Below are 70739 nucleotides of genomic sequence, written 5' to 3'. Positions count from 1 at the left end.
TGGAGTGACCTCTTATCATAACCAATTGAACAGAGGAAGTCAATATAGTCTTCTGGCTGTGAATCATAGACAAGGCCAGGATCTAGAACTCTTGTGGGGTTCACAAACCCTGATCCATAGTCAAATGCATTGGCTCTTCTTCCATCAGGGTCCCTTCTAATGGGTTTGTGCTGCTTATCCAGAATAGTAGCTGCACATTGAATTTATGATTAGTTTCTTGAATAGAATCAGTGAAACTTGTGGACTGTATGGACTGTATATTCAATGATCTACTTTTTCACTGTGTTATGTGTGATATATTTAACTTTTCTACATTTTGAGGCATCATATGATGACCAACAAACTTTGATCTGGTAAGGAGTTATGATTTAATGTTTGATTAAGAATAATTCCAAACTTTGTGTTAATCTAGTTATGTTCTTGGAAAAACCAGTTGATTGATTACAAACAGTAATGTTTGACTAAAATTTGATACCAGTTGTCATGATAGCAGATTTGATAGCAGATGGCGACCATGAAGGATGGACAGCTTTGACTAATGCTGCAATTCCAGATACATGCGGACAAGACATAGAAGTTCCTGATATAATATTGAACTTCATTTTTCCAACGGCTGCCGGAGACCATGCTGCGAGAATGTTTAATCCGGGAGCTGTAATATCAGGCTACATAGCAGTACAGTGAGAAATCTTCCATAATTGAGAGAGGCATGTTTATGTACTTATGAGAATATCACCTTCAAGATTTCTGGGTTTAAGGAATTGGGGCCTTTAGAAGAGAATGCCGCTGTTCGGGGTGCAGGTCGAGTTCCTAGAACTGTCTTGGCTGCAAATATCCTCGCCATAGGCTTTCTGTTCCGCACAACAGAATGCGGGGTCAGATAATGGCAAAACAAGCAACATACTTAACATCAGTGTCTATTTTCTCAGGTGTAAAACAAACCTTGTTCTATTGATGTATGATAGAATATGTTCGCCTGTTCTACTTCCAACAATAGCTGAAGGAATCACAAATGGTATGGCAACATCTTTATCTGTCTCATCAATGAGTATCATTCCAACACCACCTGCCTCTTTCACTACCCTACTTTTGGCCAACTTTGATTCTGATGAACTCTCTATATGTCTACACACCAGAACCTTCCCTCTGGCCTTGGTCTTATTCAGGGAGCTATCTACACAGTAACTGCAAAAAACAGAATCGAAACAATACCAAACTTAGAAAAACCATCCATGCAAATTGATTTAGACTGTTCTCTCTATCAAGTACCTTGTGCTTCACCTGGATTGATAAGGAGTAAAATATCCATCAAAGGCATCTGCTGCAGATATTATTCTTTTGGAGGCATTCATTTCTAAGATGCTGAGACTTTCACCCTGTTCCATTCATTGGAGAAACAATAGCTCAATCCAACATGAATGCAGAAAACACTAGAAATGGAAACAATGAACGAAAATAGAATCTAAACATTACCGAGATGTTGACACCATTTCCTAGTACAACATCAGAGGTGAAGTCCCTATCAGTGGAGCTAGCAGCAACAGTGAAAATCCAAGGTGCAAGGTTAGTAGCAGAACCAGGAGTTCCTTCATTCCCAGCTGATGCCACCACTAGAACTCCATGCCTAGCAGCATGAAAGGACCCCACTGATATGGCATCATTGAAATACTCTCCTTGAGGGGCTTCAGGACCCAGAGACAATGATATAATGTGAACACCATCTCTTATGGCATCATCAAAGGCAGCTAGCAAGTCCACATCATAGCAACCTGAATCCCAGCAAGTTTTGTAAACAGCAATTCTAGCCATAGGTGCACCTCCCCTGGCTCCTCCAGCTGCCAGCCCCTTGTAACTCATGTTCGACACATAGCGGCCGGCCGCCGTGGAGGCCGTATGGCTCCCATGTCCAGTGCTATCCCTTGGGGACCTGAAAGAGACCTTCTTGTCTGACCCTTCTTCTGCTTCAAATCCACTCATATAATATCTTGCTCCTATCACTTTCCTGCACCATAATAATTAACCAATGAAGTCAACATGGTGAAAAACTTTTGAGGGTGTGATTCAACTCCAACCACAAAACAAAACCTGTTACAAGAAGATGCATTGAATGTTTCTCCTAATTGACAATGGCCCCTCCAACTTGGTGGCACTGCTGGCATGTCGGTGTCTCTAAAGCTTGGTGATTCAGGCCAAATTCCTTCATGAATAGTCATAACCAATAAGCAAAAAAATTAAATGCACACCATGACAAAAAGTCAAAAACCCCACCATTGCACTGACTATTTAGTACCTACACCTTTTCCCACTGATATTGTACCAAAATAATTTTCATAACAGTGATGATATTTGTTTTCAACAGATTAGGTGTAATGTATCAGAATGCAAACTTTTAATAGAATGCTGATCTAATTAAAGTAGTTCATAAGTAGGAATTTGACTACACAATGATACCATGTGAAGGTCCAGTGTTATGAGTCATAGTTTCCTTTTAGTTGCTATTCCTAAAAGTAGAGGGATAAAAGGTACATAATTTGGGCTACTAAAGAAATAAATGAAGTGTAGAAGTTCTTGTGAACAGGATAATAAATGTGTTTATGGGACATTGAAGTAAAGGTACACATTTGTACGTAAGTGATGAAGGAAAAGTAACCAAAAAGGTTCTATCATAGGAGGCTGTAGCAGCAAAACCAGAGTTACTAGAAAGTTTGAATGGTTGTTAGTTGTTACTTACTTTTCTTAAAGTTACAATTATTATTCATTTAAAAAGAATCTGGTAACTATGAGTAAAGACTACATAGTACAAACTCACCGGTATCAATGAAACCAACGATGATATTGGCTTGGTTCTTTGTGGATTGTCCTAGAATCTCCATGGTTTCATCCTTCTCAAGTCCCATAAAGTCCCATGAATGAGTGGTGTGAAGTTTTCTCTTATAATTGGGAAAAACTGAAACAACTCCAGACATTCCTGGCCATAATTTTGAACATAAGAGAGTTGTTAACAGCAAGAAGCCATTGATTTGTATGTTAGAAATTCTTATAGTTTCAAAAAGAAAGAAGAAATTCAGTTGCATACTTGAAATTTGTGAAGCTTGTTCTTGAGTCAACTTGGCTGCAAAGCCTCTGAAACCATGTTTGTAGCTATAAATATGAGAAGCTTGTGCTTTCTCAAAACTGTTAAAAGAAAAATCACATATCAGAAACAAGAAAGAAAGGGAGAATTTTCCGAAAGAAAAAAACAGGCATCAATTATTCTAACCTTCCTTCATGAACAGCAGCAAGCATTTGATGGTGTTGCTTTAGAACATCCTCTGGTTCTTGCCCAGTTTTGCTTCCCATGTACACTACATAAACCTGCCATTGCCGTACAATTCAAATTCCATATAGCTTGATTGATTGGTTAATTAATTAACAAATTAATACAGAAGAAAACATAACAATAAGAAGCTATGTAAGTACCTTAGAAGAAAAGCAAAAGGTAGTTTCTGCAGCAAGAACTGCAAGAAACAGATAAAAGAAGAGACTTGAAGATGACATTGGTCACAAGTTCCAAGCTTTGGCTAATGATTGGTCATGAAACGATAAAGGGTTGCAGAAACTGAATGCCAATTCAGAGAAAAGGGAAATCAAGATGGAGAAATAGGAGAAGGCAGAACAAGAATCATGTGTTTAGGTGCAAAGTTGTGGGGTGTGTCATGTGTGAGAATTCAATGAGAGAGGTTTATATATAAGAACAAGAATTAAGAGAGAAAACAAAGAATGTGAAAACGTGGAGTAGTAGTGGGTTAAAAAGGTTAAGATTATGATACACACAGATAGAGATAGAGAGATAGGGACTTGTGTTCTCTGAACTAACCAAGAAAATTAGTTAATTTCCTCTCAAACCGTTAATATAGAAAATTAGTATTTTTTTTTTTTTTTACGGAAGATAGAGAGACTTGAACCCGAGACTTCTTAGGTGAGTATAGAGAGATTATGCCATTTGAGCTAAAACTCATTTGGCTAGAAAATTAATAATTAGCATATGAGTGGGTTTTGAATGGAATCTCATTACATTAGAAATAATTTATTTAAGTTGAATTCGGTTCTTATCTTATACTATGATTTATTTACAACCAAATGTAGCTTTTTATGGAATTATTCATTAGATTTATTGCATTCAATCCAATTCAATTTAAGGTTGGAAATGTTTAATTTTGTATATTTACTTCCAATTCTTTTGTTTTTTTTTTTACACTTACTCTATCATCACTCTATTATGATATAACTTTTTTTTTTTTTAAAATATTATTTACATATTAAAATCAGTCACTATATATTTGTGTATAAATATATGTATAATTTAAATTATTTTTAATATGTATTTTATATTTTAAAATATATTATATATTAGTAATTAATTTTAATATATACCTAGCTAGCATGATTATATTTTTTAGTTTAGCTAACATATGCTAGAGCATATGTTAAATTTATAAATTAAAAAACTTTTATTAAAAATATAAAAAATTTAAGTTTTTAATACATTTATTTTATATTTATTAAATAAAAATATTTAAAATTTTTCACTAATAATAAATTTATCATAAATCTTTAAGACACATCTTAACTAAATCCTATACTTTTTATATTGAAAATATCAATTTTTAGATATTCAAATACCAATGTTAAGAAACACCCAAGTCTTACCTAGTGCAATAATGCAATGTGTGGTTAGAAACAAGCATGTTTTAATTAAGTGATTAACGGGCCTACGATGCACGGACACATACGGACACGGGATACGATATGATACGAGACACGTCGATATGCAAATTTTAAAATTTTACATGACATGGGAACACGCATATATATAAAATATAAAGTATTTTTTAAATAAATTATAATGATATTTTGATATTTTATTGATATTAAAATATAAAATAAAATTTTTAATTATTTTTAATGTCTTATTTTAATTATATCAAGTATTTAAAATATCTTTTGTTTTAATAAATAATAATATATACTATATCTAAATTTATTTTAAGAATATATGTTAAGAATAAAACTGGACACGCGTGATGGTATTTAGGTGTGTCCAAACGTGTCTAGAGAAGATTTTTTTTATTTTTTATTAAAATACGGTTGGACACAGCAGGCACGTGTGTCTGATGAGTATCAATAAGTGTCGTCTCCAAAATGTGTCTGACACGTCAACACGATAACTCAGTGAAGTGTCCGTACTTCATAGGATTAACCGCTCTTTGTTTTTATCATTGTTTAAAAAAAAAAAGAAAAAAAAAAGAGGAAAGAGATGTTATTTTCTAAGTAATAATAATGGTTGCTTGGTGTTCTGAAATTTTGAGATGCTGTTGCTTTGACTTGACTCAATCACTCAAATATTATTTTGGCGTATTGAGTACATCATTAATCGTAGTCTTCATTTAGATTATTGATTTAATTATTTTAGTCTACACATTTAATAATGGGTTTTTGAAGTTCATTGGTGAAGAACAAAAATACACCAATCACCGCCATGTATTGATGTTTTATAAACGGTGAAAACTCAGGTGCAGTCGACTTCATATGAAGTTGATAGTTAAGAGTCATGATAGTTTGATTAATTTGACTAAATTTTTATAGAACAACTTTTAGATATCAACTTCACGTATTGAATTTCTACCTTTATAAACAATCAAGGCAACTCCGTTCAACGTGTTCTAGGGGAGAAAATATTCTCTTCTCCTTTACACTATTTAATATTTATAGTGAAATATATATTTTCTTATAGTTAAATTAAATATTTCATTTTAACGAACTAGCAATAAATTTTTTATACTATTATCTACGTTAATTAATTCTTTTCAGTTTTCAAATAGTGAATGTAAAAAATAAATACTTTTTCGCATTCTTGTTGTGCTCTTAAAAGTTAAAACTTTGATAATTAGAACTTTAATGTTTTGTAAATAATTAATAAATTTTTATAATTATACAAAAATAGAGAGGCGCATATCTAAGTTTTACTTTTACATAATAAACTCATAATATACATTTCTCTTGTATTTACTGTAATAATCGCATATATATTTATCAAGTGGTTTCTTCCATACTTTTAGATTTTATTCTTATAAGTTGGCATTATTATTATTAAAATTTAATTTAAAGTATTGTCAGTGTAAAATTATTTTATACGTATATTCAATTGTATAATATTATATTAATAAAAATAACTATATTTTATATTAATTACGTGAATGATCATCTAAAAAAACAGTTATGATTGCATAACTATGTAAAATATTTTATATTATTAATGCATTAAAATTAAATTATTATTATTATTATTATTATCAAATTGACATGTGTATATTTTTGCTAAGTTATTTAAAACCATCAAATTTAATTTGAATTCCAAAATTTTGCTTCCTTATAATTGATTTGACCCAAAATTAAACGTTTTTAAATTTATCCTTTACTTTGACCAATTTCATCAATAATTGATTGGAACAAACGAGTAACAAGGTGTGAAAATGGAAGGGATAGAACTTGTTATATAGATGCTGCAAACTAACTGTGTAAATATTTCTTCTTGAAAAAAAAAAAAAATTTTCATACCATCTACATTAGCCATTGTGTATCACATCAAATCCACATGATTCTAATTAATCAATTATTCCACTATGAAGTTCTTTCAATTAAATTTACCAACCATATACGATTGCAGTTATTTTTATATAAATTTATTAATTAAAAATTATTAAATAATTTAATATATTTAACTAAATTATTATCTAACAATTTTCAATTATTAACATTGCATTAAAATAACGTACACACAACGTACCTGCTTAATCAAATTATATAGGATCAGATACTATATTATTTAACAACAGAAAATATAATTGCATTCATTAGCAAAAGTATTTAGCATAATGTACGATGGATGCCATAAAATCGAATTCTATATATTCATTTATTGCTTGGAATCTTAAATCACATCATCTTTGCTTAAAGGACAACCCCAAATCTTTACATACCTAACATTCTATTCACTTTTTAGTTACAGAATAACACAATACTCAAATTAAATGGAATACGATTATTATTCATATTCGATAGATCTCCTTTTATTATCTGAATAATGTGAATGGAAAAGAAGCTTCTTTTTTCTTTTTCTTTTTTTTAATTTCTTTTTTTATTTTTTTCAAATGAGAAATCATAATTAAATGCCTTTGTTTGCTATGTATATGTTTCTTCACGTCAAAAATACTTAGAAGGCATCCAATCCAAAGCACAAGTTAAGGAGTGTGAATCATCATAAATTAGGTTCAAAAATCAATTGCGTATACATTGACACTACCCAACCCTTGAATATGCAATAAGAGAGATGTAATATGACCAATAAATATTATTATTTTTTGTTAGTATTTAGTTAGTAATAATTTGTATATATATTTATAAATATTTTATACATAAAAAATATATAATTTGTATTTATATTATTTATTAAAAATTTTATACACATAAATTAATATAATTTGTATTTAAATTTTTTAAAATTTATACACATAATTTAATAAAATTTATTTGTTAAAAATAATTTAATATTTATATGGATCAAATGATGGCTAAAATCCTAAAAATACTAAAAATGGATGGCTCCCAAGAATTTCTCTATATGATATTTATTCGAATTTAATTTTAATGGATAATAAACATCTTCCCAAAAATTTAAATTGATTTTGGGGTTCACTAAGAATTGAACTTTTGACCTTTCAAATCTAAAATTCTAATACCATGTCATGATATCACTCATCCCAAAAGCTTCAATTGATGAAAAAAAGTAATACTAATGATTATATCTCTAATACTCCATAAACCTCTATTGTGTACAAATATTCCATTGACTCCTCATATTTTCCCTTATTTTATACGTGTATTCAATCACTCTAATGTCATATTAATAAAAATAACTATTTTTTTACACTGATCACATAAATGGTCATCGTTCTAAGAAAACAAAATAATTGTAACTATATAACTGTATGTATAAAATATTTTACACTATCAATACATCAAGATTAAACTCATATTTACCCATGCTTTTTTCTTGTTCTTCTTTCTCTTCCAACTTTAATTTAACCCTCGTGTCATCTCATCCTAATATCCTATCTTATTCATTTTTATATGTATTTTCCATCTTATCATAGTAGAACACCCTTATCATCCTATCATCATTATTCATTTTCTATATAGATTGTGTTTATTTATACCTATGATGTGAGAAATAATGTAAATTTATATATTATCTGTTATTAATAAAATTAAACTAGTGTATTAATTAGGACTTATTAATTCATATTTTTATTTATTAAATATATAAAATTATAATAAATATAATATTAGTCATGATGATAAATATCTTATACTTTAACTAAAAGAAGTTTTTGAGTTCGAATCTTATAAATTAAATGATAAAAATATTTTTTTAACAATATACAGAATGAAGAAGAGTAGTATTTTTTTTTTAAACAAAAATTTGTACGTTAAACTCAAATTTCTCTCTTCCTAATGATAGCCTAGTGTATAAGTATCATGCATTAACCGCAGAATCTCAAAGAGTCGCACTCAAAAAACGAAAAAATATAATATAGGTATCCACGGCTTGATTATTAAATTAGTCAAATAATTTAGATAATACATATGTTTTGTTTACATTAATAAACAGAGTTCCATAGCCAGTCCAAAATTAACTTTTACATTCACAATCAACCATTTATTTTCTCTTAAATCCTATTAAGTTTTGTAATTACACCTCTAAAAAAATTAATTTAATTGATCAAACACAATATTTTCTTAAACTTACTTTTAATATATTCTAAATAATTGTAGCAAAATCTAAACCAAACGAATCTTCTGTATAAAACATTTTTGATTATTTACACATCATTATTAATCAGAAAAAGTTTGGGAACCAAGTTTAGGAAATCAAAACTAGCCAAAATTTTCTATTTCTAACTTTATTTAATGAGATGAGTCTAATTTTTATTATCCTTTCACGCACCTCATTTTTTTATTGTAGTATTTATTGTATATAAAAACATTGATTATATATATTAAATAATATATATTATAAACACATACGTTCATCAATTTACATTCTTATTAAATAAATATATAATTTATATTTATGGTATTTAATTTATATTATAATAACGAAAACACATTTTTTATTTATTATGTAACATCTACATATTCATGCATATATATTTTTATAATTAACATATTTTTACAATTAATATTATTCAATTCTAAACTATATTTTATTACATATTTTAAATTATTTCACATGTGCATAAATAAATCATGATTCAAATTATTTTAATATTTTTTTAAAGGCATCATACATTCAAATCAACGTATAATTTTTTTATTAAATCATCGTCTTTGATAATTTGAAAGTTTGTTTCATGTTTTTTCAAAGCAAAATAATTTATTCTATTCACATGCATTTTCAAATTATGATTCAAATTATTTTAATATTTTTTTAAAGGCATCATACATTCAAATCAACGTATAATTTTTTTATTAAATCATCGTCTTTGATAATTTGAAAGTTTGTTTCATGTTTTTTCAAAGCAAAATAATTTATTCTATTCACATGCATTTTCAAATTTTACTATAATTAGATTTTAAAAAAATATCAAATACTTAAATTAATTTATTCAATTAGTAAATTTACTCATAACATTCATAGTTAAATAAAGTACACATAACATCCAGAATTTTATATTAATAACGTCTATAATTTTATACTCATAACATTCATAATTTTATATAAATAATATATATAATTAATAAATTTTTACAATTAATATTACCAAATTTTAAATTGTATCTTGTTATATGTTTCAAATTATCTCAGCTGTACACTAAAAGGTCATAATTTTAATATTTTTATTTACTATTCATAAGTATGCTTGTATTAATAATTATTTTTAAAATTTTTTTCTTAATTTTTTGTTTATATTTTATTTTTTATTTTATAATAGTCTATGTATAAACTATGAATTATATAATAGAAATTGTTAAATTCTCTAATTTAACATACATACTTTTATACGTGTAATATTTATATTTTTATACACATAATATTCATAATTAACGAATTTATATTAATTATTTATTATTTATTATTTCATTTTGTAGGTCATAAACCAATAATTTTAGATATTTTTAATTTTCAATAATTAGATACCGATTAAATTTAAGATGTTTTTATTTTTTGTAAAATGTGTTGAGGTGATTTAATATTTTTTTAGAATTAAAAATATAATTAAGAATTTAAATTTTTATTTAAAAAAAAGTATAGAATTATAAATACATGTAGTAATAATGAGAAAAAAAATTTAAAATTTAATTTACATTAAATTTAGAATTAATTTTTAGTATAATTAAATAAAAAAGATAATTATAAAAAAAATTGTATTAATTAAATTTAAAAAATAATTAACATTCTTTTATAAACACAAATATTATTAATTATATATCTTTATTTATTATCTATAATATTTTGGGTGCCTAACACTACTCTAATCCGTAGTTGAAACTGAAAGATAACCATAAAGAATTAAAAGGGGTGGCTTTAAATGTATATATATAGATGAACGAACTCTAATAATGTGTATGATGATGACGACACATGCATATCTAATAATCTTTGTCATTAGTGAGATGTGAGAAAGTAACCGATATATTAGAAGTAATGATATTGATTGATAGCTATATGGACATAGCATACATTCATATATAAATCGTGGTTTCACTGTACACATGGTGATATGAACATATAAAAACAATATTTTTTAAGCAATAGAACCTAATAATTGTTAGAACAATAATGCAGGGGTTGATGCCTACGTGTATAATGAATTAATGATGATGGAAAATGAGAAAACCCATCTCAAATTGGCAAAGACAAATAAAAAGTCTAAAAATTTTAGGGGTGAACACGGGTAACGGATACTCGATTATTCGTCTGAACCCGAATCGAACCAATTAATTGATTTTAGAACTAACGGGTAATCGGGTCCAATCCGAATCAAACCAATGATCTTTATTAGTAATTGGTTCGGGTATCGGTTCTGAAGATGCGGAACTCGAACCAACCCACAAACTCGATCATATATTAATTAAATAAAAAAAATAAAAAAATATATATGACTTTTTCATTGACAAAAATAATCACTATTAATATGTTTGGATTTTAATGAGTTTAGTTTTTAATGTATTTGGTATTTAACATGTTTGGATTATTTCTATTGATGTTACATATTTATTATACTTGTTGAATTTTTATGATAAAATTTTGATTTTTTTGTATGAATTTCAAAGTTATCAGATACCCAATTATCCAAACCAAACCAATCCGTTCTTAATCGGTTTGGTTTGGTTCGGATACATGTACCAAAAAACACAAATCCGAACCAAACCAAACCGACCCGTGCTCACCCCTAAAAAATTTTACAAAATTTGACCACAAAGATATAATACATTGCAATTGATTATCACCGTCATTAAATTTTGCCACTATTTATCGTTCGTAGATACCTTTCCATTAGTAACTTCCGTGTTTTTGGTAGTGCTAATACAGTAACACTCATCAATTTAAACCATTTTGTGAGTTCATTGTTGAAGAAAAAAAAAAGAGTTTTATGTTGATGTAATTAATAATATATATTATTTTTAGACTAGTTATTTTATTAAAATATAACAACAATTGAAATTCTTAATTATAAAATAATTTCATGTTGATAATGTATACAAATTTAGTTTAAATAATAATAAAAACAATAATTTCAACATATAATAATAGGAAAATAAAGACTTAAACTGGTAACGTAAATTTTGTAGAAGGAATCCATCATTTTTTTTATGGAGTGTTCAGAAATTAGAAATATTTTTAATCCCTTCGTTAGCTTGTGAAGAAAAGCAAGAATAATGATTTTCTATGTTAAATTCTAAATATATTTAGATTGAAAACACAATGAAAGATTGTAATCTATATAGATGCATATTTTTGTGTTTGTGTTTTTTTAATTTAAGGGTTTAGTTAAAGACACGTATTAAGGTTATTATTAGTTAAAGTTTTTAAATTTGTAATTTTAATTAATAAATAAATATAGATATATTAACAATTTAAATTTTATATTTTTATATATTTTTAATTAATTTTAATATATATAATTGCATTATTGATCGCAATAAAGTTATTTCATATCTTTTTGAGGCTGTTGTATGTTGTGTTTCAGAAAGTTGTAACCAAAGTTGAAGATTAAAGTCATGGAAACATTAATAAAAGCATGGGAATGTTTTGACTTATATTAACATAATTTAGTGATATCTTGTTTCTTGTAGGTAAGCCTTCTGTAGTATTTGCTACTATTGATTATTTAGTTTAAAATTGATTGGGTTGGCAATGCTTTGACTTAAAGATTAAAACAGGAGTTTTTCAATTTTTTACAAAAATATTTAATAACTAAAATAAATTAACCAAATACAGTCACAATTTATTATTTTATTTAATATTTATTAATTATTAAATAAATATTGTTCTGATCATTGAAAAATACTTTTAAGTTTCTGACCTTCACAAAATTTGGACGGATCAGTCTCTGACGGAAGCATTTGGACGGAATGGAGGCATTTGGATAGAGGGACTAATCTGTCTAAGTTTTGTGAAGGAGTATTTTTTAATGGTTAGGAATAAAAATGTCTGCAGGACAAAAGGTTAGTAACCTATTTGTCCTTTTCTCTTTATATAATATACAACAACAGCAATAAAGTTTTATCCTACTAGGTGAATTCAACTATATGAATCAAACGATGTTATTGAACTTTATCTATCATCTGACGCATAATTTTGTATTGATGACAAAGAAAGGACAATTAGGTAATTACCTGTTGAGATGTATTCCGGGGCAGCATATCCATAGGTACCCATAACTCTGGTGGAAACATGAGTGTTTGATCCCTCTGGTCCCATTTTGGCTAATCCAAAGTCTGAGAGTTTTGCTGTGAAATCCTATTATGATTCATAATATATCAATAAAAATAGTAATGAATTAATTAAGAAGACATAATAAATTAGTTAATTACGCACGGAATCAAGCAAGACATTGGAAGTCTTAAAATCCCTGTAAATGACAGGTTTGTCAGCTCCATGCAAGAAAGAAAGACCTTTAGCAGCACCTATAGCAATTTTATAGTTTTCAATCAATTGAGTTAGCCTAGTAATTATTTAAGGATCATGTTTAATAATTTACTAAAAATATTTTATATTATTATTGTTAATAATAAAAATTTAAAAAAAATAAATATATAATCTCAATCAAATATTTATAGGAATATATATATATAAACTAACCTATAATAACATACAAACTTAACAAATAATAATAAATTAAGTAAATAACTAATTATATAAAAAAATATAAAAAAAATTAAGCAAGACTAATAGAAAAAAATAATATATTTAAATAAAAATAAAAAATAAAACATGCTTTATTATTTATCTATATATAATTTATTATGTATGATTATGTGTCTTAGTTGTTAGTTTAATGATTCTCTTAAAATAAAAAAAAAATAAAAATATATTTTTTTTAAATTAAAAGAATAATGAAAGACTATTTGTTGAACTATAATATATATATATTTTTTTTAATTTGTAAAAAAAAAATAAGAGCCAAAGAGTAAAAGATAAAAAAGATTAAAAATATAAAAGAGGAGAAGAATAGAAAAAATAAAAATAAAAGATTTTTTGAATAAATGAGTATATTAAAAAGAGAATAGAGATTTATATTTTATTTTTTAAATAAATTGGACTGAAACTATCATATCTTATTAATAATATAAAAATATCTAAATTTGTTCTAAATTATTAATGAATTATATTTATCTATTATGATTTGAATTTTTTTTTTTGGTAAAGGGAGAGGCTGAATAATAATAAAAAAAAAAAGGTTATCGCCATAAAACTTTTTTTTAACAAAAATTAAAATTTTGAGGGGCGACTGTCCCCCTCCCCCTTCAATCCCTAGAGCCTGCCTGTGCTTGATATTTATATAATTTTAGATAAATTAACTTTTGCACCCATAAAATATACAGACGCTAATAAATATATCCATATAAGAATAAAACGACGATTGTAACCACAAAAGATGGCTTTTGTGTGTCAAAATTACCCGGATGTTGGTTACGCAATTAGTCTGTTAGGGTACTTTTGGCATACATAAGTCCTGTGGTTACAATTGTTGTTTTATTCTTATATAGATACATTTGTCAGTGTTTATATCTTTCATGGGTACAAATAATAATTTATTCTATAATTTTAGTTAACAAATTTTTATCTTACAAATTTTGATCAACAATATTATCTTGTTGTTAAGTGGAGTTGACTGTTATGTGTTTAACTAGAATTTAAAATGACTATTGTTGATAACTATTGTGATACCGAATAAGCGCTAAAATAGATATGAGACGCCACACTTTTTTATTTTTAATATTGGGAGAGAAGTGGTGTATAACAATGATATGGGGCTGCATGGTGCATAACCGGAGTGTGACGGCCAGGATCGAAGAAATCGGACGGTCCATTTTGAGGAACTGAAATCGGACGGTCCGATTTCAGGCTGGGCAGATACACAAATCGGACCGTCCGATTTGCGCCCCCAGTCACGTGTCGCGCATGCACGTTGGTCCAGCAAAGATGATCAAATCCCAACCATCCGAGCTCCCTTAAGCCAGTTTCCCTTTCCCTTTCCCATTTCACTTTCACTTTGTTCCATTTCTCTTCTCCCGTATACCCCACCCCCAAGCCACGGTAGGGAACTCCATTGTTGAAGGTTTGAGCTCCAAAAAATTGGACCACACAGAAAGTATGCCTAAAAGAAGAAAAGTGAAAGATGTGAATCGTCCAGAATTCTACATTACTAATTATCTTGATCATCCTAATTATGTAAGTGTTTAATTTAAAAATTTTTATTTTAGTTAAAATAATAATTATGATGTTAGAGATTAGTAATAGTTTATTATAATGATAATGTTAGGAATTAGTGGAGTAATAATATTTAGATATTTGAGTTTAATTAAAACGATATTAGAGATTATTGGGTATTAATATTATTCAGATATTACATTATAATAATAAATTAATTATTGTTATTAATAGAATAATTGCAATAATAATATTGTTAATAATAATACGGTTATTATAAAATTTTGGATGTATGATAAATAAATAGAATAAGTAATATTAATATTAATTGTTATAACGCTTATTGTAATAATAATAATTATTACTGCTAGTAGCGTTTAGTTTAACTATCAGTGGAGTAGAATACATATAGTGTATAGTAGTGCTAATGTGCTGTACGTGTGGATTATATAAATCAGTTAAGTAGTTTTAATTATTAGTAATAAATAATTTTTTTGTAGTTACTTAATATTGTATTAGTAGTAGTCCTTCGTAAATAAATATTAGGAATTAAAAATTGTTGAATTAATTATTTATGTTATAAGTTTAATATAAATAATTAATGAAGGGTTAGTGATTGATTAGTTGTTGTATGTTTGCTGTTAGAATAGAATAAAATTGAGTAGTTAGTTATTTGAGTATTAGTAGATAATATAATAGTTATTTGTATAAAGTATTGTATTGTATTGTTGTTATTAATATATTTATTGATTCTTATGTGTGGCTGGTTATTTGATAATGAAAATTCGATTTTTTTAAGTTTAATTTGTTAATTTATTAATATTGTTGTTTTTGTTTAGGGATCTAGAATGTTGCAATGTGACCACTACATGCTGCCGGATCGGTACAATCCAATAGTGGAGGGGTTTTTACGGGACACCGGCTTTTATTATGTTTCACAGATTGGAGTTGTCCAGTGTCAGTCGGCATTGGTTAATGCTCTGATTGAGAGATGGCGGCCCGAGACTCACACCTTCCATTTTCCGGTTGGTGAGTGTGCTGTGACACTGGAGGATGTGGCGTTAATTTATGTTCTTCCGACGAATGGTTTGCCAGTTACGGGACCGACACTGAGTAGTTATGAGGCGTTAGAGGCTGAATGCTTGGATCAGTTTGGTGTTGCACCTAGGGAGGCAGACTGTAGGGGAAGTTTCATCAAGTTGACGTGGTTTCGAAAATTGAAGGATCGGTTAGTGTTGGTTGATGATATCCAGATTCAGAGGTACGTGAAGTGTCACATAATGTTATTGTTTGGGACCGTTATATTTGGAGATAAGTCTGGAGCAGGGGTGCACTGGAAGTTTCTCCCATTACTCCGTAACTTTGCCGGGATAATACAGTTTAGTTGGGGTTCCGCATGCCTGGCACACCTGTACAGAGCGTTGTGTAGGGCAACTCGTGTCGACTGTAAGGAGGTTGATGGTCCGTTGACACTCTTGCTTGCCTGGGCTTGGATCCGCCTACCGTTCCTTGCGCCGATTCCTAGCAATTCTCGAATCTTTCCGATTGCAAATAGGTAAATTTAATTACTAAACGCTTTATAATAGTGTATCTTAAATTGAATTGATAAATGTAAATTAACGAATTGCATGATGTTAGGTGGCATAACTGGGAACGTGAGAATCGGCCTTATAGATTGAGGAAACTTGAGCACCTTAGGGGAAACCTAGATGCTCTGCAAGAAGGACAGGTCTGTTGTAATAAATACGTAGTTGTTTTCAATTAGCCGTGTTTTTATTCATTGTGTAATGCTCGGATTACTTGCATAATGTGTGCAGTTTGTTTGGGAGCCTTATGCAATAGGTCGGACCGATCCAGACATGATTCCTGCTGACATCCGTCAGCATTCGGCTATTTGGAGTGCCACAGTTCCGCTTATATCTTTTGAATGTATTGAGTGGCATGCATCTGATAGGCTGAGGAGGCAATTTGGCTTGACTCAAGGCGTTCCTCAACAAGAGCGTGACCTAGGTGAAGCACACGGCCAAGTTCTAACAGGTCCGAAGAATCAAGATTGGTCTGGAACCCACTCATCCTGGGTTATGCATTGGATGAACCGGTATAGTCATGTTCTTGTTCAAGAGACGGTGCCATCACAGCATCAGTTAGATATCTACTTGCATTGGTACCGACGTACATATGGTAACCACTTGCATCTGACACAGCTCGGACCGGAAGAGAATCAGCACGGTGATCCTATGATTAACCAAGAGAATCAACAAGAACAACCACCGCCACCACCTCCGCCCCCCTCACAGACACATGCACAACAAGAGCCTAAGCAATTTACTCCATACATCCCTGAGACGCATTCTGCGGATTACTTGAGTATTCCAGTTCATCAGCAGTACTGGAATGTCCCGCACCAAGAATCAGGTGAACATGGTTCGTTTACCCAGTTGCTTGGATTCATGGCTCCTGTGTCAGGTTACTCATACCCAGCATACGGAAACATTCCCACCGACCAAATGGCCCAACCGAGTGGAATTGCTCCAGGTAGATTTTCATTGGATGCGAAACCTCGACAGATCACTTCGTCTGGTACTTCCGGAGGTCGGATTTCTGTTGACTCAAGTATGAGTGATGATGCCACGAGGGGGATCATACAGAGTGAAAATTCACGCCGTGTTCCGATGAATCTCATTCTAGAGAGCTACCAGCCAGTTGATGAGGACAATGATGACTATCTGGTTGACCATCCAGATGGGGATGAGGATGAGGATGAGGATGATGATGAGGACGACGATGAAGATGAGAAGGATGGTGAGGATGAAGATGATGGAGGTGATGGTCTGGATGATGGTTCAGCGCCTAGTGCAGGTAAAAGAATTTGTTACCTGATTGGACGTGGTGATTGATTATATGAGTTGATTAGTTGTTTATCGGATTAGTAGTATATTGATTATATGAGTTGATTAGTTGAGTTGATTAGTTGGTGTTCGAATTTATTAATTTGATTAGTTGTTTATCGGATTAGTAGTATATTGATTAGTTGAGTTGATTAGTTGAGTTTATTAGTTGGTGGTCGAATTTATTAATTTGATTAGTTGTTTATCGGATTAGTTGTATATTGATTACTTGAGTTGATTAGTTGAGTTTATTAGTTGGTGGTCGAATTTATTAATTTGATTAGTTGTTTATCGGATTAGTTGTATATTGATTATTTGAGTTGATTAGTTGACTTGGTTATTTGGTGGTCGAATTTATTGATTTGATTAGTTGTTTATCGGATTATGCTATATATGTAGTTAGTTGGTTATTGATTATTTGAGATGATTAGGTACACCCACTGGTGAAAAAGGAAAAGAATACAACCTTAGAGCTGACCCCCCTCGTCGGAGCGCCAATCGGTATACCCCATCCGCTTTTAAAAAGGTTGCAAAGAAATGAAAGAAATTAGTCAAAGATGTAAAATGGGGAATGAGAAAATGAAGTTGGAGTTATTCACGTCTTGGATTTAGTTATTTGTATCGTATGACTTATGTATCTATCAGGTGTTGGACTTGTGCATTTAGTGGACTTGTTTAAGTAGAACGTGTTGGACTCATTTATGGTTCATGTCTTGGATTTAGTTATTTGTATCGTATTTATTATGAATCTATCAGGTGTTGGACTTGTGCATTTAATGGACTTGTTTAAGTAGAATGTGTTGGACTCATTTATTGTTTCATGTCTTGGATTTAGTTATTTGTATCGTATTTATTATGAATCTATCAGGTGTTGGACTTGTGCATTTAGTGGACTTGTTTAAGTAGAATGTGTTGGACTCATTTATGGTTCATGTCTTGGATTTAGTTATTTGTTTCGTATGACTCAGGTATGTTTCAGGTGTTGGACTCACATTAAGGTCACATATGAAACTCATACAATAAGGTCGCACATGAAAGTAATACAATAAGGTCACATATGAAACTCATACCATACATAACATATTGAAAGTCACACTATAACTGGAGCCCTATTGGATTGTCGCATCCGGATTACCTGCCCCACCACGTTGACGGCATCTACTACGACTGTGGCCCTCGGCCCCGCACTGCTTACATCGCCTAGGAGCACGCAACATCCGAGTGTCCATCTCATTCAGGAAACGGGTCATCCTTGGCCGACCTTTAGACACCCGTCTAAGGAATGGATTACCTACGAATCGAGGTCCATGATAAACAGGCCATGTTGTGGGATTCCCGAGGGGCCTAAACCTAGCCCTATACACTCGTCGAACCTGGTCCATCTTGTAGACATCATGCACATACAGTTGCCAATCCAGCCGTTGGTTTGCACAACAAGCAAACACATGTCAACACGGAACCCGGTCCACTTGAAATTCACCACAGTCACACCGTTGACGACGGAGGTCCACTGCATACTCCACACCACTGGGACACTCACGCACTTCGAATACCTCATTCTGTCGGTCAAAGCAACTAACTTGGATGTTACCCGCTGCCCGCTGATTCGCATGCAGTTTGGAGGTTACAAGCTCAGAGAACACATGTCCTGCGTTAATTCGAGCCTCGGCCTCGGCTCTTTTCCGGGTGAACAACTCATTAAGCCTGTAAAACGTTGCCTTAACAAGTGCCGTGACTGGAAGATTGCGAGCCCCTTTCAGAACCGAGTTGATGCATTCCACTAGATTGGTTGTCATGTGACCCCATCGATATCCCCCATCAAACGCTAATGCATACTGCTCACGCGGAATCCGATCCAACCAGTTGGTATAAGCCTCACCCCGCTCGCGTAAACGCTGATAACGTGTCTCGTACTCGCGAACTGTTCGCGAGTATCCTGTCAAATAAAAAAAACCCACATTTAAAAAAGGCTCATCATAATAACTAAGTTCAGGAGTAAATGTAATCATAACTATCATACCGATGTTGACGATTAATTTCTGCAGATACGGAGCCTTGAATTTCCTGAGAAAGTTGGACTCTATGTGTCTGATACAGAACATGTGGAATGCTCTTGGAGGAGACCAAGCTCCATTACTACGAGCAATAGCAGCTCTAATGGAATCGTGCCGATCGGAGATAAGGCCGACACTATCACGTGTCACGACATGCTGTCTCAGGTTACTCAGAAAAAAGTGCCAAGCCTCAGATGTCTCTCCCTCAACTATCGCAAATGCAATCGGCACGATGTTGTTGTTGCCATCCTGTGAGACTGCAACCAACAAACAACCCTTGTACTTTCCATACAGATGAGTTTCGTCTACCTGCACTATTGGCTTGCAATGTCTGAATGCTCTAATACAAGGGTAATAACTCCAGAAGACTCGGTGTAGTACACGAATATTAGGAACCAAGTCATCTCCCTGATACGCAGGCATCGTTTCAAAATGAACGACTGCGGATGGCTCCTTGTGACACATAGCCTCAAACCATATCGGCAAGGCTTCGTATGAAGCTTCCCACCCACCGAAAATTGACTCCACTGCCTTTTGTTTTGCCAACCATGCTTTGCGATAACTTATGGTGTAGTTAAACTTTGCCTGTACTTCCGCAATCACTGATTTCACCCTTATAGACGTGTCAACTTCTACCAATGGCTTTATTGCTTCTGCAACTGTGTTGGAATCCAGCTTCGAATGATCTTGAGAAATGGTGGCCCTAGTACAGGTGTGACTTCCATTGTACCTCCTTATCTCCCAGCAGAACTTTCTGGACATTTTGGTCACCCTGATCAGCCAATCACATCCTGCACCATACTGGGTGCATTTAGCATAGAATGTCGTCGGTTCTGACTCATACACCCGATAATCTACACCTCTGCGGATTGTATAATCTTTCATTGCCTTAATTACTGCCTCCCTAGAACTGAACTCCATTCCCACAGTAAATTCGCCATCTGGCATAAGGGGAAGCTCTACTGCAATCACATCACAAATTTTAGAGTTGTCAGAAGTAATAATCTAATAAACTAATAATCACAGAACGATGTCATTGGTCCGGCTGAACCGGTCGGTTCGGTTTAACAAGTCGGTCTGGCTGAACCGATCGGTCCGGTTGAACCGGTCGGTCCGGCTGAACTGGTCGGTCTGGCTGAACCAGTCGGTTCGGTTTAACAAGTCGGTCTGGCTGAACCAGTCGGTACAGCTGAATCGGTCGGTCTGGCTGAACCGGTTGGCCCGGCTGAACCGGTCGGCCCGGCTGAACCGTTGTCTCTACTGTTTCTCATAAACTGAAAGCTCATACTCAAATCATACTATAACAAATCTTAATTTAAATTGATGGCTCACCTGCATTTACATATTGAGGAAACTCCGGCTCATGCATAGCCTCCAAATCCAACGACCGCATGAAACTCGGCTCTACAAAAGGCTGCTGGTTTGCTAGTGCATTTGCCACATCCGCCACATTTGCCACCATAGCCTCGTCAGCTTGATCTTCGTCTACACTCGGATCAACAACCTCGTAGTTACTTTCGAATTCTTCTTCACTATCACTGTTGTAATCTTCCAACTCAATGTCTCGGTCCACTGCAGATTGCTCGAACTCGACATACAGTTCTATTAACGATATTCGCGACCGACTTTCAAAATACACTGAAAACATTTCTTGCATGCTCGCTTCGTCGGTCACGTATTTCGTTTGAAATTGCACGAACCCACCAAAGACAGGTACAGGATATCTGTACAGAACACACGACACTCTGCTAGATACTTGAGAATCTATCTTCTCAGAAATTACACCTTTTAATTCTTCAAATGAAAGTGTGAACGGAATAATAATATCCAACGGATTTTCACACACAAACTTTACTCCTTCTGATGTTTGTAATAAAATTTTCCCATGATAATACACTTTTAATCTTACTCTATCATCCATGATAATAGAGAAGAGCAGATATACAAACTAAAAGAAGAGATCCGGAGATAAGAAGTTTAGATGCTTGTAAGACCGGAGAAGAAGAAAATGAAATGAGTTGCTCAGCCTGAGAAGAACATATATATATATATATATATCACATTCAAATCGGACCATCCGACCGCTTGCATTCTCTTTCGAAATTTTTTGCTCAAGAAAATCGGACAGTCCGATTACTAAGAAGCCCGCCCAAAAATTTTTAAACCCACAAATCGCTGGGTCCGATTTTTTGCTCTTTTTGAATGAGGCCTCAAATCGGTGGGTACGATTTCCTTAGGCCAAAAAAATAAAATCTCCCGACGCATGAAATCGCACGGTCCGATTACCATTCACGCGAAACCACCACGCACAAATCGGACGGTCCGATTTGTGCCCCCTGACCCCTGATCGAAATCGGACCGTCCGATTTCAGTCCCTCAGCTAACCGCCGTCATAACTCTGTTAAACACCTCCCATGTTCATAACCGGGTGTTACACCAAACGCTGCATCATATGTTAAAAAATTAGCCGAGAGGCCACTCTTTAATTTATTCATGATTTGTGATTGTTTTTATTTTTTTGTTTTAGTTTAATTATTTTTTTTATTTTAGTTTAATTATATTTATAGATAAAATTATTTTAATAATAAATATTTTTTAAAATTTTTTTTATTATAATTCAATTTTGAGGAGTGCTAAGGGTAGCAACTTTTGTGATTTGTAGCAATCAAATAGCCATCAATAATAATTTTAATGGTATGAGATTTCATCCCATGACTTACTTTTTTTTTGCTGGTTACATGCTGGCCAGAATATGAAAAAGTTGATGGCCTCCTAGACTTTTCCTTAAATTTTTTATGATTTTATTATGTGTTTATAATTTTAACTATATAATATAAAAAAATTGTTTATTATAATAGTCTTAATATAAAAAGCAGATCGTATACAATTTATTTTCTAAAATATTTATATATTAAATAGTACATTATTTTGTATGAAAATTATTTGAAATATTATATTAAATTTGTAAAAAATTTGTGTAAAAATAATTTTTTATTTTGTATGAGATTTGTTTTAAATACGTAAATTATATTAAATTAAATTTGTTTGAAATTTAATTAAAAAAAATATTTGATTTGTCTAAAATTTGTTTAAAAAAATCTGTTATATTTGACTAAATTTGTTAAAAATTTGTCTGAAATGAAGTATATTTTTTATTTGAAATTTGTCTAAAATAAAATATTTTTTTACGTTTAAAATTTGTCTGAAATACATTGTCTTTATGTTAGCTAATCGATCTAAAATTCATCTAAAATACATCATAATAGTTAAAAATCTAGCAGATATATCTATTTGAAATCCACCATCACAGAATCGGTTGACAAAATTTCAGCCGAAATTATAGACAAAATGTAAATTAACAACAAAGATCTTTAGGACAAAAAAAATTCGTTTCAATTTTGTTCGAAACAAAAATTTTGTCTCTAAATTATTCGAAATTTATCTCAATTTTATCTCAAAATTCGTCTAAAATCTGTTCTGGAAATGGATCATCACCAATATCATGCTGCTAGTCCTTCCACTCTCCCTGTAAACTTCATCCTACCATCTTCCTTATAGGAGGCATGATTGTCCAACCCCTTCCCTCTCTCCTTGTAATTTATGTATTTAAATACAAATTCAATTTATGTTTTAACAAACCTCTCATTCACATTCATATAGAGTAGGTACAACTATTCATAAGCCAGTTTAGAGAGGTGCAATTTGATATCTTTACCTCCCATTTGAACTTTTTTTTTTAAATTAAGATATAGAAAAAAAAGGTAAATATTATCATTTCGACCACTACTCCTGAAAGTCTGAAACTGATGACTCCACTTTGGTTGCACACCTGCCCAACCCCTTCCTCTCTCTTTTAATATGTATATTTTAGATACTAATTCAGTTTCATTTCATTGGGTTTGAATTAAGAGGCTATATTTTTAGTTCAAATTGTTTGAGAACTATGTAAACTTGATTTTGTACACTAGAGAGTGACGCTAGATGTGATATAATTATGGTGGCAATGATCCATATTTTCTTTAGTTTTCTTTTATAGTAGTTTACAATGCCTTTTTATGAGTTGTTCTTTGATGTGTTGTATGCATGATAAGTGTGGGTTATTTTGATGTGTTATGTTTGGTGTATTTTTGAGTTGTAATTATTGTGACTTATAAATTCATGTGACTTTTATTAATTTTGAGTCTTTTGTTATTTCTTTAGCTTTTTTTTTTTTTTGGACTTGGTTATTTCTTTAGCTTTAGGATCGAGTTAATTAACAGGAACAATCTAAAAAAAAGTTTCGCCACTGCCCAAACATTATAACTGGGCCTGCCTGTAATTAACCTATTCTGACATGTTATAAAATTAATTAAGACAAATTATTTTAAGAACCTAAATTTGTTAATAGGTAAGATCTAAGCTTACAAGTTAGTCTTAATGTCTTATAAACTTATTAGGTCTGTTTGAATATGTTAAAACATAAATAATTTTTTATAATTAAAAGCTTATTAGATATTTTTAATTTATTATATTTTATTATAAAAACTTTTACATATTCTAAATATTTTAAATGCTTATATGTTTTTGTAAATATTAAATTTAATATATTACATATAAGTATTAAAAAATATTTTTTTAAATTTTTATTTTTGTAAAAAAAAAATCTTTTAACAAATTTTAAGTTAGACTAGACTCAATAATAGACAAGATTTTAATGCTAAAAAATAAGCTTATAACAAATTACTCGTTAGACTAATGAGTTATAGTTCAAATGACATAGTCTCTCTATACTCACTTAAGAATTCGCGGATCCGAATCTCCCTAAATTTTATATATAAAAAAAAAAAGTTACAGGTTAGATTCAGCCCTACTTCTATCATTTTCAAATTTCAATCTCATATCTTTTGGTGATATTCCCCGGTCCCGTCGAATCTGCCGGTCTAATCATATCACCCGATTCAATTCAGTCATATTCACTAGTTTGATCGATCCAAATTAGTTGAACCTTGAACCAATCGTTCCGGTTCTGTTGGGTCGAATCTACTGGTTCGGTTCGATGCAATCCTGCCATACAAATAAGATCTCTACCGCATGTACCGCAGTACCGATGGTCATCATGCTTGTCTTACGAAATAAAACTCAACAAGACGAAGTGAACTTTCAGTCCGCTTCCATTTATGCCTTTTTGGAACACGTGACCAGGCCCACCTTTAAGGCTCTAAGTGACGCTTTTACCCTCGCTGGATCCCCAATTTACACAACGAGTCCTCGTCCCTGTTTCCATGACCATAACAAACTTACAGTTAACACTCTAACAACCTCTCTATCACTTTAGCGTCATTCTGCGTTCTATCCCAGTTGTTCCCAAAACGACGCCGTTCGACCACACTCTCGGTACGTCGCAGCATGGCGGAGAAAGTATTCAGCGCGAAAGAGATCTTCGCCGCCGATTCGTCCAACATCTTCATAATGATTCTGGCATTGTTGATTTGGCTCGGAGCTATTCACCTCAATTTCCTCTTTACTCTCTTGTTGATATTCCTTCCTCTCTCCAAATCACTCTTGTTAGTTCCTTCTTCTCTTCCATTTTCTTCTGCATGCACTTCGATTTGTATTTTTTTTTAAGTAACCTTTTCTTTTCCGTGTTTCAGGCTTTTTGGTTTGCTGGTTGTGTTGGTGGTGATTCCGGTGGACGATAAGAGCAGATTGGGAAGAAGGTTGGCAAGGTAGCGCGTTTCGTTCGTCGCTTTCGCTTCCTTATTTATTTAATGATATTATTATTATTTAATGTTCTTACTGTTTTCGAAATTTGTGATTGAAACCTTTTCCTCTGTATTAAAAAATCTATACATTTTGATTGACGTATCATTATTCATTTCTAGGTCCCTAAGTAAGTATGCTTGTAGTTACTTCCCGGTCACGCTTCATGTAGAGGATATGAATGCATTTGATCCTAATCGCGCTTATGGTTTGTATCAATTAATTTGAGAGTTTGAATTATTCTCTTGTCAATTAAAGTTCAGTTTTTCTCTAAATTGCTCGCTTAGAAAGTCAAAATGGTTTAACTTCAGTTTGCCAAGTTACTTGGCCCTTTCTGTTTGTTAGTAGTGACAAGAGTATGCACAAAATGCAGTTTTTGGTTATGAACCGCACTCAGTTTTACCAATTGGTGTCATTGCACTGTCTGAAAGCATTGGTTGGATGCCACTTCCAAAATTGAGAGTTCTTGCTAGCAGTGCAGTAAGGCTCTTTTACATGAGACTCTGTAATGAACTCATGATTAATGATGTTAAGATTCCACTCCAAGCTTTTCACTTGGCACTTAATAATGAACAGATTTTTTACATACCGGTGTTGAGACACTTATGGACATGGTTTGGCGTCACACGCGCAGCAAAGAAAAATTTTATCTCCCAGTTATCAGCTGGATACTCTTGCGTTTTAATACCTGGTGGAGTGCAAGAAACATTTTTTATGAAGCATGGCTCCGAGGTACGTTTATTGTCTCTCTTTCCTGACTCAGTAGTTTATCATATTTTTATCCTTTGAATAATCAAAGGAAATATACATTTTCACCTAGACTGGGTATATAAACTATAAGATTTTGAGTTGTGACTGATGACAAGTTTAATAATGCATATACGTAGGCAAATTCCATAGCTATGCCAGCACATATGGTCAATTAACCTAGGAACTTCTTGTTTCAAATTTCAACAGTCTACTAGTTTTTGTACCCTATTATAATCCATAACCTCTCTTCAGATTTAGAGTGAGTAAAGAGAGAAACTATTTGTGTACTCCATTTGTATTGTCTGAGGGATCAATAACCAGAACAAATTTTCAGACTACTTTCTATATTGTATTTCCTGTATGCTGAAGAACCAATCACTGCTAAGTTTTGTGTTTTGGGTTCATGTAAATTCTAAATTCTTGTAGAGCAGGAGAGGAGCGAAAATTGTGATTGATGCACAATAAGTATCAATACACAAAGTAAACTAAAAATTTTTTGATGGCACTCCTTGAATTGTACTTTTTTGTATTAAACTGTTACTGTTGGAGAATTGTTGTTTAAGAGTTGGAAAATCTTCTTAGACTGTTTAAATAGGCACAAAGAACAGACCCTCTGTAAAACGGTTCTTCCAAGCTGAAACTCACTTTTATATATTTATTTTTATAAAGATTAATAATCTAAGAATGGATTTTTTATGTTGTAGATTGCTTTCCTTAAAAGAAGAAGAGGATTTGTTCGTATAGCAATGGAGCGTGGTCATCCCTTAGTTCCAACTTTTTGCTTTGGTCAGGTACTTTTGGCTTTATAAAACTATATATTACTCCAAAATTTATTTGTGTATAGTTTCCTTATCTGTTAATTTCACTCAATTTTCTTTGCTCATGCAATCAAGTTAACCCCCTTTTGGTGTAACTTTGTCATAGTCAGATGTCTACAAGTGGTGGAAACCAAGTGGGACGTTGGTTATGAAACTTTCAAGAGCTATAAAGTTCGCCCCAATATTTTACTGGGGGATTTTCGGGTGTGTGTTTCTTTTATGCATATATGTGAACTGTTTTCACTGGCCAAGTTGCCAAGGGTAATTCAACAACAGCTGAAGCTGAATACTATTTATGGTTAAGAATAGCCTGCGTTAACAAACATTTTTTTCTATCAACATTGATGATTCTTTTAATGAAATAGCATCGCATTGCCTGATTCACATAGGCAACTCCATATATGTATTGAAAATACTTATAAAAGCCTTGAATAATTGATTTGAGTCGAATAGCTACTGCACTAGTATAGTTAAGCATGTAAGATGCTGTTGTATACTTGTATGGAGCAATTTCGGAAACTGATATTTGAAAGCCACTCCTTTTCAGAACACCGATACCGTTCAGACGTCCAATGTATGTAGCAGTGGGCAGACCAATTGAGCCTCCCAAAAATCCAGAACCAACCCAGGAGGAGGTATGTGATTTAGTTAGATGCTTTATGCTGCATATGATTCCAAGGATCTAGTAACTTGATGACCAAGATTAGCATACTTTGACTGATCGCAAAATCGTTTTTAGATGGAAATTCTTTTACTGTGTAATGGATTATGAAGTTTCTGAGCGGTTTAAATATTCGAACCTTTTTATAGGTTGACAAAGTGCTTATTCAGTTTGTGGATGCACTACAAGATCTATTCGAACGACACAAAGCTCGGGCTGGATATCCAAAGCTTGAGTTAAGAATCCTATGATAAGGCCGTAATATCTTCTCACGATTCATTGGTTTATTTATTTATTTTCTATCTTTTTATTGTTTTTGGTAGGAAAATTTTTTTAGTAATTGTGTTGAGGATACTTGTTAAGAGGTGTAACATAGAAAAAATTTATTGAGAAACCAAATAATTTGAAATTTTCAATGTAGCCGTGACAAATGCTGTATTTTATCAATCCCACCTGGGAAAGAGAAAGAATAAGAATGAGAAGAGATGACATGGTAAATTTTCTTTATTGTTAGGTTTTTATTTTAAAAATACTTTTATGAACACTAAAAGATATGGATATTGTCATTAATTATCATTTTCCCACTTAAAATAGTCTATATATTTGTATATTTAACAATGCGACGTGTATATAAAAAATTAACCACCAAAACAGCTATTAATACAAACTATATGTTAAAATACGAAATACAATTCAAATTATGATTTGATACTTTTCAATTGAAAAATAGACATGAAACAGTAAATCATTTACTTCTGGACATTAATTACATGATTCTTTCTGAAAGAGATCCGAATTGTGAAGTGAACTTATTTATCTAATTATCTTATCTCAGAACCTTTTTCTGTAGTCTGTTCAAGCCCTGCTCCAATATTTCAACCTAATGCCAACATCTAAGATAGTTGTTTGTCCTCCTATCTATACATATTTTGTACTTAAATCATCCACCAAATTGCGCTACATTGCATGTTCGGTCTGCATACTATACAATTCAAAATCTTTCACCAAAGTTGTCAATATTATTTTTCTAGACCTGGTTATTCTTATGCCAGAAGTAGTATGATTCTTAAAGCAACTAGTTGAGTAGATGGTAACACTATCAACTAGATTAATCACTTGTCAAAAACTGGTTAGACATTCTTTCTTGGTAGCTTCTGAGTCCCCAACTCCATCACAGAGACACTTGACAATAATGATTCGGGAGAGGGTTTACTTACACAAGGGAAAGTAACAAGAGCATCAACTCCATCAATGGCAATCAGATATCAATCTTTCATCCCTAACTTGATATTTTGGACTTTTACTGATAATTCTAGCTTCTGCTCTTCCATGTCTTTTAGAATTGACAGCAAGTTTGACCTATAAACTTCACACTTCCTTTGAGCTCGGTCAAGTTGTCTTGTCAATTTCTCAATTGTTCTGTCGTGGTCATCCTACAACCAAATTGCATGCATCATTAGTAACAGCGGACGTTAACGAGAATCGATGATAGGTTTGAACAAGAGTCACTGGAATATATAGGACACCAAAAAGCTGAATCAAATATTTCATTGTGACTGCATGTATTAAAGCAATTTCTTTAGGCTACATTTGCTAGTTGTTGAGATATTTTATCATAGAGAAATATCTACAATCTTTATGAATACTAAAGTATGAATAGCAGAATTGTTGCAAGGGAATAAACTGCTAATACCGTCAACAACAGACCTTGGATGAAGATTGTTGCAAACTGGTTTCAGGATCCCTGTAACTTGTAGTAGCTTCATTGTTCCACTGTAAATCTTCTTTATAAGTTCCATTTGAAACGACCAGTCTTCCATCATTCTTAGTCGCTCGTGCCACTTTATTTGCAGCCTCCTGTAGCGCACTCATAGCAACATCGTAAACTCTTGGAGACCTTATTCCGTCATCAACATACTTAAGGGCCTCATGACGAAGATTATTATATCGTATAGTTAGAGATTCTCGTGCACCATTTAGCAAATCAGGGGTGTGTTCATCCAAGATGACACCACTTTTAGCATTCCTGGTCCATCTTTTTAGAATATAATGAGAAGGTAAAGTAAGAATATTTGTCACCCTAAAAACAGTCAGTATATGTCTACAAACCAGACCCAAAAACTCAAACATCTGGCAACTACAAGTAACCTTCATCTTAAAAGAGTTAAATCTGACAAAGTAAGCCCTATGAATATCCCCATATTTGGCTACTCTATACACACAAGTTATTTCTTCTTCACCTACTTTGTTTGCCAAATAAGTTAATGTCTCAACCAACTCTTCTTGAAATTTGATAAACAATCTCTTTGTGTAAATCCCAGCTGCTTGTTTCTCCATAGGTGATGGTGTCTTCAAAACTGGAGTGGTGTTTATTGTGTCATAATCAGCTTTAACTTCTTTCTCAAGACGACTTTCTAGGGCCTTCTCATACTGCTTAACAAAATGCTGAAGTGTTGTTGATGCATTAATATACCCATCAAAGTAAGAGTTTATGCTATCACTTCGCTGTGTTATCGACATTTCTGCAAAAAATGTGTCTCTCAAGTACACGGGAACCCACTGCCGCCTATCACCATAAATTGCTTGGAGCCATTCATGTTCTCTGAGATTATAACTATCTATTAGGGAGGACCAACAAGACTCAAACTCATCAATGGACTCTGGCAGATTAACACATTTATGAAGGTCAGCTTCAAAATTAACTTGTTCATAAAGCACATGAGACAACTTCTCTTGGCACTCTTTAAAAATGTGCCACTTGCAAAACCGATGACGGGTATTAGGAAAGACATGGTTAATGGCTACACGAATCACCCGATCATGATCAGTAGTGATTGAGACTGGAGATTGCCCTGACATCGCTTCAAGCCACATTTTGAAGAGCCAGACAAACGATGCTTCGGATTCATTTATCAAGAGAGCACAACCAAATAATACAGGCTGTCCGTGATGATTTACTCCAGTAAAAGGCGCAAAAGGCAATCTATAGCGGTTTGACCTATATGTTGTGTCAAATGTGACAGTGTCACCAAAATAAGTGTAGTTAGTCCTAGCCTTAGGATCAGCCCAGAAGATATTACTCATGTAGCGATCCTCATCACCTTGTACGGCATAGAAAAACAAAGGATTCTTAGCTTGTTTACTCTTCAAGTAATCCAAGAGGATTTGAGTGTCACCACCAAGGGTCCTTTGCCGGCTGCTCCTCATGTAGTTCCTACAGTCACGCTCAGTGAACCCAATGTTGCTAATTCCACCATATTCTTTGATAAGTGCAGACATAATTCCACTAGGCCCTATACCAGCACCCTGCAAGGTATCAATCAATGATTTAGCTGGACCCGAAACATGGCGGTGAGAGCGAAGGCAATGCACCTTATCAGGTGGAACCAATTCATGGTTGTGCTCCTTGACAAATGAAGAAACAACCCATCTGCCAGACACTTGAATTTTCACAACCAACATGGCCTTGCAACCAACACGAGTTTCAGCACGAGGTCGTTTGACTCTGCCATCAAGAGAATTCTTCTCCTTCTCCATACGGAAACCTTCCTTGGCACACACAAAAGACCTCTGAATTATAGCACCATCACGTCTGGAGCGACGGGACATGCTCACCCTCGTACTAAATCCAATGCGGCGAGCATAGGAATTATAAAACGCCTTAGCAGCCTCTTCTGATTCAAATTCCATACCCTGATAAGGTTCAAGATTTGTGTCCCCTATAGGAATTTGAGGTCCAACAGTGGCAGCTATATTGGTGGCGGCAGTAGCAGCAAAAACATTGTCAACACTGATATAGTCATCATCATCTTCAACATGGTGTTCAATATCAATGGCACCATCATCACCCAAACCAATCATATCAAATTCAATGACCTCATTGGCCAGACTCAGAGATTCAAACTCCATTAGAAATCCCCAATAACCCAAATAACATCAAAGCCTCATAAAGACAACTACTTTATTGAAATATTACCAAGTACAAGGGGAAAAAAGCAAAAGGGCCTAAATGCTCAAATGCTCAAATGCAACGGATAACAAAAAAAATTTCAGCAATTTAAATCAGGGTCACCATCATCATTAAGACTACAATAATAATAATTACAATAACTCATGTGCATGGATGATGCGGTTTCAGCTCTAAGATACCATAAAATACACTATTAGAATAGCTACAAATGAAGTATGCTGAAGATTGAACATTTGAATGGTGAAAAAGATGAAACGAACAAACCCGGATTGTGAAATAGAAAAAGGAGATGCGTAGTTGAAGTAAGATGAATGCCAAGAGAGGAATTAATAATGGGTGGAAGCAAAGTTGGGTTTTTTTCTTTTTGGGTAGGAGAGCAATAAGCAATTAGTAATTAGTAGAACGAAGCTTTTCGGTTCGAAGTAGTAGAAGAGTTGGAAAATGGTGAAAAGGGGGCCAACAGAGAGTGAGTGAGGATGATTAGTGAATGGAGTAAGAAGAAGAATGGAAAACTGTGTTCGATAAAAGATGACGACTTCGTTTTTAATTTGCAGTTTCTCTCAGGAAGAAGCGTACGGAAGCAGAAACCTCATTAAGAGGTGGGTGGGCTATATATATATATATATATAATTTTTAATTTTAATATTTATGGGTGGTTTTTATATTCATGATAATGTTGTTGCTAATTCGAATATGGCAAACTGAAAATTCTCATATGTGTAGGTAAGTCGTTCGATAGACGATAATAATTTAGTTAAATATGTTAAATTATTTAATAATTTTTAATTAATAATTTTATATACATTTAACTGTATGTAAATTTTTGCCGTATAACAATTGTTTTGTAATTCCTAAAATTTAGAGAATAAATTATTTTTTTATAAATTATTGTACAATAAATTTGTTTCCTATGTTTTAATTACATGAAATAATGACATGTTTAATCGATTTAATATTTGAATAAAACTAAGTCTTAAAATATGTATTAAATATATTCTAAAATCACATAAGTATTTATCAAATTTTATAATTTAATGAGAATAAAATAATATGATAAATTAATTATCTAAAATTTAATTTAAATATAATACTTTATATTTAAATAAAATATATAAAAGATATGTTTCACATATTAAATATGTTTATAATTAGACTTAAATAATAAATAAAAAATAAATTTTTCTCTAATTTCTGAAGAATATAAGAATAATTGCCTTCAAATAATTCAATTTAACAAATTATATTTCCTAATATATTTTTTAGAAAAATAAAATTATTTATTTTCAATTTTTTCCTCTAAACATAAGATATAATTTTTTGGATATATTATACCATTCATGTGATTTGATATAATTATCTTTAAAAGCTAATATTTTTAATAATATAAAAGTATATGCAGTTTTTATTATAATATTCAAGCTATGGGGCCTTTTTTTTTTATATGAAAATTATTGTTGTGTTATTCTCGGTTATGAAAAAGTGGTGTGTTTTAATTTAGTATAGAGGTAATCATAAATTGAAGAGTTTGATTTGCACATTTAAAAATTTTTTTAATACTAAAACACAAATAAGATGATAGGTTTTCTATTCTAAAAATTTTAAAAAATTAAAGTTTATAAATTAGAGGGTAAATTTTATGTTAATTCAGAGGGTAGATTTTGTGTCACTTAATAGAGGGTAGGTTTTTTGTTTCAAAAATTAAAAAAAAAAAGTTAAACTTCAAATAAAAATACCAAATTTCACACATTATTAAAAAATACTACTATAAATTCAATATCAAAATTAAAAACTCTGCCACGAGCCACCCCAGGCAGACAAGCTCCATAGTTTTATTATGAGTTATTATATACTTAAATAGCATCTCTTGTAATTAAATAATAAAACCAGATTTTTATATAAATATATTTGATATTTTTTATTCGTAAAAACTCAGATGCAGTCGACTTTACGTGAAGTTGATAGCTGAGAGCCGTTAGATGAAAATTTAGTCAAATCAATCAAATTATCTAACGGCTTTTAGTTATCATCTTCACTTAAAGCGGACTGCACCTAAGTTTTCAATTTTTTTATTTTGTAACAATTTGTGTCTCTGAGTTAGCAACTTATAATATTTTTTATGTATATTTTTTCTTTTAACATATGACTATGATGACTTGCGTGTGTAACTAAAATTTTAATAATAAAATGGAAAAAAATTTTGCTCTTTTCAAACTAGTCTAGCTCCGCATCTATATGCTTAGAAGATGGTATTGAAAGAAAGATTTATTAATATATACAAAAACTAAAGCTCATCTATAATCTATAATTGTGCATAACGGAAATGATACATAATAGTTTGTTACAAACACACTTACAAACATACCTATAGTATCATTTTGAAGAAACCTTGCTATTAAAAAATTACAAATAATAATAGAAGTAGCTCCAATCCAATCATGTAAAAAATTTAAATAAGAGGCATAGCAATGAACACAAAAATTAAGCGACAAGCCACATGAAATAGGTTGACCAAAGTGTCACTGCAACTGAAGCCAAAATATATGTCCATAACATGATAATTGAACATTCACTTTCACCAGCTCCGAACAACTGTGCTATGGTTGCTGAAAAATAATGAAAGTAAATTCCAAAATAAGATAACTAATTAAAATTAAGTCATATGTAGTCAAATTATTTATATGTACAATTCCTAGTTTTGGCACAAAAAATGTGGTTTCAAGTAAATTTGCATTGTTCAGATAAATAGATACCAACATCATATATGAATGGAAAATGCTATGTTTATACGAAAAATCAATCATTATGTATTTGTATATTAATATATATTTCAATATGTATTCTATACGGATAGCTTATTTGATGGCTGATTTTTTATGTACACGTAACATTATTTTATATGTATACAGACATCTGAAGTATGAGATTAGAACATTGGTTATACATACCTATAGCCATAGCTGGTGGAAGTGCATATTGAAGAAGCAGCATAAACTGATATAAGGGATCTGCAGGCACCAAACCCAATTGTGTAGCCCATTTAACAATAAGAACACCCAAAATTGGCAGCAAAATGTATCTCACTACCAAAATTCCTATGACTGTCCAAAATGGAGTTCTTGCTCCCTTCAACCCTGTGCCAATCATCAATAGAAACAAAGATTCATTTATAATCCGCAAAGAGAAAAGTCGAAAGAAAAAATCATCTTTACGTTCTTTCTTTTTATCTGTTACTGTCACGTTTTAGTACATCTTTGAATTGACACATTTGGTAAGGATGTGACAGTGACGGATAAAAAGAGATTACAAATTAAGAAGAGTGATACAATGTAGTTTTACCTTTAAGGAGGTTTGCACCCATAATAAGGGTGATGGTTGGAATTGCTGCTTCACTGCATATAATAATAAGGTATCATAAGCAAATAAAAACTTTCCTAAGAAAAATGTTTCTTTTGTACTTGTAGCCATGCAAATGAGTAATATATGATGATTTTGATTCTGTTTGTTTTGAGCAATGAAGTTTTGAAGGACTGCAGACTTATTAGATAAAATCATGCAGTGAGAAAAGCTAAGTAGCTAGAATCAGAATCCTCTACACAGTTTTGGTTTTTAGTAACTTGAAAATTTAAAAGATGAAGGTTTGTGATGCATACCCCACCATAGTAACAGAATCTTCAACCACATGAAGTGGAGCATTGCTTCCAATCAGGAGATTACGTAGCGGGGAAATTACACCAACAATGAATCCAACAATCTATGGAACTTGAAAGTGTCAGTTATATGGATCAAACGATATCATAATACCCTGACAATTGTCATACTTTGTCTCTAAAATCATTTCACCAAAAGGCAGGATTTTCCTTCTTATTATCAACCATGTATTATGGAAATGATTTTAGAGACATGACCATTGATCTCAGATGATAGATGAACACTGTATCATACCGCTCCAAGAGTTGCAGGCGAAAATACGGCTTTGATATTTGAGTTGAAGAAAATTGCTTTGAATTTTTGCTTTATTTTATCTGTCATTGATACCTGCAATAAAGCACCCAAAAATGTTTGGAATTAGTACAATTCTTGTCATAATGAAATTCTGTGACTTTTAAAAACATGAGTTCTGCAAAGCAGAAAGTTTGAGATAATGTAATCAGTGATTAGTAGTATTATACTAAAGGGTTATGCAGTTTGTAGAGGTTTCATTGAAAACCATAGATTCATTCAAATCTCCAAAAGCCTATATCTATGTCCAGATTTGAATTCACTTTCCAATCTCCAATGTCCATGTATACAGTTAATATGATGCTGATACAGAAACATTTCCAATAATCTTTCTTAAGATCATAATCTTTCTTTTTGAACCTATGAAATAAGTCTCTTTCAAGAGGGAAAGTTTATGTCACAACCTTAGATTTTTCTCCAGCTTCTGTGGAAGAAAGTAGTTGGCTGTATGAATCATCCTCTTTCGCCGGATACTTGGACGGGGACTCTGGCGAGCATTCGTCAGGGAACGGCCCTAATAACTCCCCTGAAGCATGGATAGAATGAATGGAATGAATGCTTGCAGTACTTTCTCTGTGGAATTTACTTGCTGAAACCCTCATTATGTTATAAACATAACTCCATATATAAACTGCTCCAATCTAGAGATTACAAACAAAACAAAACAAGAATTAGCCCCAAATTAACATCATAATAAGAAGAGATAAAGAAGCTACATACAGCCATAGATAGTGAAGCATATGCCATCCCATATTTGTAGCAGACATCAGGATCTCCAAAAGGGCTACCTTTATCTTTGCATATAGCTGGGATAATGATTATAGGCAAGTTTCCTAAGTTTCCTGTTCAAACATTAATGAAAAATTTAAGCTTTCTCAGATCCATTAGTGTTAATACTTATTAGTATACAAATTAAGAGAATTTAGAGGGTTAGTAATTACTCTACCTGCAGAACAGACACCAATTATCAAACCTTCTAGGTTTTTGGGAGCCCTTGTGATTTTGACTAGGATCCATCCCAAAATTGACCCTATTATAAATGTAATGAGAATGTTCACTGGCATAAACCACCTTTAACAAAAGAAACAAAGTTAGAACACATGAATCAGAAGAAACAAAATTCAAGCAACATAAACATAACTACTACTACTCACAGTGTAACAAAATTCTCAAATGTTATAGTATCTGCCAAATTTCCTCCAACCAGTGCAGGATTGAACACATAATGCACAAGCTGTTACCAATTTATAAACACACTTCTCATCAGTAACATATACATACACATATATATATACACACACATATGTAACAAGTTAAGTGACTTACATGATTGACTTGAATCCTTGCATCTTTTCCTAACAAGTTGACATTTTCAAGAGCAAGAAACAATCCAACTGCAGTGATTAACAAAACTTTGATGACTGGCAAAGAAGCAACATAGAAAAGATCCAGAAGCCCCATCCTGATGATTCAGCTATACACTACTAAATCCTACATACAAAACACGATACTTCAATAAACAAATATATATAAAAATAGAATGAAGTGATTCATTTTATTACTAGAACTTTGGCAGCAAAGAACACGTTCACAACGTGAAAGAGAAGAAGAAACAAAGAAGAAGACGAAAAAGAAAACAATAGAATATGGATTACTACCTCTGTCGTTTGAACATAGACAAAGCTTAATTTAAGAAAAGAAAAAAAATTTGAAAAAACGTAACTGAATAGTTTCCCATATATGATGATGATGATGCTTAATTGGCAACTGCACCAACCAACATTTATACGAACAATGATTATTGGGTATAAAGTAAAATAAAAAATAAATAATAAAAAAGAGGAAAAATAAAAGCTTGAAACTGTACACTTCTCCGCATCCAATACTATGCTGTGAAAGAGAAATGGGAAAAGGAACAGATAAAACAAAAAAGAAAAAAAGAAAATTACTAATTTGTCACTAAAAATTATATATGACGTTAGAAATTTAATTAAAATAAAAACAAAAAAACAAGTATAGCTTTCTAAATATGAACGCTTGATAAAATATAAAAAAAAAAATTAAAAATGTATCAATATACTGATGTTTAAATAATTTTTAATTATTGATCTTAATTATAAAAAATATATAATATAAATAATTAACATCAACAATTAAAATTTATTAAAATATTGATATATTAGTATATTTAAGGTTTAATTATTCTGTTGGTCTTTATAATCTCGTAAATTTTTTTTAATTGGGTCTTTACATTTTTTTTTAATTGAATTTTTGCATCAATTTTTTTTAATTGAGTCTTTACACTTTTTTTACTTTTTATTTGAGTTCTTGTATTAAATTTTTTTTTAGTTGAGTCCCTATATAATTAAGTCAATTACTACTAAGAGAGACCTAATTAAAAAAAATTGGTACAAAAATCTAATTAAAAAAATATATATTTATAGAAACCTAATTAAAAATTTTACAAAACTATAAAAACTAATAGAACCTATATTTAAAAACTTTCCTAAAATATATACCATACATATGTACGCTCAATTTAGGGAGAAGAAAATGTGGTTGACGTTTAAAGTATTGTAAGAATATTTTATTATTGATTAATTATTAGTGTTATAATCTTTTTTTTTTTTTTGTACAAGTGTCATAATCTTTGAAAGTATTAGATAAGCACAAACGCTATATGAATAATCCTGAGCACTGCCAAATGGATCAATCCAATCTAATTAGATTCAACTAGCTTAAATTCATAAATTCAATGAGTTAATTTATTTAAGTTCTATTTATTTATGAGTCATAATATTTTAGTTTAGATTATTTATAGTCAGAGTAATAGATTAAATGGTCGACTTGTTTATTATTTTATTTTATTTTTTAAAAATATTTTAATAAAAATATTATTTTTAAGTAAAAACATTAAATAAATATTTTTTAGTTAATAGATCAAATTTTTTAATCAAATAAAAAAATATTAGTAAAAAACTAATTCTTTTAAAAAGAATTAAAAGCTAATCCGTTTAATTTCAAATTTAAAAAAAAAAAAATTAGAATCAGTTTAAATTAATTTTTAAAAAAAGTATTTATTTTTTTATTTTAAAAAAAATTAATCGACGAAAATTATTTTACATTTGAATAAACCTTTTAAAAAGAGTTTTCAAATATTAAAACGTCTTTTGCTTCTGTTTTTTTAAAGCAAGATATTATTAATTTTTAAAAAAATAAATAATTTTTTAATAAAAATATTTTTTAAAAAGACGTATCTAAATTGATTTTAAATCAAATAAAAATATTTTATTTTTTTAAAAAGGTACTTTTTTTACTCAAAAAATCAATCCAAATTAACACTTAATTTAAAAGACAAAATCTACTTATTTAAACTGATAAATGATCTAATCTGAGAAATTTAGTCTATTTTAATAGTCCTAAATTAACTATTAATTAATTTGCATACAATCACTATAAATGGATATATATTTTAGTAATTTGAAAAAAAATATATATAGTAAAAATTAACTATTAAATTAATTATTATATATTTATATATGCTATTTTAATTAAAAAATTAATTATTAAAATAATTAAATTTATAGTAGATGAATAATTAAAATAATTAAATATATATACGATAACTAATTAGTGATTGACTTTTTTACGAGATAGTAGGAGTGGAGTGGCAATAATTTGAGTGAGGGTAGGGTGGCAATTGTACTAGTAAAGCACATGCGAATATTGTGAATGATTGATTTGAAGGGACCAGGAAGTTGTTTATTGTTACTTTTTCCAATTAAGCAATGGTAATAATAAGGGATAGTAATGTTGTTCTCTTTAAAGATCAAAGTTAGGTAGCATTAAAATTCTCAACTTACTTTGGTTGATGCTAACTATGATGTTGGCCCCAAGTGGTACACACATAACATGATGAAATTAATGTACACAAGACATAATTGATAATTCTCACTTTTGTTTGGTTGTATCTACCAAAGAAGGGGAAAAAAAGAAAATAAAAAAAGAAATTGAGACAGAACAGGATCATTGTGTGTCTTGTTGCCATTATTATTGTTTATGGCAAACAAGAAAGGAACTGGTGAATGAAACAATCATTGCTGCTCAGTCAAATTTCTATTAGGTAAATTTTATAGTAGTTATAATTTGGTGTTTAATTTATTATTTATGATAAATTTTGAATATTTAATAATTATTTATTTTTATATTTTTAAAATAAAATATTAGTTTTTAATTTTTTTTACTAAATTAGATAAATACTTTTAGACATTATAGCAATAATCTTTCTATTAAAAAATAAAGTCATAATCTACAGCGATAAAATGATAAATTAAGCTGTGATTGAAATTTACACTTCATTTATTGTTAAACGAAAAATGTTTAAACGACAGTAAAATTTAAAAGTGTGAACTAAAATTATATTGTTAAATTATTAAATTAAAAAATTTAGACTAATAATTAACAGTATTGACCAAAATAATAAATTATATTATATTTAAATATTTTTTCTAGTTAAAGTAGTCTTAGAGACTATTTATTTGTTTGTTTGTTTGTTTTTTGCATTGGGTCGTTAAACACGTTTTTAACTAAATGTGTTATTTATGTATGTTGAAAATAAAGCTATTATTAGGTGAACTTTATTGTAACTTCAGAAGAGAGAAAAACTAACAGATAATATGATTTATTTATTGTTTCAGATTATCTTTTAAATGGTGAAATGAAATATAGTTGTGTTTCATATAATAAAATAAAGTAATAAATAGTATTAGCACCTTAATTAGTTGTTTAATAGTAAGAGGATTTTGGCTTTTATAATAGGGTTAAACCTTAATTAGCACCTTAATTATTTTTTTTCTTTTAAGAATTAGTCAAACATTAAATAATATGAACACTGAACACCTCTTTCATCTAAGCTTCCAATTAAACCCAATTAGTTAGTGTACACATAGTACACAGTTTAGGGTTTATGCATTCTTATGACTTGAAATAATTATTGGTGTATCTATATTAAGTTTATTGTTAATTATGAGTGAATTTTCATATTTGTTATCATGATTATTATAGTGCTATATATATATTGCCAGAAAAATCAAAACTCTTATTCTAATTATCCAATCTCATAATAATAAAGTAATGTCAAAAAGGATTACATACGTATTGAAAGAGACAGCCGTTGAGAAATTCCTCTCAATCGGGACAGGACTAGAAGAAATACACACTTAAAAAAATTAATTAATTAAATATAAATCAATTTACTATTTATATATTATATGTGCATTAAATATTAATGAATAAATCCATAAAAAATGAGCTCCAAAAAGTAAAATGTGGGAAATCTAGAGCCACACATGTCAGGAGAAAAAAAGGCTAGGCATGTTTTTGAGTACAGGTTGATCTTGATTTCTAAAATTGCAAATTAAACATTATTCTTTAATTATTTGGGTCCTTAAGATTGCAAAAATGTTCCATTTAATTTTAAAATCAAATTTCGTAGATTAATTTGGTTCTTAAATTACACGATCAACTATTAGTTAATTATTACTATTACAATATATTTATATGTCACGTTAACTGACATATCAACATATTGTATATCATTGTAGATCAATATTATTTGACATGTCAAGAAAATCACCTTAAAAAAAATACTATCATTTAATTATTCAAAAACCAAACTAACTATTAAAGTAAAATGTATATTTTTGCGGCGATTTGGGATGTACAACATAATATTTTTTTGGCAGTTTAAACTAGATTTAGCGACAGTTATAAAAATAAAAAATAAACTCAAAAATTGTGTGATTTTAAACTGTCACAAAAAAATTTAAAAACTAATTTAACTGTTTCAAATTGTGGCAATTTGTGCTCGTCTAGAAAGAACAGATAAATCCTGTATATGGACAATATATTAAATTAACAGCAGTTATACTAGCGATTACTAAAATTTTCCGTAAAAATTAATTCTTACATCCTAAATTTGATATAAAATGTGATTTTGTAGTGATTCAGAACCGCGGCTATTGGCAAAATAAAATGCCGCTATTTGATGCGTTTGTTGTAGTGTGTTGAGAGTTACGTTAAATGAATACCTTTAATAATTTCAGAAACTAAAGTTGCAAATGGTGCAAATATAGATATCACATTAAATAAATAAACTTGAATTCAAACTTTTATATTTATGATGAGAGGGAGAAGAAACCGGACCAGGTAAAGCCTAGTTGGATGATTATGAATGAGAAGATAACTAAACGACAAATTAAATGGATGCAAAAGTCCTTTGAAACACGACAGTAATTGATATTTGATAGATATATTATTATTAGGACTTTATCAGATGATGTAAATAATAAATTTTAAAATTAATCTAATAAAATAAAAATATATTACACTTTAAATTATGTATTTAAATTTTAATATTAAAATAATTATTATTTATATATTTAGTAAATTAAATATTTAATATATCTATTATTTATATTGTTTAGTATTTTTATTGTCTATTTATATTTTATTATTATTATTATTATTATTATTATTATTATAAGACACAACCAAGTCGCCGTCATCATCGCTTGCAATAATTTTGATACATGCATGTAATCCTACAACTTATTTGTAGCCTTACTAGTTTTTTTTTTTTTTTTTTTTTTTGTCAGTAATTCGAATGTGATTGATTTGTAGTTTGCTAATACTCAAGACCAATTAATAAATTAGAAAAAATTGCATTCAAATCTATATTTTGGAATACATGTTCTATATATATTTGAAGGAAATAAATTAAATAATTTATGTTGATTATTTATTTTGCATTACATTAATAAAATAGTATTTCTGATCTTTTCATATCAACCACACAAATTTACCTCTTCTAATCCAGGCAGCATCATGTGTTGGGGGATAATATTTTCAATTTTTGAATGTTATATTAAAGGCTTAATAGAAGAATCTGATTATAGCAGATATAAATTTTATTAACTTAGATTCGAATAATTTTTTTATACCCGGTGCATTTCATCGTTGAGTCATTTTATATTATCTTGATAATTAAATTTATCAAGTTTTAAAAAATTGGATATCAATACATAATATTATTATAATATATCTATGTAATCTAATGGTCATATTATTTATATTTTTTAAAATTATAACATATATATATATATATATTAGATTAATTTTAAATTTTAATAATTTTTACTAGATTAATTAATATATATAGAAATGTTAGAATTTAATGATTGATTGAATTGATAATAATTAATAGTATGGATCTTTCACTTAGTATAAATAAAATTTGAGTAAAGTATCGTTTTTGTCTCCAACGTTTAGAGTAAGTTCTAAAGTTGTCTATAACATTTCAATCGTCTTATTTAAGTACTTAACGTTTCAAAATTGACTCAATGTTATCCTGTCGTTAGGGATCCATTAACAGAATTAACGGCGGGACAAAATTGAGACGATTTTGAAACGTTAGGGACTTAAATAGAACGAAAACGTTGGGGACAAAAATGATACATAGAAATAAATTTTAATTTTATCTTTCAATAATATCAATTTTTTACTGTACATAATATTCAATTATTTTTTAATCACATATAAGTAAATTACACTTAATTACATTACCTTCATTCTAAATAAATTTATTTTTTTTATAATTTTACACTTTCATTCTAAATAAATAATGTAATGTGATTAGAATGAATAAAATTATAAAAAAAATATAAGTAATATGATTAAGTAATGAAAGTAAAATTATATTATTTAGAATGAAAGTATAAAATTTATTTATTTATAAAAAAATTACATTATTTTAAGATAAAATTATTAAAAAAATTAATTTATTTAGAATGAAAGTAATGTGATTAACTGTAATTTATTTAGATATAATTAAAAAATAATTGAATACTATGTACAGTAAAAATTGATATTATTGAAGGATAAAATTAAAATTTATTTTCATGTATCGTTTTTGTCCCCAACGTTTTCGTCTTATTTAAGTCTCTAACGTTTCAAAATCGTCTCAATTTTGTTCCGCCGCCAATTTTGTTAACGGATCCCTAACGGCAGGACAACATTGAGTCAATTTTGAAACGTTAGGAACTTAAATAGGATGATTGAAAATTTAAAACGTTAGAGACAACTTTAAAACTTATTCCTGTGGATAAAAATGGGCTTGGAGATTGTTTTCGAATTTGCACGTGACAGGCAGCTTGTTGACTTGAGTCGAGTCAGTTTGTTTCTTTACACTTTTTGTTTTTCGTGTGAGAAAGAGAAGAGTGTATTTCCCAATGATGTGAGAAGAGAAATGTTTAACTTTGTTATGGGAGCTATAAATCGGTGTCTCCGATTTATTTTATTTTTTTCCCAAACAATCACAAATCGGACGGTCCGATTTGTGATTTCGAAAATAAAAAAAATTTTAATGTTAAAATCGGACCGTCCGATTTTTATTTTAAAAAATAAAAAATACAAAATGGACCATGCGATTTGTAGTTTTTTTTTTTCAAACAAATCGGACCCTCTGATTTGTAGTTTACTTTTTTCTTCAAACAAATCGGACCGTCCAATTTGAATAAAACACCATATAAAAAAAATACCTAATCTTCCAATAACAATGTATTACGCATATATTTAAACAATATAAAAAAAATTAGCCGTTTCTTCAACCCATTTTAATAGTTGGTTTGATTTTTTTTTACAATGAACAATTTGATAAAATAAAAATAAGAATTTAACCATCTTAAAAAAAGATAATAAAATTCAAACGCGATAAAAATGATAAATTCAACATAAACTAATATTTCATTTCATTACTCTATCAACTTTTTTATTTTAAAATTTCTTATTTTAGTAGACTAAATATTAGTAGTTGCTAAAAAATCATAATTATTTTGTTAAAAGTACAGAAGATAAGATATGCTAAATGATTTTTTTTTTTATTTTAGTTTGATTATTTGATTTCTTAAATGATATGATAGATTAAATGCAAAAGTAATTAATAACTAAATATTGATGTGGTAAAATATGTCAAGTAAATATTAACCTGCAATGTATCACTTAATAGAATAGATTAGTCAAAATAATCAAAATAAATAATTTTTAAATTTTAGTAGTTTATATATATATATATATATATATATATAGAATAACACTAAAAACATAAATTCTTTATAGGATCAAAAATTTATTTAAGCTTATTTGTTTTCTGATTTTTCATTTTGTATAAAAAAAAAACTATGTTATACTAGTTATAAATTAAAAGAGCATATGTAAATAAGTTTAATTTACATACACTTATAGTATAAAAGATTTTACACAAATATTTAATTATATCATTAAAAGTAATTAGTTTTTAAATATATATGAATTTAATTATTGTATAATCATGGAAAATTATTTATACTATTAATATATAAAATTAAACTCAATTTTAATATGTATAAGATATATATTAACTTAAATAAGACAAACAAATCTAATTGCTAACAAAAGATTTCTCATAGGTATTGCTATCGTGGAACCATATAGATTAGGATGATTTACGCTCGGCCTTTAATTTTTGCAAGACTAAGTAGATCATATTTTCTTTATTTTATAGCTTTTGATTGGAAAACAAACTAAATTCAATTCTCTTTGAATGTTCTTTCCCTTTCCAAATGGATTGTTCATAATTCAGTGATCGTGATTGATGATGCGACGAGGATATAAAGCAATAAATTAGAGCTTAAAAGGAATACGATCCACGCACCTGGCTGCTGAACAAGCAATGTTATCAAACATTTAATAATAATAATAATAATAATAATAATAATAATAATAATAATAGGACTACTACACATACAAGCAAAAAAGGCCTACAAGCGTTACAAGTTGGCACAGCCAGAATCACTCCACGCGCACTGAAGTCTTAGAATGGAGCGTCAATCCCACACGCCCCACACAACGGTTACACTCTCCAAAACATGCTGATTATGGCGCACACTTCCTCTTCTCCCTCAAAGAAAACGCAAACCATCAAGTTTCAAGGAAGATTCCAAACAAATTACAATTCTGAAGAGACGTTCGAACTTGTCGCGAAGATTAGAACAAATCAAGAACAAAAGATAGAACTCTCCATTAAAAATCGCCGGAAAATACAAAGAAATATTATTCAAGGTAAGTTACTGTTTTATTGATCTTGTAGATTTTTCACATTTCGAAATCGAAGAACTATGTTTTACTGTTCTTCTACGTTCTTCTAGGTTTTACTGTTCTTCTTGTTCTAACTCTCATTTTACTATTTTTAATGTTCTTCTTGTTATAGGTTTTACTGTTCTTCTAATTTCTTCTAGTTTTTACTGTTCTTCTAAGTTGTTCTAGGTTTTACTGTTCTTCTTAATCTAGTTCTTCTCCTAACGGATTTTTGGGAATATATGGCGTAATTTGTTGGATGTATATTTCTGAACTGATATAATGTAATATAATCAACTGTTACAACTATTATAATATTGCTTGTCCTTGGGTGTATATTGTTTGACCTTGTAATGTTACTTGACCTTGTATATTTATGCATGTTTGAGTGAATTGAACATCATTTTGAACTGATCTAATTAAATACTTACGAGAATCCGTATATGTGTATGTGACTGATCTATGTGTGTATCTGACTGATATATGGGTGTATTTTTTCATTGCAGTAAAAATGGCAAGCAAAAACCAAGCTGAAAAAAATGTAAGCACAAATATATGTTTTAGATCAAATCAGTTTTTCATAATAGAAATATATCTGACTCTAATTTTATTTTGTTTACAGCAAACCAAAGACCTAAAGTGTGCAACCCATTCGTTGAGTGAGAAATTCAGAAATATGAGCGAGGAGAAGAAAGCAATTGTTAGGGATTTGGGGTTTGGGAGCCTGATGCACATCCCGCCGCTAAGGGTGCATCACAAACTGTTAAAGGAGTTGGCAAACTCCTTTAAACTTGGGAAAAAAATACTCGAAACCGGCTACGGTTCGTTTAGAGTAAGACCAAGCATAATAGGGGCTGCGCTTGGCCTCAACGCGTCAGGTAACTCATTACACACATAGGTGTATATGAACCATATTGGAGTGTTTTTCAATTGATGTTTGTGTGTATTTCATGTAATTTTCATACTATGTTATTTTTTTTTTGTAGGAGATCTATTCCCTCAGAAAGTTAATTATAAGGAACTTTCTGAAGACAACAAATAGATTTTTAGAAGATTCCAAGGGAAGACTCTAAAAAATCTGACAGATGAGATGATGACTATTACTGTTGATAATGAACAGGATCGCCTCATGTTCAAGAGGATTTTCATCCTCTATATACAGATGGCGTTCCTGTTACCAACCACAATCAACAAAATCTCTCCTGTGCACCTAGCACCAATTTTCAAGATGGACAGAATAAAAGAGGGGAACTGGGGAGCACATGTTCTAAATTTCATCATCAAGGGCATAACAGATTACAATTTGAAAAAGAAAAAGGTAATTGACGGCTGCCTGTTTGTCCTGATGATAGTTTACTTCCACCTATCAATAAATAAAGACAAGAAAGGAGAAGAAAGACCTCCACAGCCCTGGATTGCCAACTAGACTAGAGAGCAGTTGGTTGAAAGAATGAGATCAGAAATGGATGAACATATAGTAAGTGAAAACAATACCTTGGGTATATTTTATTTACGTGAATGCTGTTAACTAACTTTTTTAATGTTTCAGGGAATTGTAAAAATGGCCGAAACAAATGAGAAATTAAAACAAAGGAAGAAAAAAGACAAGAAAGAAAAAAAAAGGAAAGCAAGTTCATCATCATCAGAGACTGAAACAACTGAAAGTGAATAGAATTCTACCTCTGAGTCTGAGACTGAAGAAGACTCAGAGGAACCAACAAGGAAACAACCCACCCAAGCATCCAAAAAGTAAGTAACATACTTGGGTGTATTTTGTGTATTAAGTTGGGTGTATTTTGTGTATTCATTTAGGTGTATTTGTGTATTCAGTTGGTTGTATTTTGTGTATTCATTTGGGTGTATTTTGTCCCTTTTAGTATGTTTATAAATAACGATTGTTTGCCTTCCAGAATGAAAACCAAAAAAAGGAAGAAGATTCAGGAGGATTCTGATTCAGAATCTGAATCAAATGATGAGTAATGTTCTGAAATTATTACTGCTTTCCTTTGGATTTATTATCAAGATTTCATGTATTAACAGAGCGTTTCTTATTAACTTTTAGAAGCAAAGAATCATCACCAATAAAGAAGCAAAAAACAAAGAAAAAGACTCAGAGAACACCACAAAAGTAAGCACTTCTTTAGATAGTATTTTCTAATCAATTTAATTTTGTATTTCTGATTCATACTTGTTTTTTCCCCCCAGGACACAATCCAAAAAGAAAAAGGTCATTCTTGAGGATTCATCTCCTGAGCAAGCTCAATCCTATCATGGGTACAGTACTTTGTAAGCTATATTACTGTCTATCATCAAAATTATATTTGTTAACATGTTCTTTTATGCATGTACTGTCAGATCTAAAATTGGAACTGAAGAATTAGATGAATTCTTAAGGGAAAAGAATAAAAAATCTGCTACACAGAGATATGTCTTGTTGGGGTGTATATTTCAGATTGGGGAGTGCTAGGGGAACAATGAAAATTTTGAACAACATGAACAACCACCAATCAAATGAAAATACACTACACTCTAATTTAATGCTACTAATTAAATTTACTCTTTTAACCCTATTAATTCACATTGTTTACACATTATTCAAAAATCTTGTTTGTTACCTATACTTTTTCTTTCAGATTTTAAGGTGTTTTCTTTGCTAATAATTGTTTCTTGTTTGCCAGGGAGAAGGAAGCTGACCTGCGATCGACGGAAGCTCACTATGTCTCATCTGAAACGTAAGAAGCTTTATTTGGTAAAATCTTGTTATCCTGATTTAACAGTGTGGTATTTTTTATGAATAATATGTACTCTATTATGTTTAGAATACCGGACGTAAACTTAGGAAGTGATGATCCTTCGTCTTAAGGACACACAGATCAAAGTAGCGTAAACAAACCGGCGGAGAGCATGTAATTTCTCTTTCAAATAACCGTTGCTTTTATTCTTTTATTACCTTCTACTTCTAATTCTGTATATATTTTTTTAGAAAAAAAAGACCTTTAATGTTTTATTCGAGAAAAAAAAAATGCAGGAAAAAAAAAAGCAAAAACTGGAAGTATGTAAGTTTTAAAAAAACAAAGCCTATCTTTCTTTTGAATGCTTCAGGTGTATTTTTGACTTTCTTAGGGTGTATTTTAGGTTGAGTCTGGTTGTAGAGCCAGCCAGTGAGCCAGCTGAAGAGAACATGATGGTTGTGCGGGTAGAGACACAGTCGCAAACCGAAGCGCTTTCAATGTGAGTTTTTCAAGAAAATTTCAACCTTATAACCATTTTATTTTTGGGGGCTTTGTTAACCTTTTATTTTTCTTCTTGTTTAGAGTTTCGATTCAAGTTTTTCTACCACTGTCCCAAACAACCACTGTGCCGGAAATTGAACAAACACCTGTGACAAAAAATGAACAACCCCTATGCCAGAAATTGAACCAACCCCTGAAGGAACTACAAAAAGGTAAGGAATAGTCTTAGGGTATATTTGGTTATAGTTTGGGTGTATATTGTCCCTGTTAGGGTGTATATGATCCTTGTTGGGGTGTATATTTTCATGATTGATCCCTGACTAGTTTTTTTTTATAACATGATTTATTTTATGTAATCCTGCAGCACTCCAGAACCACCCCAAAAACCTGAAGAAAGCACAACTACGCTTCCACCAGCTCCATCTAAAATGTAAGTTCATCAGAGTAAAATCAATGTTTCGTTATCATTCGTATATTCTTATTCTTATAATACGTTATACATGATCACCCAGTAATCCAGCCCCAGAAGACGCTGCTGTGCTGATGATGATGGCACGGACAGCATCGTACATTCCTAAAAAAGGACTGATGCCATCATTCAGCCTTGGCTTGACTGATTCAAGCCAAGAAGAAGCAGCAACGCAGGAGGGGGCGACAACGCAAGATGGAGAGAGGGCAAAAACTTCTGAAACCCCAAAACTGCTAGAACAATTAGGGGATCTGGTTGAAAAAATGCAAGTGGTAGGGTGACAACAAAAGAAAAAAGTCCACAGATTCGAAAGGAGAGTGGCGGAGAGAGTTTCAAGAAGTTTGAAACTCCTGCGAGGACGAATGAAAATACGGCTGACATGAAAGAGAAATGCTACATCTGGGCCACACGAGTGAAGACATACGGAAATGGACTAACTAATGAGTTTGACACTGTGTGCACACTCAAAGCCCAAGATAGATATATTTTGTCAAAAGTCCACCTCGCATCACTCGCAGCTGAAACGCATATAGAAGCTGAGGTAATATTACAATAACATTAATATTTTTATCACCAAAATTAACTGCAATGTTGATTGATGTAAATTGATTTCGGCATCTTTTTCTAGATTGTCTCTACCATGTGCCTCATCCTAAACCAGCAAAAGATTAAAAGGTTTCAAGAAGATTAAAAGGCATCTTTTTAACTGTAGGACGAGGTGGACCACTATAGAGTAGAATATGCTTTTCAGATTCTATTCAATGAAATGAATCAAGACAAAGCTGAAGTCATTAGGGAGAGTAATGCAATAAGACTGTCCAAGCCATCCTATTTATTATTGAGTCCATATTGTCAGATAAATTCTAATGATATTGACACTGAGTAATGTAACTGTTAGGTAGTCTTGTAACAAATTGAACACATACTGTAAAAATTTGCCAATTATAATCCAGTTTATTGTAAAATTTCTTTCAATAATTAAATTCTTTCTGCTGTATTCAAACTGTCTGAATTACAGGTACTATAATATGAAGGAAAACATCAAACCAAATATACACCCATAACCTGACATTTTACACCCGAAAAAATGTTGAATATACACCCAAACATCTATCCCCTGATGCTTTATCCCTAAACCCTAAACTCTAAAACCCTAAACCCTAAAACCCTAAACCATAGTAAAAAAAACTAACAATATTTTATAAAATAAACAGCAAATTGTGATATGTGTGTGTGTGTGTGTGTGTGTGTGTGTGTGTGTGTGTGTGTGTGTGTGTGTGTGTGTGTGTGTGTGTGTGTGTGTGTGTGTGTGTGTGTGTGTGTGTGTGTAAAATGTGAAACACAAGAAAATTCAAAAATACACCTAAAAAACAGTGCTTTACACCCATATTCTGTAACTATACACCCAAAAAGTTATCCGCTGCTGCTGGTTTCCTGAACTAATAATTCATAACACGTCCTTGATATTGGCTGAAATTTGGATGCACCACTGATGCAGCATCAAAGAGGTTTAAGTGGATATAATAAACTCACATATTAGCTAAACTATTAACGAGAAAATTAAACTCAATCACCATATATTTAAAGAACATCACTTTTACCTCGTTTAAAGCTTTCGTTTTCTTCTTCTTTGAGGCATTTGCAATCTGTTTGTCCAACTTTGACCTAGCCTATTTTTTGGACGTCCTCTTGTTCGAATCCTTGGAGGGATTTGAAGCTCGTTAACGGATTCCAAGTTGGCGTCTTCGTGAGATAAAGAAGATGTCCCCTTCCTTTTGGCTTTCAATGATTCCATTTCAATCATGACGTTATCGTACGCACGGTGCAGAATTGCAGTCAGCTCCTCCGATTCTGATGCAAATTCGTAAATATTTTGCGAACGAAAAACTAATTCGTCAAACCTCTTGCTTCTTGGCTCCAACAATAGCTTGTCGTGGCTGCTCTTGATGTGTGTGTGTCACCTCTTTACCTTCTTGCTCCATCGTTCCAATATATATCTCGATGACACTCGGCTTACTCGTTCAAAGCTTAACACACTTAGTGCGTGACGGCACAATATCCCTCTTGACTCGAATAATAAGCATTGACATTTTACGTCGGCTACTACTGAGTCGTAAGTAACCACAAACTTGTTGAATATTGAGCTGGAAACTTGTTCTCCAACTTCGTATACTGAATAGCCTAGAGGGGAATTCGTTAATCTAGTGATGCAATTTGTCTTTCCTCTAAATTGTGCTTGGACTTCCCTAAACTTTTGATGAGTGTACACATCTTGAAACTGAGCTTCAATAGAGGATTTGGTTGCACACGGTATGACCGTATGAAAATCTGCAACATCTGATTCTCTCTCTGCTTGCTCCCTGCTTCCGAGGCAATTATCGTATTGTTTGACAAATTGAATAAGCGAGCTGTTCCGTTTAATAAACTTGTTAAAAAATGAATGTATGCTTTCGCTCCTTTGTGTGCTTTTCATCCCTGCCCAGAAGTGGTGATCCAGATAGATTGGAACCCATATATGACGGTCTTCATAGAGATCTGTAGAATACACCAAAAAATAGACTATAAATACACCCGAAAAAACATGCAATTTACACTTCTACTGCAGATTTCAAACAACATTACCTGAAAGTCACTTGTTGTCCAGAAGACCAAAATTCAGCAGAAAATCATTCCAATTCCTATCAAATGAATCTTTACTATGAGAGTTCCAAACAACTTAGCTCAATTCTTGTTCAATTTCAGCATGTCCCTTGTACCCATTTAATTTGCTTGGGATCATCTTCGTGATGTGCCAAATACACCAACGGTGAATTGTTGTTGGCATACAAGCCTCTATAGCCCTTTTCATTGACGCGCATTGATCGGTGAGAATCACTTTCGGAGCATTTCCTCCCATGCAACGAAGCCAACATTGAAATAACCATTTGAACGACTTAATTTCTTCATTTTTCATCAAAGCGCATCCAAGAAGTATTGACTGACCGTGGTGATTCACCCCGACGAAAGAACCACAAACCAAATTATACCTGAAATAAATTACGACATTGCAGAATGAAAATCATTACGTACACCCATATAATGAATTTATACACCCAAGAAAGATCCAATATACACCTCTGCAGCAGATTCATAGAACAAAATTAATTTGCAAGCATAAACAAGAACATCATATCACCTGTTTGTATTGTAGGTGGTGTCAAATGAAATAACATCTCCGAAATACTCAAAGGCAGCTCTGCTCCTTGCATCGGCCCAAAAAGCAAGCTTAATCGATTGATCGTCCTCGAGTTCGAGCTCGAAAAAGAAATTCTGATTCTTCTCTTTCATTCTCAATAAATATTTCCCGAATTCCTTTGGATCTTCTTGTTCCGAAACATCCCGCACTTCTCTCGTGATGTAATTCCTCACATCCTTTTCAATAAAATTTAACTCGCGGTGACCCCCAGCTGCCGCAACGAATGATTGAAATGTTTTGTTTGGCCTAATACCGGCTTCCTCGTTATTCTCTATTGTACGACGAACGGACATGCTTAGTTCCCTGTGTTGTTTGAGCATCTCTGCTTGAGTTGGACAATAAGGGTGTGAATGATGCAGCACGACCTTTGAAATGATCCAAGCACCAACATTCTTCAATGTGTGTATATAACTTCTTGCAGGACAATTTAAACCATATGTGGGATATGTCTTCTTGGTCGGAGATATTTTAGATTTCCATTTTTCCTATCTGCTATATGTGATCAATTGATTCTTAATTTCGTTTTTTTTTTATTTGTTCTCTGAACTCTTGTAGAAAAACCTGCAGCCTTGGCATAGTCCTTGTAAAATTTTGCAGCATCTTCAAGGATTTTAAAAGTCATTCCAACCTTGGAAACAAGCTGCTCATTAACAACAAAGAGGGGCTGCAAAAATACATGTTTAAAACAAGAAAATACTATAGAATTTCTGCACCTCATAAAAAAATAACAATCAAAGTAAAATACACCCCAAGGACTCCTGATCTACACCCGTTACGACAACAAATCAACTAAAATAACAAGAAAAATCATGAACTGTAAATACACCCAAACTTTCCCTTAAAATACACCCAAACTTTCCTAAAAATACATCCAAAAAGTTCTGATCTACACCCAAGCGTCTGCTCTAAATTATAGATAATTAATCAAAACTAATACATTAGATTCAATCCACATATTATGTTCACGCATTAATTTCATAGTCTATGTTCACGAATTATTCAGCTAGACAATCATAGACGAATAACTGCATCAAATTCATATTAATTTTAATTAGCTAAATCTAAATCAAATCTCAGGAACTTCGTTCGATTCAAATTCAAAATCCACTTCTCCCTGATTGAGCTGACAATATGAGGTTGAATCATCAATTATCTTCAAGGTTCGTTCAGATTTTGATTTTAGAAACCAGAAAATTGAAATAAAACGAAGCTAGAGTTACAGTGAGAGAAATTGAGGTGAATGACGATGAACAAAGCAGTGATAAACACAGAAAAAATAACGATCGAAAATGCAAGGGAAGAACGCAAGAAGGAGAACGAAAAACTTGGCAGGAGATTCGAAGAAGGTAACGAAATCTTTTAAAAATTAGAAATTATATTATTCGCGCATTAATTGATTTTGATTAATATAATATTCTGTTATATAGCGCGTGAGTTGTACGTAATAATTGGAGCGGGTTTAAGGTTTAATAAGCTTCAGGACTTGTAACACTTGTAAATGTTAATCGCTTGTATGCTAAGATTAATCCATAATAATAATAATGGGTGGCTCAAACGTATTAAAATTCTTGCTTTATTTAGAAAAAAAAAATTTTGTCGCCACATTACTATTTTTTTATTAACATTATTACACTTGATGTATGATTGGACAACAACATGATTGACCATGCTTATGGCAAGTGGAGGAGGATTAGTAGTAGTTTATTTTAGAGAAAAATTTTTTATTTAAAAAAAATAATTTTTTCATCAAATATAATTGGACAAATCACAATTGGAAGACAAAATTACATAAACTTTTTTAAAATAAAATAAGTTTATTCATAGGTCTTCAATCACATTCATATATAATCGAATCAATTGAAATCAATTTATTCATAATAGTAATAAATCAAATTATATTAATTCAAATTATTAGGCGTTTTTATAAATTGATATTGGTGAATTTAATTTATTATAGATTGCAATTTGAATTTTCTCTACCTATAATAAATTGTAACAAGATGCTTCAATCTAATTCATAGTTTATGCCCCTAGTCATTCAAATTCAATGGCTTCGATTTAGTAGTAATATTGGGTAGTGGTAAATCGAATCATATGGATTATATGATTCGATTTAGTATATATATGACTATATAAACAATTCGAATTCACTTATTTCGAATTATATTTAACCAAATCTCACCCTCAAAACGTTAGTCCCAGAGAGAAACTAGAGGAAAAAACCACATAATTCAAAATGCGAAAATGAAAGACGACTTTCAGATGCACGTCTCTTACTAGGATTAAGGATGACTGTTGGATCATCATATGGTGGCCAGAAACCTTTTGGAATCGGAGGATTGAATCTCATCTTGTAGATATTAAATACCGTGCTGAGGTGATATACCACGTGGATATAAGTTTCCCAACTCAGACAGGAATATGCACAGGAAGCAACTACATGGCGACATGGGTAGTGAAGTGTCTGACAGTACCCGCAATCGTAAGTCCGATCTCTTAACGAGACTCTTTAAGTACCAAGTGAGAAATTATTTGTTGGAGTAGTCTTGACCACGTTAAACTCTGAATTATCCCTATCATATAGTATAACCATGAAATATCTCGATGCCTTTAGGTTTGCCTCCATTGTCTTTAGGGGTGGCAAACGAGCCGAAATCCGCCAGGACAGCCCGCATAACCTGCCAAAAAAGGTGGGACGGGTTGAAAATTTGAGACCGTCAAACTTAAAAAGACTGTCTAACCCGCACAGCCTAATCTGTAGGCTTTGGCAGGCTTCGGCGGGGTGGGGCGAGCTTCCCTAGTGGAACAAACGTTTTTATTTTTTTGTCAGGGCCATTTTTTTTTATAAATATCTATGATGTTATTGATCTACAAGAGGATGAAGATGTTTTAAGTTATATTTTGAATTATGTTTTATGTTTGATTAATTATAAACTTGAGATATTTAATTATATATTTTGGATAATATTTGTTTTGCTTTGGACAATGTTGGTTTTATTATTTTGTTTCAAAAAACTTAATTTATGATTATGTTTATTACATATTTATAATTATAAAGACTTTAATATTTGTAATTTAAAAATTATAAATTTATTGAAATAGTTGTGAAAATATATATATTGTTCAATATTTAATGGTTTATATATATAAAAAAAAATTGGCGAGCTTGGCCTGCCAGCCCGCCATTAGGCAAGGTGGGGGAGGAATTCAAGATCGCCTCATTGGGCGATGCGGGGCAGGCCAGCCCGCCAAATGGCATGCTTTTGGCAGGGCAGGGTGGGACGGGGCGGCTTTCCCGTTTGCCACTCCTAATTGCCTTCACAAGTGACTGACTAAATTACTGACTTGTCCCCAACTGTGCCTCAACCTCTCTTTCCTTGCGAACAAAGAGTTCTGCCAATCTTTCATAAGTGGACTTCACCAAGGAACAAATTGGAAGGTTCCTGACACCCTTGAGCACTGAATTAACACACTCAAAATATTTGTAGTCATATGGCCGAATCTACGACCCTCATCCTGGTGCTGAGTTCACTTATCATACTCCATCCTGTTGGCCCAGTCACACATTGTCGGTCTTCAGTCCGGAGGATGTCAAACCAATAATTAAACTCACCTCAGTCTTTGCATAAGCAGCGTTGACTAGAAGCCTCCTGGCATCCTTTCCCTTAAAACTCAACGCGAAATTCGCTGCGACATGCCTAATACATAATTCACGATAAGCAGCAGGTGGAGCCTATCCACTATCAGGTGCCTCTAAGGCAGTCTTGATCCCATTGTGCCTATCGGAGATCATGAGAATGTCTGGCTGAGGAGTCATGTGTTATCGTAAGCGAGACAAGAAAAAAGCCTATGACTCCACATTTTCACCTTCCACTAGGATAAAAGTAATAGGAACGATATTAGAATTTCCATCTTGAGCTATTGGAACCAGCAAAGTTTTTCCATATTTTCCGTACAAATGGGTCCAATCAATACTGACCAACAGCTTACAATACTTGAATGCATCGATGCACGGTGGAAATGACCAAAAAAGTCGGTGAAAAAAAGTTGATTCCTCATCAATCTGGCCTCCAACTCGCACAGAACTCGTCTTCAAAACTGCGATACTACCTGACATCGTTATCTGCACACCGAGCACCAATATTGGTAGCTTATTGTAGGTAGGCCTCCTCCCAATTTCCATATATCTGTGTGACAGCCTTCTGCTTAGCCAACCATACCCTCTTATACATAGGTCTAAACCCAAAATGTGCTTCCGTCGCATTCTGCGAAACCTTGATGGATATAGCCGCATTAGCTCTGATCATAGAAAGGATGAAAGCATATATCACATGATAGCCAAGCTTTCTGTGATCACTGGAGATCAAGGTGGCCAAACATATATGAGGTCTGTTATACTGTCTGACCTCCCAGATACCCTTTCGCCGTAGAGTGATCCGAGTCAACCATCTACAACTATTTCCGAATTCCTTACACTTGCCGTAGTACTTGTCATGGTCCGATTCCATCACTTTGTACTCAACCCCACAACGGATGCTATAAATCTTCACACATAAGATGATTTTCTCTTTATTTTGAAACTATTGACTGACTTGAAACTCAGCTAGACCTGCGGTGTCTTGTGAATCTCTCGCACCAAAACCGGATTCTACATCCGGTAACCCCATCCGATCTCATCGCATCCAAGTTTAGAGTCAAAAAATACGACGGGTACTGCTGAGTTCCCAAGATCGATGCTCCACCAGCCCCAACAGGAAGACTCCTTCCTATATTATCATTGTTGTCATCATCAATCATGGCGAGCCACATCATCGTCATCCCTTTGGACATCTTCCACCACATCTAGTTCTCCAACCGCCCCAGAAATCGGAATCATAACAGGAATCTTCATGTTAGCACCTAGTTCCATGATCTCATCATGGTGTAGATCAGCTGCGAAAGATGGAGATATTACCATATCTCCCACAAATGCAATTACAGGCAGAGATAAAGACGCAACAACATGAGTTGAACTAGAGGCTGCTGCCATTGGTACTGATTGCTGATTCCGGTTCGATCCTCCCGAACTAGAGACTACATCCACAAGCTTGGCCAATAGTTCAGGGATTCTCATCTTTGAAAACTGGCAACGACAGTAAAATAAAACTTGCAAATTTTTATTACTGTCTATCGGAAACGGGTCGTACTTCACCCCATCGCGAACTACAAAATCAAAATTCTGTAATGTAACTTCTCTATCCGTTTCATTTCCCGTAGTCTCAATTTCTGTAGAACGATATTCTAAAAATCAACAAAGCTCGTAGAAACTCTAATAAAGACACTCAACGGATCATTGTTAGTAAATTTTATACCCGATCATATTTTTTCTTAATCGTGCCTTTGTAATACACAAAAATTAAAAATCTCTCTTCACTAACCATTGTGAATTTACTTCAATTCAACATTCGGATCCTATTCATATAGCACACGCTCCTTAAGTAAATCGAATTAAATCAATTCAATTTAATTATATGCATTACTTTCTTAGTAATCGAAGTTAGATTTGCTATAATCTAATTTTTGTATAAATCGAATCATATAAATTCGAATTACATGTTTGAACATCCAAAGTAAATTAAATCATATTGGCTTCTATTTTACAACTTGAATTCAAGATCTTCAATTAAAGGGTCAATTACACGTTACAAATTAGGTTTAAAATTCAAAATATTTACAAAATTGATCGAATAGTCAACAATAGCCACAAACATTACTATCCTAGGATCCTAATATTTAGCTTCTTGTCGGTTTGTTCAAAATTAAATTGTGGAACGGATGAAATGGATGATTACTTGATTACGTTGTTAGTTTAGGCACTCAACTTGCTAATCATAGTCCATACTCCATAGATATCCATTCCAAGATTTCCACGTTAATGTATACATATTCTCTTCCTTTATTAATTACAAAGTATATAGATGGAAATATAATTACGCTAGGTAATAATAAGGGGTGTAATTAACTTTAGTCAATTTTGTCTTATTTAAGTTATACTCTAAATTTCATAAAAAAAATTCAGAATATAAAAAAACTCAAATTACATAGAAAAATATTTAAATCACATAAAAAAATAAATCACATTAAATTTATTTTCAAAAAATTGTGAATATTTTTTTTAGTTAAAAAAAAATATCTAACTAATACATTTCGTTCATAAAAATAATTAAACATACTTACATGTTACAGAAATCATTAGAACTATATTTAAAAAAATAAATAATATTTTTTATGTTAAACTATAAACAAAAAATATAATGTGCAATATTTGATTATAGAAAATTTTAAAAAATAAAAATAAAGACAAATTTTTTACTTCTAAAATTACACAAACTGCAAGACATTGAGATATCTTATTTTCTTTTTTAAGTAGATATGAATTCTTTCAAAATTTACAAAAAAGTTCATAAACATCAAATATTTTTCAAGATATTTTTTTCAAATATAAAAAACCTACGCTATCAATTTTAAAATGCCCATAAAACAAACTATTACACCATTAAAAAAAAAAACAATGCATCACACAAAGAAAACAATAATCATTAAAAAGTTGAGTGATACTACACATTCAAATTTTTTTTAGTAATCAAATCCAATTAAATTGATTTAAATCCAACAAAACTAGCTTTATTATTAGCGCATGTGAACACGCTACGCTTCTTTGCGTTCTTCTTCTCCTCCTTTGTGTTCGTTTTATTTCTTTGTAATCATTGTTCTTTTATTGCTTTGTTATTGTTGTATTTTTTTCTTTTTTTTTCTCCTTTTCTTAGTATTTTTTGCAGCATTATGTATGTTTTTTTTCTTTATTTGATTTTTTTTCTCTTTTTCTTGTTTTTATTCTTATTATGAGGGTAAAACAAAAGAATTATGAGAAGTTGAAACAAAAGAAGAAGAAGATGATGATGATAACGAAAAAGACGGAGATGATACGTTTTGAATTATGTTGAATTTATCAGAAAATGACACTATAATTTTTTTACCATGACACATAAATTTTTTGAGCTACACTTATTGGATTGATCGAATTCTTGTCATAAACAAAAAAAGTACCAAAATTTTATAATTTTAACATCGAAATTTTGTTATAAAATGCATAAATCTATTCTTTAATGCTGCTTTTTTTTGTTTCTTATTCTTCTTTCTTTTCTTTTGCTCTTACATCTTTTTTTAGGAGTAATTTTTTTTTTATATTAAATTTGAATGAACATATATTACAATTTTATTAATTAGTTGAATGAGTGTAGATTCACACTTATTGGGTTGAATTCTTACTAGAAACAAAAATAACACCAAAATTTGTTTAAGGTGACACCGAAAGTTCGGTATCAAAAATAATATATCTATATATTATTATTAAAAAATTTTGGTGTTATTTTTCTGATAAATTCTATATAATTCAAAACTCGTTCTCTTTTTCTTTCTCTTCCTCTTCCTTATCTTTTGTTGCTGCTATTTCTTCTTTTTCATTTTTTTTACTTTATTTTTTTATAATTTTTTTACGATAACGATAATGATGATATAGAAAAAAAAAAGAAAGGAGAATAAGAAATTCAAATGAAAAAGAGGTGACGGCAACAATAGTAGTAGTGGTAATTACGATAACGACAATAACAAAATAAAAAAAATAAACAAAAAAGAACAAACAGTACCGGTGTACACAAAAAAAAAAAAAGAAATGTGTATGAATATAAAAATAATTATACAATTTAGTTAAATTTAATTAAATAAATCACTTAATTATAGAATATTTTTATAAAAACTTATTAAAATGTAAGTCTCAATCTCTCAAAAAAAATAAAAGAAGAGACTTTGCTACGTATACAAGCCTTGAAGGGTTTTAAAGACTGACATTTGCAAAGAGTTGCAGACATTCAAACTTATTGATGTCATGATGTTAGATATTTATGTTCAATAATTATTCTCCCTAAATTATTAGCACACGTATTTCCATCATTTCACAATAAATATATTCGTTCATGTCATTCTAGGTCACGTATTTCCATCATTTCACAATAAATATATTTGTTCATGTCATTCTAGGTTTGTTAGAGTAGAAATACATAACAAGTACAGTATTTTTTAGAACATAATTTATTTCTTTTTCTTTGTTATGTCATTGTTTATGTGTGAAAAAATAATTGATGTAAGATTAGTTAAGATAACAAATCTTTTAATTTTGTAGTCAGTAATTTTGGAATTAAATTCTAAGATTTTTTTTAGAAAAAATATAAGTGAAAAATCAAAGAAGAAGTACTGTAATTACAATATGAATAAATATGGAGAATTAAATTTTAACATATCTAATCATGATTCATTTACCTTATTTCAATCATGCAACCACTAATTTTAAAATATAAGCATGAAACGCATGAATAACCATAAAATTAACCACTAATTTTTTTTTTCTTTTGCTTTGAACAACTAAGGGCCCCTGTTGGACAGGTTGGTAGCAACTAGCAAGCAGAGTTGATAAGGACAGATAACACCTGTCTATTATTACTTCACGTTTTTTTTTTTTTTTCCAAAAAACAATTATTTTATTCTCTTTAGTCTTTATGCAATTGACTTAACATTTGTTAGTAATTCTCTGCCAATACTTTACAAAAAATACATCTAACATAAGTGTTTGCATAATTACTGTGTCAACAGTTGCAAAGTACACTCTCAACTCCTTGAAATTTTTGCTGAAGGTTCCGACAACATTGTACTTTTTCTTTTGGATTTGAATCTTCTAAAAATTCACTTTAAAAAGTAAATGTGATCTCTTATCATTAATTTTATAGGTGGACTAAAAATAAATATAAAAAAAAAACTATTTAAGGATGAGAGATCACACTTTACTCTCTAAAGTGAAATTTAAATTTTAGAGTATCCAAATTCTTTTTTTTGCCTTGTCTGATCACTAATCACAAGGATATGATTGTAATTCTGAATAATTAAATGCAAGTGGTATAGATAAGGGTGGCAATATGTACCCTACCCGCGGTACCCAACCCGACTCCACCCGATCCACATCGGGTAGGATAGGGTGCGCCGGTGCGGGTAGGGTTCTCGTGCGGGTCGGATAGAGTGCGGGTTGAGCCTCAACCCTACTCGATCAACCCGCACTCTATATATGTTTATATTATATACTTATATAAAAATATGTTTTAAGTGGATGTTAAATCAAAGACCTCTCACTAAATACAAAAGATCATTAACCACTAAAAGAAAATCATTAATTGATAATTTAATATTTTTTTTACATAAAAATCAGTTTTATTTTAAATTATCATCAAGTTATATAATAATGTTGTATATTTTTTGTAACCCGCGGATAGGGTCGGGTACCCGCGGGTTAAGAGCGGTAGGGTTAGGGTTGGATATTCTCAACCTGCGGGTAGGATAGGGTTGAGTTTATATAAAAATCTCAACCCGCGGGTAGGATTAGGGTTGGATCCAAACCCTACCCTATCCTATCCATTGCCACCCCTAGATATAGGAGACAATAATTCTAACAAGAGAAATGTTAGAGAATCATTATATTTATTATTTTTTATCATCACTTGTAGTCATCAATCTAATTCTTTTAGTTTATATTCTAGCACATATTTAAATAATGATAACTAAAACTAATAAATTTTGATGACCCTCTAGTATTTTTTTTCTAATAATATAACTTTACACTATAGCTTAAATGACATAGTCTTCCCATACTCAAATAAGAGGTTGCGGGTTCGAATCTCGTATCTTTGGTAAAAAAAAAAAAAAAAAAAAAAGTGACGGTGACCGTTAAGTGTTAATGGCTAAAAAACAAATTGTAAAGAAATTTTAGGGAAACAAAAAAAAAATCCTTGCTGCACACCTCAGCAATTGAGCACATGGAGAAGGGGCCATAAGGCATATATATTGTGCTAATACAGTGATTGCATAATAAGGAAAAATGAATGTTCGCTCTACCCTGAAATTATGAAAACAAAAATTGTTCTCAAATGATTCGTGTACGTTAAAAATTAAAGAGGAACAGTACCGCTGATTTTTTTTTTTTTGGCCTTTGGCCCAATGGTACCGCTGATTTTCAAATGACAAATTTCATAGAGAAATGGAGAAATTTGGGAAATTCACATGTATGGGATTTTTCTCTAGCCCACAAGCATGTGGACCAATGATGGAATACTGTATGTTTTGGACTAGTTATTTTGAGCATCAGTTTAGGCCCAAATATTTTGGGCTCGTATTCTTAATGGATTTACTAGTCAGGGCCCACTTCAAACGACGTCGTATGAGAAAGATTGCAGTTCTTGACTTTTTGACGTTTCGGTGGTCGTGGCTAGCGCGGCGCGTGGCGCGTGTTCCAATATCAAGCTCGCATCAAATTCAGGATCTGCCGCTTGAAGCTGAAAACGTTGTGGTGGTAAAAATTTTCTTCCAAGTAAACCCGCATAGAGCATCACAACCAATTAGGGTTTTTTCAAATTCTCGTTCATCTTCGATTTCATACAGGTAATGCTAAATTGGCACTGCTGTTTCTTCCTTTTTATTTTATTTTATTTTTTTAAAAAGTACGGTTATCATTCATTGTTCAATTTAGATTTATTTATTCAATCTCTGCAAAGAAGACTAAGAACTCAAAGCTTTTTGTGCTTTGTGAATTTCACAAACACATGGTACGATTTGGTTTTTGGGACTAAATTATAGATGTCAGGTTAGGGTTTAGTTGCCCTCATATTCTCACCTTATAACAACTTCCTAACTTTAGAAATCCTCGGTGCTTGATCCGGTTTAGTTTTAAGGATGAATTTTTTTTTCTCTCATCTCTGTTTTCTTCTGTTGAACTCCTGTAGTGGTTTGATGTAGGAGGTTGTCCTGTTCTAATGCGTGGTTAGAATTTCGGAAATGAGTGATGCGAAAGAAAATGAGGAAGTTGGCCAGGCTGTGCCCTCGCCTATGGAAGAAAACAAACACTTAGTTGATACCAATTTTCAAATTCAACCTAATGCTTCTTCTACTCCTGCTCCAGTAGAGGAAAGTCCAAATCACGTCAAAAACATATCGAAGGAGCCGCCTGTTGAGTCTAAGGCGGAGGCATCTGAGCCACCTGCTGAGTCTAAGGCAGAGCCACCTGCTGAGTCTACGGCTGATCCACCTGCTGAGGTTATGGCAGAGCTGCATCCTGTGACAAAGGCAGAACTACCTCCAGAGTTCAAGGCTGAGCAACCTCTTACAGTTGTGTCAGAGCCATCTGCTCAGGCTAAGTCAGAGTTACCTGCCCAGGCTACGGCAGTACCACCTGCGGAAGCTGAGGCAGATCCTCCTTCTGAGGATAAGTCTGAGCAACCTTCTGAGATTAAATCTGTGCTACCTGCTGAAGCTATGTCAGCACTAGATTCTGCGGACAAGGCTGAGCCACCACTTGAGGACAAAAGTGAGGATCAAGAGGTGGTTCCTGAGGGTATTCCACAGCAAGATATTCAAAGTAGTGACCCAATGGAGGAAGCTAATGAATTTCCTCAGAGCAATAATGGTACAGAGGATGATGTGAATGTTTGTACAAATAATGCCGATGTTGCTGAAACAATAGCAGAAGTGAAGTCTGAAGATGGTGAAGTGGCTAATGGTAAAAGTTGCAACTATGTTGAACCCATACCATCTGGGCATGATGAGCTGCAAGCTGTTCCTGCTGATACAAATGTTGAAATCAAGAATATATTAGAAGTTGAGAATAAGACTGATGAAAATCAAGCTGCTGCAACTGCAGACAGTGGGAATGAAAACTCAAGTCACATGCTTTTCTTGGACGCTGACCATTGTTATGATGGGAATGAGTCAGGGACGGAGGAAGAACAATCAGCATTCATGAAAGAGCTTGAAAATTTCTTTAGGGAGAGGAGCATGGAATTCAAACCTCCCAAGTTTTATGGAGAAGGACTTAATTGCCTTAAGTAAGTTTTAGCTGTTCAGTTAAGCTTTTCACTGTTATGTTATGTTATGAATTGACCAAATTCTGAAATATGATCACTTTGGCCTGATCCATATTTGGTGGTTTATAAGGTTGTGGAGAGCTGTAACAAGATTGGGTGGTTATGACAAGGTATTCTTCAACACCCCCCCCCCCTCCCTCCCTCCTCCTGTCTTTCCCCTTTTTTGAGGGGTATGGCAGAGGATTTATATAATTTTATGTAGCTGACTTTGGATGAATGAACATATGTTAGATATCCACATTAACAGTAGGGTCTTCTAGTTAAACTTGTTGGCACACTCCATCTGATCCGTGTTTGTAGGATAGTAGTTTGACTTTGCCGATCACTTTTGTTGTCTGTAATGTGTGATCAGTGGTAAGACCAATTTTAGACTGCCGGTAAAAGTTGAAGACGTTTCATTGCATACAAACTCGTACATATACAAACCAGTTGGAGAGACTACCTAGATATTTAAACGTCTATGAGTAATCTGGTATATGTTTATTCCCAGATACTCTGTAATCAAATACCTAGGTGTTTAAGATTGCTTGAGTACTATGAAAATTTACACAATTCAAATTATACATGGAACATGCAAGATTGTAAATGTCTATGATTCCACAGATATGCTAATTCTTATGATATTCATGTTGCAAACTGAAGACAAATGAAATTACTAACCTGCTGAATTCTCCATCAATGATTGTGAAATCTGTTGTCGAATAATTAATTAACTGGATGAACAATTGGCCATGGTGCAAATATGGCTGCTATTTCACCTATGAAGTTATATGTGCATTATGAAAATTGAGTGTATTTAAAAATAGGCTTTGGTATGAGTTAAGTGGTTGTTCCTTGAGGCAAATTCATTACACTCTAGCTAACAGGTTTTGTTTTGGATCAGTTGTTTTCATTGCTGCCAGGACATACCCCTAACTGGCTTATATTTATGAATAGGTAACCTCGTGTAAGCTATGGCGGCAAGTGGGAGAATCTTTCAAACCTCCTAAGTAAGAACCAACATCCCCTATCTTGTCTTGATTGTGTTCATGGCTCATTGAAGAGTCTCCTCAAATGAACACGTTATAGTTTGTATCTCTTTGTGTTATTAGATTTCAAATCTGTGATATGCATTCTTTCTAATTTTCTAAGTAATGCCATGGTAATGGTAGTGTGTATTGGTTATGATGATGAGACCAATTAAGTGTTTCCATGTATTATGAATGGTTGCTTGATTTCCTTATGCATGGGAAAGTATACTTTTCAAGCTATTATTTTCATTATATAATAAGTGGTATATTTTTTGTTGTTTTAGGGGGTTGGAGGATATGTGTGGGGAGAAGGGCTGCCAAATTCTGACAGCTTTTCGGATGAATTGATTGCTTATGACTGATTATAATGTTCTGTTTTTAACACATGCAGGACATGTACCACAGTTTCATGGACTTTCCGTGGGTTTTATGAGAAGGTGGTTTTAGATTAATGCTAGACTTCATCTTTTGAAAAAAAAAATTTCTTTTATGAAATAAATTCAGTTTTCAAATTGTTGAAATGTCTATGCATGCTTAGTGTTTCTTTGAAGCTTCTGTTTAGGCTATTTGTGTGGACATTACTATTATTAACATTTGGTTTATTTTAGATAATGTCACTTACCTGGAAATTTTCATGTTAGCATACCTTATGATCTGTAAGATGTCAAGATGATGAGTGTTCAAGTTATGGCCTTATTAGAGAAAATTTTGGCTCTTAAGTAGTGGCATTGTCCAAATTTCTATATAATCTATTTAATACCTTTGACATATATGCTTATTTTGTTATTAGCTATTCCATTTTCAAGATTTCTGAAAAATTTACCAGATATTGTGATGAACTGGATTTAGGGGGTCGGTCATCCTAAAATTGGGACTCATTTCTTGTCGTAAATATTCACTTGTAGCATACCATATCTCAATGGATTGGCGTAATTTTTCTACTGCATGTACATTTCCATAATGATGGTGTTTTTCCAAAATAAAACTTTGTTGTTCAGCATCTTGAACAAGCCACCCCTTAGACGGTATGGTTAAAAGATCGTCGACCCCTAAGGAAATGGATGTAACAGTAGCTTGCCAGAACCCCAAAGTTTTTACTTGATCCAGTATATGTGATGTATATGCCATTCCGAAGTGATCTATTAATCATATTTTTTAGCTAGTTTTTTTTTTTCAATTGGATTACAAAATTTCCCATAAAAATCATATGTAGGCATGCTCTTTTTCAAATGTGTTATTCGTTTTTAATATTTCTGATGTACTACTGCAGGCACTTCTTGATTATGAAAGACATAAGATAAAAGGTGGTGAGCTGAGTGTTCCAATTCCTTCACAACCAGAGCCTATGAATATCGAAAATCAGGTATGATGTAATTTCTGTGTTTGATTTAATAGCATAAGCAATAATATCTACTATATATAAAAGGAATGGGGAAGTTAGTGTCCAATTTTTTTTTCCAATTTAACCCTTAACTCCCATACCAAGTAATTATGCAGTTTTTCTTTCAAAAAGTAACTTCCAAAATGTTAAAGCTCTGTGCCTGCTCCACCACTAGTACAAGAAACATTTATTGATGGAAATTTTTGCTTTGTTGACTTCAATAGATGATTGATGGCACCTTTTTCATCAAGTTTGCTGACATAAGATGGGGGAACTATTGGAAAATTATATTGCTGAAATTTTAGGGGCTTTAACATGGTGCAATTCTAATTTAGATTGTCTCAAAATTACTTTTCCTAAGAGAAAGTTTGACCTAATTATCAGTTCAAGCTTAAACTCCCCCTGCTTCCTCACAATTTCAGAAGGCTATTATGTTTCCAGCAAGAAGAATATTTCATCTGTGCGACTTTGCATCTCTATGGTTTTCTACATATTTACCTCCCTTCCCCATCCCTAGGAAAGTAATGCCTACACGTGGGTTTTAAGGCATCAAGCATTGTTAAATGTGAATACGTGATTAAGTTTGAACAACAACAACAACAACAAAGCCTTATCCCACTAGGTTGGGTCGGCTACATAGATCAAACTATGCCATTGTGCCCTGTCATGGTGATTAAGTTTGAACAATAGTTTAAAATGGTTTGATTTCTACCTTCTTGTAATGAAGCTGCTTTGCGGGAGGAATTAAACTGAGCTCTATCATTATCTGTTTATATCTGTTATCCCTGTTGTTATTTGTGTGTTATGTTTCAATGATGATTCTATGCAGACTTCAGCATCAGGTAGAGCACGTAGAGATGCTGCAGCACGCGCTATGCGGGGTTGGCACTCACAACGTCTACTAGGCAATGGTGAAGTTGGTGACCCCATTATTAAGGTCTGGTACAATTCTGAAGTTGTGATTAATTGACATTTTCTCTTTGTCCTTGTTTTTACTTTTTACACCGTATAATTGTTTAATACTTTTGTTTTTCTTAGGATAGGAATTCTGTGTCTATGCAAAAACGTGAAAAGGAGCAGCTTAAAAGCATCAGTATGGCCTTTCATCCTATTGCTACCATTCCTAACAGGATTGTAGTTGTTAAATGATTCTCTCAGTATTTGATTCCCTTCACTTTGGCTCAGATTTACTTAAACGCAAGAAACCATCGTATATGGACAATGCAGTCAAAGCTGCACGTAGTAAACCGTCTAAACCACAGTAAGACACATTTACTTCATTTTCTACAGCTCTGTTTATCCTTTGTGTTAGGCTTGCTACTTATCTGTTTGTATGGTTAATGGTTGAAATTTGCTGCCAGCCTATGCTTGGCACTTTAGTTCACTCGCTGACTTGCCTGCCTGTGTTGATATATGTGACTGGTAGATTGGATACAGCTGTGATTGATATTGGACCTCCTGCTGATTGGGTAAAAATCAATGTGCAAAAAACTGTAAGTAGCTTATCTCGTGTTCAAGTAGAATATAATTTTTATATGCAATTTCCTCATTGCAATGGAAACTTTTGTGTGCAGAAGGATTGCTTTGAGGTATATGCTTTAGTTCCTGGTCTACTTCGAGAAGAGGTAATAGCATATACTAGGAATTTTAATTTTAAAAATAAAATGATAAATTACACTGCTCCAACTATGGTGAGGATAATCATATATGCATTCTGCTATCAGGTGCGTGTTCAATCAGACCCAGCAGGACGCTTAGTTATTAGTGGTGAGCCTGAGCATCTCAATAATCCTTGGGGTGTAACACCTTTCAAAAAGGTAGATTTCTCCACCTTTTTCAACAATAAGGATGTATTTGGCTTTGTAATTTTATTGATATCTATTACTGGTGGTGTTTAATATTTTCAAGCTTAAAATATTAAATTATTTATATTAATGGTTCATGCTCATTTCCTTTTAGTATTTCTTACACAAGTACCACTGGATACTTTGTAATTGTTGTAGTAAAAAGTTTTCTGCTACATACATCATACTGAGGTTCTTGCATTTCTATGGTTTAATAGTTTTTCATTATGTCATCCATGTTTAAAGAATTTTAATGAATTCAGGTTGTAAGTTTGCCCTCAAGAATTGATCCTCATCAGACATCAGCGGTGGTAACTCTGCATGGACAGTTGTTTGTTCGTGTCCCATTTGAGCAATCAGAATAGTGGTTCCTTTACCATTGATTTACTTAGATAGTTGCAGGGAAACCATTTAGAGCAATGGCTTCAGGCTCAGCCTCTTCAGACTTACCCCAATTTGTAGCTTAGCTTAGCATATAATATTTATATTTATTTATGTTTGGGATATTTAAAAGTCCTTGTTAATGATTCTTCTCTAGCAATTCCAGTTCGACCATGTTAATACGAGTTTAGTTAGTTAGGATTCTCTAATTGCTGAAGAACATGTCATTATATTGGCAACTTGGGTGATGAGAGTAAATTAAGCTGTTGATATTTAATTTTCACATTTGGGATGAGTATGCTGCATTTGCTTAGTTGCTTTCCGCACTGATCATTTGGCAATTTTTCTGAAATGTAATAGAAATAAAATCATAGATCAGTAGACCAGTGTGTTTGGTTCAACTTTTGGTTGGGGTCTGTGTTCATTTCTTTTTTCGTTTTAAACACGATGCCTTTAGGTAGTGTTTGTTTTGAGGTATTGAGACTCAGTATTGTGTTTGTTGGTTTAGAGATTGGTACTAAAATTTTTGTCTCTGTCTCCAAAATTTTAGTATTTCAGTACCTTCAAAAAGTAGAGACACAAGGGATTGAAATTTTTAGAGATAGAGACTAAAATTTTAATAACATTTTATACCTAAAATACTTTTATTTCAATTAATTAATTTCAATTTTATCCTTTGTGCAAATTAAATTAAAGTTTCATTCTTGTTTTAATTCTTGTCTCCCATTTTGCACCAAACAGAATACTGAGATTTATTTCAATCTCTGTTTTAGTCTCTGGCTCTCAGTCTCAGTCTTTTCGTCTTTGTTTCTCCACCAAACGTTACCTTAGTGTGTCTTTACCTAATAGTTTATGACATATGATATGGTGTCAGTTTTTAATCATAAAAGGTTTAGAATTTGATTTTAGTTTTCATTTTTTAAAATATAAATAAATTTTCATCAAAATGTACTGGAAGGTTCTATATCTAAGAGGTTTATATCAATCACACTTCTATCCCATTTATTTTCTTTTTTATTTGTTTTCTATTTCATTGTTGACTGTATCAAAGTTCATGAGAAATTTAGTAGCTTTTTCCTAGTAAATTAAATACCATAGTTCGATATAAATACCATTTTCCTCCCCAAAAGGAACTTTGTTTATGAAAGAAATATATTATGT

At 31.8% G+C, this 70739-nt stretch overlaps 8 protein-coding genes across 11 annotated transcripts in view; 3 read left to right on the top strand and 5 right to left on the bottom strand.

Annotated features, from left to right (window-relative positions):
- LOC107642485 (subtilisin-like serine-protease S) overlaps positions 1-3857 on the bottom strand; it is a 4450-nt gene extending 593 nt beyond the window's left edge. Inside the window, exons 1-11 of one of the 2 annotated variants that reach the window (XM_016345863.3) lie at positions 3460-3857; positions 3260-3354; positions 3077-3174; positions 2810-2968; positions 2086-2197; positions 1474-2002; positions 1282-1376; positions 943-1185; positions 737-851; positions 476-665; positions 1-190 (exon numbers count right to left, since the gene is read on the bottom strand). The exon at positions 1-190 is cut by the window's left edge and continues 593 nt beyond it. In XM_016345863.3, coding sequence (XP_016201349.1) covers positions 1-190; positions 476-665; positions 737-851; positions 943-1185; positions 1282-1376; positions 1474-2002; positions 2086-2197; positions 2810-2968; positions 3077-3174; positions 3260-3354; positions 3460-3537 — 1904 coding nt within the window. In that variant the 5' untranslated portion in view covers positions 3538-3857. Of the gene's footprint in view, positions 191-475; positions 666-736; positions 852-942; positions 1186-1281; positions 1377-1473; positions 2003-2085; positions 2198-2809; positions 3175-3259; positions 3355-3459 lie in introns of both variants that reach the window. The other variant, XM_016345862.3, reaches the window with a different exon arrangement.
- An 11066-nt stretch (positions 3858-14923) lies between these two features.
- LOC148563218 (serine/threonine-protein phosphatase 7 long form homolog) lies at positions 14924-17877 on the top strand. Its single transcript, XM_088486187.1, has 4 exons — positions 14924-15001; positions 15820-16535; positions 16619-16727; positions 16798-17877. The coding sequence occupies exons 1-4, from the start codon at positions 14924-14926 to the stop codon at positions 17875-17877; spliced, it is 1983 nt and encodes a 660-aa protein (XP_088342313.1).
- A 1100-nt stretch (positions 17878-18977) lies between these two features.
- LOC107639954 (uncharacterized) lies at positions 18978-21384 on the bottom strand. The gene is made up of 4 exons (XM_088486185.1): positions 21255-21384; positions 19889-20884; positions 19329-19804; positions 18978-19241 (listed from the first exon to the last, which is right to left on the bottom strand). Exons 1-4 carry the CDS (start codon positions 21382-21384, stop codon positions 18978-18980), a joined length of 1866 nt encoding a protein of 621 aa, XP_088342311.1.
- A 3620-nt stretch (positions 21385-25004) lies between these two features.
- Positions 25005-28388, top strand: LOC107641624 (diacylglycerol O-acyltransferase 2D). Its single transcript, XM_016345107.3, has 9 exons — positions 25005-25465; positions 25553-25627; positions 25784-25869; positions 26035-26141; positions 26238-26393; positions 27116-27202; positions 27336-27433; positions 27777-27864; positions 28040-28388. Exons 1-9 carry the CDS (start codon positions 25308-25310, stop codon positions 28139-28141), a joined length of 957 nt encoding a protein of 318 aa, XP_016200593.1. The 5' UTR covers positions 25005-25307; the 3' UTR covers positions 28142-28388.
- A 133-nt stretch (positions 28389-28521) lies between these two features.
- On the bottom strand, positions 28522-32451 carry LOC107642484 (protein FAR1-RELATED SEQUENCE 5-like). The gene is made up of 2 exons (XM_016345860.3): positions 29598-32451; positions 28522-29323 (listed from the first exon to the last, which is right to left on the bottom strand). Exons 1-2 carry the CDS (start codon positions 31797-31799, stop codon positions 29156-29158), a joined length of 2370 nt encoding a protein of 789 aa, XP_016201346.1. The 5' UTR covers positions 31800-32451; the 3' UTR covers positions 28522-29155.
- Positions 32452-34131: 1680 nt separating this feature from the next.
- On the bottom strand, positions 34132-37755 carry LOC107642483 (protein PIN-LIKES 3). Of its 2 annotated transcripts, none has more exons than XM_016345859.3 (11): positions 37583-37755; positions 37186-37350; positions 37014-37093; positions 36806-36930; positions 36580-36701; positions 36264-36500; positions 35803-35895; positions 35511-35611; positions 35197-35249; positions 34806-34991; positions 34132-34463 (listed from the first exon to the last, which is right to left on the bottom strand). In XM_016345859.3, exons 2-11 carry the CDS (start codon positions 37318-37320, stop codon positions 34339-34341), a joined length of 1257 nt encoding a protein of 418 aa, XP_016201345.1. In that variant the 5' UTR covers positions 37321-37350; positions 37583-37755; the 3' UTR covers positions 34132-34338. The 2 variants fall into 2 exon arrangements, with proteins under 2 accessions (XP_016201345.1, XP_016201343.1); XM_016345857.3 differs by having other exon boundaries at positions 37518-37731.
- Positions 37756-52447: 14692 nt separating this feature from the next.
- LOC148563217 (protein FAR1-RELATED SEQUENCE 5-like) lies at positions 52448-53259 on the bottom strand. Its single transcript, XM_088486178.1, has 2 exons — positions 52907-53259; positions 52448-52757 (listed from the first exon to the last, which is right to left on the bottom strand). Exons 1-2 carry the CDS (start codon positions 53257-53259, stop codon positions 52448-52450), a joined length of 663 nt encoding a protein of 220 aa, XP_088342304.1.
- Positions 53260-63292: 10033 nt separating this feature from the next.
- On the top strand, positions 63293-69979 carry LOC107639953 (uncharacterized). Of its 2 annotated transcripts, none has more exons than XM_021122831.2 (13): positions 63293-63484; positions 63839-64923; positions 65033-65072; positions 65899-65951; positions 66364-66409; positions 67243-67335; positions 68183-68290; positions 68392-68446; positions 68539-68614; positions 68780-68846; positions 68928-68978; positions 69078-69170; positions 69461-69979. In XM_021122831.2, exons 2-13 carry the CDS (start codon positions 63878-63880, stop codon positions 69560-69562), a joined length of 1830 nt encoding a protein of 609 aa, XP_020978490.2. In that variant the 5' UTR covers positions 63293-63484; positions 63839-63877; the 3' UTR covers positions 69563-69979. The 2 variants fall into 2 exon arrangements, with proteins under 2 accessions (XP_020978490.2, XP_088345193.1); XM_088489067.1 differs by having other exon boundaries at positions 63826-64923.
- The last annotated feature ends 760 nt before the right edge of the window (positions 69980-70739 follow it).

Source organism: Arachis ipaensis, chromosome B5, assembly GCF_059453495.1.
Source record: "Arachis ipaensis isolate K30076 ecotype BB chromosome B5, ASM5945349v1, whole genome shotgun sequence".
Lineage (NCBI taxonomy): Eukaryota > Viridiplantae > Streptophyta > Magnoliopsida > Fabales > Fabaceae > Arachis > Arachis ipaensis.
The sequence above is the reverse complement of the archived record's forward strand: the minus strand, read 5'-3'. Positions and strand labels throughout refer to the sequence as shown.

Coding starts and splice junctions, on each gene's coding strand:
- LOC107641624 (XM_016345107.3), top strand. CDS start 25,308: ATGGCGGAGAAAGTATTCAGCGCGAAAGAGATCTTCGCCGCCGATTCG. Junction 25,870..26,034: donor TGATCCTAATCGCGCTTATG/GTTTGTATCAAT, acceptor CACAAAATGCAG/TTTTTGGTTATGAACCGCAC. Junction 27,865..28,039: donor CAGAACCAACCCAGGAGGAG/GTATGTGATTTA, acceptor ACCTTTTTATAG/GTTGACAAAGTGCTTATTCA.
- LOC148563218 (XM_088486187.1), top strand. CDS start 14,924: ATGCCTAAAAGAAGAAAAGTGAAAGATGTGAATCGTCCAGAATTCTAC. Junction 15,002..15,819: donor ATCTTGATCATCCTAATTAT/GTAAGTGTTTAA, acceptor GTTTTTGTTTAG/GGATCTAGAATGTTGCAATG. Junction 16,536..16,618: donor ATCTTTCCGATTGCAAATAG/GTAAATTTAATT, acceptor GCATGATGTTAG/GTGGCATAACTGGGAACGTG.
- LOC107639953 (XM_021122831.2), top strand. CDS start 63,878: ATGAGTGATGCGAAAGAAAATGAGGAAGTTGGCCAGGCTGTGCCCTCG. Junction 65,073..65,898: donor GATTGGGTGGTTATGACAAG/GTATTCTTCAAC, acceptor ATTTATGAATAG/GTAACCTCGTGTAAGCTATG. Junction 68,447..68,538: donor GGAGCAGCTTAAAAGCATCA/GTATGGCCTTTC, acceptor ACTTTGGCTCAG/ATTTACTTAAACGCAAGAAA.
- LOC107639954 (XM_088486185.1), bottom strand. CDS start 21,384: ATGGTGGCAAATGTGGCGGATGTGGCAAATGCACTAGCAAACCAGCAG. Junction 19,805..19,888: donor GAAATTAATCGTCAACATCG/GTATGATAGTTA, acceptor TTTATTTGACAG/GATACTCGCGAACAGTTCGC. Junction 19,242..19,328: donor GTGAATTTCAAGTGGACCGG/GTTCCGTGTTGA, acceptor AAGATGGACCAG/GTTCGACGAGTGTATAGGGC.
- LOC107642484 (XM_016345860.3), bottom strand. CDS start 31,799: ATGGAGTTTGAATCTCTGAGTCTGGCCAATGAGGTCATTGAATTTGAT. Junction 29,324..29,597: donor TGCAACAATCTTCATCCAAG/GTCTGTTGTTGA, acceptor ATTTGGTTGTAG/GATGACCACGACAGAACAAT.
- LOC148563217 (XM_088486178.1), bottom strand. CDS start 53,259: ATGTCCGTTCGTCGTACAATAGAGAATAACGAGGAAGCCGGTATTAGG. Junction 52,758..52,906: donor ACCACCTACAATACAAACAG/GTGATATGATGT, acceptor AATTTATTTCAG/GTATAATTTGGTTTGTGGTT.
- LOC107642483 (XM_016345859.3), bottom strand. CDS start 37,320: ATGGGGCTTCTGGATCTTTTCTATGTTGCTTCTTTGCCAGTCATCAAA. Junction 35,612..35,802: donor CGCCTGCAACTCTTGGAGCG/GTATGATACAGT, acceptor CAAGTTCCATAG/ATTGTTGGATTCATTGTTGG. Junction 35,250..35,510: donor GATTCTGTTACTATGGTGGG/GTATGCATCACA, acceptor TATTATATGCAG/TGAAGCAGCAATTCCAACCA.